This window comes from Lytechinus pictus, chromosome 13 (genome assembly GCF_037042905.1).
Source record: "Lytechinus pictus isolate F3 Inbred chromosome 13, Lp3.0, whole genome shotgun sequence".
Classification (NCBI taxonomy): Eukaryota; Metazoa; Echinodermata; class Echinoidea; order Temnopleuroida; family Toxopneustidae; genus Lytechinus; species Lytechinus pictus.
In genome coordinates, this window is record NC_087257.1 from 105,175 (window position 1) to 177,263 (window position 72,089).

At 38.1% G+C, this 72,089-nt stretch overlaps 1 protein-coding gene and 1 long non-coding RNA gene across 10 annotated transcripts; both read right to left on the reverse strand.

The window, feature by feature from the left end:
- Nucleotides 1-6,925: 6,925 nt before the first annotated feature.
- On the reverse strand, nucleotides 6,926-27,055 carry LOC135156339 (uncharacterized). 7 transcript variants are annotated; one of them, XR_010295449.1, is made up of 4 exons: nucleotides 26,852-27,055; nucleotides 17,962-18,014; nucleotides 14,295-14,399; nucleotides 6,926-11,295 (listed from the first exon to the last, which is right to left on the reverse strand). It is a non-coding gene; the product is annotated as an uncharacterized LOC135156339 (long non-coding RNA). The 7 variants fall into 7 exon arrangements; XR_010295453.1 differs by lacking the exon at nucleotides 17,962-18,014 and adding an exon at nucleotides 25,718-25,894; XR_010295450.1 differs by lacking the exon at nucleotides 26,852-27,055 and adding an exon at nucleotides 23,619-23,633.
- Nucleotides 27,056-47,210: 20,155 nt separating this feature from the next.
- Nucleotides 47,211-54,344, reverse strand: LOC135156367 (uncharacterized). 3 transcript variants are annotated; one of them, XR_010295490.1, is made up of 3 exons: nucleotides 53,962-54,343; nucleotides 47,971-53,539; nucleotides 47,211-47,548 (listed from the first exon to the last, which is right to left on the reverse strand). XR_010295490.1 is itself a non-coding variant. In XM_064108667.1 (2 exons), the coding sequence occupies exon 2, from the start codon at nucleotides 53,027-53,029 to the stop codon at nucleotides 48,524-48,526; it is 4,506 nt and encodes a 1,501-aa protein (XP_063964737.1). In that variant the 5' UTR covers nucleotides 53,030-53,539; nucleotides 53,962-54,343; the 3' UTR covers nucleotides 47,211-48,523. The 3 variants fall into 3 exon arrangements, 1 of the variants encoding a protein (XP_063964737.1); XR_010295491.1 differs by having other exon boundaries at nucleotides 47,971-54,344; XM_064108667.1 differs by having other exon boundaries at nucleotides 47,211-53,539.
- Between the last annotated feature and the right edge of the window lie 17,745 nt (nucleotides 54,345-72,089).

Below are 72,089 nucleotides of genomic sequence, written 5' to 3' on the forward strand. Positions count from 1 at the left end.
TGATGAAATGCTCCCCTGGATTCATTCCAGGGAGGGGGGATCTGTGCCTGGTTAGGGAAAACAACGCTTGTTGGGCCTTATATTACTCTTACTTAATTTGCAGGCGAGCAAACAAAAACAAAATTGTTATAGTCAGGCAGCATATCTCATTTACTTTGACAAATTGGCTAAGTCTGATTTTTCACTTTTATGTGATTGGTGACATCACAAGGAACAACTTTCAACTTGGTAACAAATTTTTAATGGTGATCTTGACCATGTTAGTGGTCAAAATGGGGTCAATAGGGGTCAATTTTTTAAATTGCCCCAATTCTGTCGAGTGACACATCAAATTGTTTGTCTTGTTATACTGAACAAAACAGTGTACACAACTATATACTCTTGACCTCCAGTCAAAAAGTTATGACCGGAATGTCAAAAGGTCAACAAACTTTTGTTAAGTGGCAAATTACACTGAAGGTGTGAAGAAAGCTCATTTTTCCGTGTTTTTATGCTCGTGTGTACTTTTATATTTTCGATTTTGATAAGTCCATCGTCAGAAGTCCTTAAGCCCCAGTCACATTTAGACACGGATCAACACGGCAATGCCGGCATGATCCGGGGAGGTCCGGGATCGTTTTGCCCCGGATTGAGCGTTGATGACTGTAAACACGGCATCTACACGGCATCTTCACACGGATCTACACGGATAATGCCGGCAGAACACGTCGTCAACACGGACCAACACGTCAGCAACACGGACCTACAAGTCAGCAACACGGACCAACACGTCAGCTACACGGACCAACACGTCAACAACACGGACCAACATGTCAGCTACAAGGACCAACACGGATCAACACGTCAGCAACACGGACCTACACGTCATCAACACGGACCAACACGTCAGCTACACGGTCAGCACGTTGTCGAACAAATAGGTTCTTAAACTCATTCGTGCCAAGCTCAATCCGAATGCTGATTGAGGAAGGGATTGTGTAAGAATAATAATATGCCTAATAATGTAAATTTACCTTGTCGGGTAGTTGATGTTAATTCTTTAAAACAACAATATTGAAAATAAAAATAATATGTAAATACTGATAACAATAACAATTACAAGTGGACAATGCTGTGAAGATTTATAGTACTGATTTATTACAATTGTAGTGTAATTTCAATTCAATTTCCGATATCTAACTTTCAGTTCAGATTTCCATTTCAATCTTAATTTTAATGTCAATAACAGTATTTTTTTCAAATGCTACCCAGTGGGTAGCATTTGCACGTGTGTATCATAATTGACTATATGTGATTGTTTGATTTTCTGTAAATATGTTCATTTTCTATGCTATGTTATGTATGTTCAATACCATGTAAAAATTTAAATTTCCACTTATTTATTTATCTGGACAATAAATACTACCTTATGAACCTTATGAACACGGACCAACACGTCAACAACACGGACCAACACGTGAGCTACAAGGACCAACATGGATCAACACGTAGTCAACACGGACCAACACGTCAGCAACACGGACCTACAAGTCAGCAACACGGACCAACACGTCAGCTACACGGACCAACACGTCAACAACACGGACCAACACGTCAGCTACAAGGACCAACACGGATCAACACGTCAGCAACACGGACCTACACGTCATCAACACGGACCAACACGTCAGCTACACGGACCTACACGTCACCAACACGGACCAACACGTCAGCTACACGGTCAGCACGTTGTCGAACAAATAGGTTCAAAAACTCATTCGTGCCAAGCTCAATCCGAATGCTGAATGAGGAAGGGATTGTGTAAGAATAATAATATGCCTAATAATGTAAATTTACCTTGTCGGGTAGTTGATGTTAATTCTTTAAAACAACAATATTGAAAATAAAAATAATATGTAAATACTGATAACAATAACAATTACAAGTGGACAATGCTGTGAAGATTTATAGTACTGATTTATTACTATTCTAATGTAATTTCAATTCAATTTCCGATATCTAACTTTCAGTTCAGATTTCCATTTCAATCTTAATTTTAATGTCAATAACAGTATTTTTTTCAAATGCTACCCAGTGGGTAGCATTTGCACGTGTGTATCATAATTGACTATATGTGATTGTTTGATTTTCTGTAAATATGTTCATTTTCTATGCTATGTTATGTATGTTCAATACCATGTAAAAATGCAAATTTCTACTTATTTATTTATCTGGACAATAAATACTACCTTATGAACCTTAAGCCCCAGTCACATATAGACCCCGGACCATCCCGGATCTGATCCGGGGTGGTCCGGGGAGAGATCCGTGTTGGCGCCTTGGGCATCCTTGGAGGTCCGGGGTGGTCCGTGTTGGTCCTTGAACGTCCGGGAAGCCAACACGGCAGTTTTTGACTGTCAAAAACATCCGGCGTCATCCGTGGACTGCCGGGTTGGCAAAGCCATCCGGGATGGTCCGTGTAGCTGCCGTGTAGGTCCGTGTAGCTGCCGTGTAGGTCCGTGTGGCTACCTGGAGTATCCTTGGCAGTCCGTGTTATTTTTTCCCATCAAATCTTTACAACGCTATTTACTTTATGAACCTCTCAGGAGTTGTTAAACAGTTGACACAAACATGCTTAATTTATTTATGATTAAATGGATGATTAAACGATTCAGGATATTTTATTACGCTTTGGAGATTGGCCCCAACCTAATATTTGTAAACTTAGTGCATGTATGAATAATTCTTTTTCCCTTTTTTTTAAATATTTATCCCAACTTTGTCTGTTATTATTATTTCACATTTCATTTTCTTAAAATAAATGTTATGTACTTGTTACATCAAAATTGTACATTAAGTTTTATACTACTGCCCTACATCGACAGTTTTGCGTCATGACCTGGGCCTATCTTATTTTTTATTATGTTTTCTATTGACTTTGTAAATTTCTTTCCTTTATTGTGATTTCAATAAAGTGATATCAAATCAAATTGAAATTAAATTTGTCGTTCAAGATTTAAAGTACTTAACAACTAATGTTAAAACAGTAAACTGTGTTGTATAAAAAAAAAAACCGTTTTAACTGGTTAAGGAAGTTTTAAGTTTTGATACCTTTTTTAAAAACAACATAATATAATGTTGCGACAAGGATGAGGAAAAACATTTATAAATAAATATCAGCTCATTATTATGAGCAGATTTTAATTTGCCGTGCTGGTCAATATAGCTGCCGTGCTGGTCCTTGAGCTGACGTGTTGGTCCGTGTAGCTGACGTGTTGGTCCGTGTAGCTGCCGTGTTGGTCCTTGAGCTGACGTGTTGGTCCGTGTAGCTGACGTGTTGGTCCGTGTAGCTGACGTGTTGGTCCGTGTTGGTGACGTGTAGGTCCGTGTTGCTGACGTGTTGGTCCGTGTTGGTCCTTGTAGCTGACGGGTTAGTCCGTGTTGCTGACGTGTTGGTCCGTGTAGCTGACGTGTTGGTCCGTGTTGCTGACGTCTAGGTCCGTGTTGACGACGTGCTCTGCCGGCATGGTCCGTGTAGATCCGTGTGAAGATGCCGTGTAGATGCCATGTTTACAGTCATCAACGCTTAATCCGGGGCAAAACGATCCCGGACCTCCCCGGATCATGCCGGCGTTGCCGTGTTGATCCGTGAGGATCCGTTTCTATATGTGACTGGGGCTTTATGAACCTTATGAACACGGACCAACACGTGAGCTACAAGGACCAACACGGATCAACACGTCAGCAACACGGACCTACACGTCACCAACACGGACCAACACGTCAGCTACACGGACCTACACGTCACCAACACGGACCAACACGTCAGCTACACGGACCTACACGTCACCAACACGGACCAACACGTCAGCTACACGGACCAACACGTCAGCTACACGGACCAACACGTCAGCTCAAGGACCAACACGGCAGCTATATTGACCAGCACGGCAAATTAAAATCTGCTCATAATAATGAGCTGATATTTATTTATTAATTTTTTTCCTCATCCTTGTCGCAACATTATATTATGTTGTTTTTAAAAAAGGTATCAAAACTTAAAACTTCCTGAACCAGTAAAAACGCTGTTTTTTTTATACAACACAGTTTACTGTTTTAGCAGTAATTGTTAAGTACTTTAAATCTTGAACGACTTACACAATGGTACCTTAACCATAATCAAAAATGATTTCATGACATTTGCTCCCAAGGCAATTTCTCATTGGAAAAGCATGCCAAACACAAACCAGTGCTTCAAACCTAAGGGCAAGTCCACCTCCACAAAAAAGTTGAAAAATCAAACAAGAATAACACATACAGTGCGTCCCCCAAAAATGTCCCTCTGATATGCGGCTACATTACTTCAAAAAAAAAATGCATGTAACTAGGAAGCTCATATCATGTTCTAACTTCTGTTCTTCACTTTTTAGCATATCACCCCCCTTTGACCATTCTGACCAAGGAATTCCCTGATCTGACCAGGGAAATCTCCATGATCTAACCAGGCTCATCAAATCACAACCTTGAGCATGTTCAGAAGGACAAAAACAACATTTAAAGGGGAATGAAACATTTGAAGCAAGTAGGCTTGTGTCGAAACAGAAAAATCAAATAATAAGAACAAAGAAAGTTTGAGAAAAATCGGACAAATAATGAGAAAGTTATGAGCATTTGAATATAGCAATCACTAATGCTATGGATATCCTCTCATTGGCAATGCAACAAGGATGTGTGATGTCACATGTGAACAACTTTCCCTTTGATGGGCTATAAAATACCCTCAAAACGTCTCTTTTTGCTTTTTCTTATGGTGATACAAACTCTTTATCCATGATGTATTCTTTAAAAATCTGTATTACATGCCTTCCTATAAAAAGAACACATGATCTAGTGATAGATGTGATAAAAAAGGCAATTTACGTGAAAATATATACTAAAGTAATGGGGAGAGTTGTTCACAAGTGACATCACACATCTTTGTCGCATTGCCAATTTGAGGATATCCATAGCATTAGCGATCGCAATATTCAAATGCTCATAACTTTCTCATTATTTGTCAGATTTTTCTCAAACTTTCGTTGATCTGTTTCTTTGATTTGTCTGTTTTCACACAAGCTATCTTGTTCCACAGGTTTCGTTCTCCCTTAATAGTTCATTTCACGTTGATAACAGAAGATGCACAATGATTAAGACAACGGGTCACGTCTGTTTCATGCCTTATACTGCAATTTTGTTTTCATTACTTTTTTAGTTAATAAGCTACTGTGGTCAAGTTAAAGTTAATTCAATGTAACTTTTTAAAAGAAAAAAAAGTCAATTTTTTCTCAGGTTAAAGGATAAGTCCACCCCAATAAAAACTTGATTTGAATAAAAAGAGAAAAATTCAACAAGCATAACACTGAAAATTTCATCAAAATCGGATGCAAAATAAAAAAGTTATGGCATTTTAAAGTTTCGCTTCATTTCACAAAACAGTTATATGCACATCTCGGTCGGTATGCAAATGAGGAACTGGTGACATCACTCACTCACTATTTCTTTTGTATTTTATTATATGAAATATGAAATATTTTAATTTTCCCGTCATTGTCATGTGAAATGAAGTTTCATTCCTCCCTGAACACGTGGAATTCCATTATTTTAACATTTTGTGCTTCAGGCAAGGAGGTCCTAATCGTCAAATTCGTAAAAAATTGAAATATTGTATAATTCAAACAATAAAAAACAAAAGAAATAGTGAGTGAGTGATGTCATCGACTCTCTCATTTGGATGTAACTGGCTCGTTCATATAACTATTTTGTTTAAAATAAGCGAAACTTTGAAATGTCATAACTTTCTTATTTTACATCCGATTTTGATGAAATTTTCAACATCGTGCTTGTCTGATTTTTCTTAATTGATTCAAATCAACATTTTTCTGAGGTGGACTTGACCTTTAAGTTCCTTTTCGCAAAGGGTGATTAACTTGTGGATTCCCCTATTTTTCAAGCTTATTTTACTTATCCATCATTCACATTTTCTTTCCAAGTTGGTGCACTGATTCCCCTCATCAATCATCAAACAAACTTAATTTGTTTATGTTTCTTGTCCTTCTGAACATGCCCAACTTTATGATTTGATGAGCCTGGATATGATTAGGGAAATTCTGGTTTCCTTTTTTCTGGGATGCACTGTATATTGTAAACTCATACACTTCAGCCATTGCTTGGCTGAAAGACATGTATACTGGTAAATTAACAATGAATGAAATTCAATAACATGTATATGAAGCATGTACATGTATTTGGTACAAAAATATTAAAATCACTGTTTTGACTCTCTGTAACGACTATAATAGGATAAATTTTGAATGAGCCTTACACTAGTCACAAAAGAGGATTTCAACGCGTGAAGACTTTCCTTTAAAGAGGGTCACCATATTAGTCACAAAGACATAAGCTTTACTATGCACCTGCTCATGATCTACATAGAGCAGTATTACTTTAAGCGCTTACAGCTCCAAGTTTCTAATGTGTTGGAGTTCAAAATAAGGAAAATATCCAGGTCTTCAGAAAAAGATTGAAAAAATAAAATTGGAACGTAATCCATAGTAAAAATACAAAATATGGGTCCGAAATAATGTCAAATGAGAATTTTAGGTTTGTTTGGTTCATCCATTATTCACAGAAACAGTGTATAGAGAACATGCTTTTTAAAAAAGTACTGAAAAATAAGATTTACTAATTCTCCCTAAAAAACAATGTACAGTATGCCAATTAAAAATCACACAGCATGACCTTTTTAGTATTTGACTTAAAGGGGTCAATTTTTTAATGTCTGCCCACAGCTCCTCGAAATGAGTGAGTATCCTTCCTCCTTTCACCATCATAAATAATATCTGAAGTTACAAACATGCTTCACATTTCCTGAGACAGAAATAAATACAAAATATGTGAATCAAAGTACTGAGATTTTTCAGGTTTTAATGTAATTTAACAATGGCATGGGGATTTCCAATCTAAGCAGGCTTTGAAAGTTTCTTCCTTTGTTTTAACCCAAAAATTATGATAATCCAAACTACATCTGAGGAGGAAAACATTAAAAAGAAAGTCTTTCAGGTGACCATTGATCTAAACATCTGACTTTCTATGGCACGTCATGAACGATACTGTACTTACTCTACCACTACTTCAAGTTTTGTTGAAACCAGAAGCTTACAATATTATATAGGTTCAGATATAGTTCTGCTAGCAAACATGGCCTGAAATGACCTATAACTGTAGCATGACTATTGACAGCACCATAAAATGCAGGTTAAGACACTGGATTAATATCCCGAGTTACATGTAAATTGCACTCAGAGTTAGGGTGTGTTCAATGTCGATTTTCAAGTTCAAACAGAAGCTTGAATCATGATTAAAAACATGATTACAAAACTTGAATATGGGGGAAAATGGTGGATATTCAATGTCCTCCATTTCTAGTTGTATAAGTAAATGTCTTTCAGATCTTGATTCAGAGGAAATTTCAAATGCTGAAAAAGGTACGTTTGGAAATGCAATCAGCTCATATTGTTATGACCTTGAACATCGCGAATGCAACAAAAGGTATAAGCGATTTTGTTTCATTGTGAAATGACTGGGATAGAATAACACTTGTCATAAGAGTCTTGCAAGTAAACTGTAATGTTGATCTCAAAATGACCTTTGACCTTACCATGTGACCTGCGACTGCAGCATGACATGCAGGTCTCCTAACTACATCAACAATCAAAGTTTGGGTGAAAAGTGACATGCAGTTGCGGAGTTAGGTGTCATAACAGCGTCTAGCATGTAAACTTTAACGTTGACCTGAAAATGACCTTTGACCTTACCATGTGACCTCTGACTGCAGCGCATCAAGCAGGTCCCCTAAGTCCATCTGCCATCCACGTTTGGTTGAAAAGTGACTTACGGTTGCGGAGTTAGGTGTCATAAGAGAGTCTTTCATGTAAATTTTAACATTGACCTGAAAATGACCTTTGACTTACCATGTGACCTCCAACTGCAGCATAACATGCAGGTCCCCCAAGTACATCTATCATCAAAGTGTGGTCGAAAAGTGACTTACGGTTGCGGAGTTTTGTGTCATAAGGTTTGTGACGGACGGACGACAGACGACATTTGGATCCCTATGTCTCGCCTTCACCTCTGGTGGGCGAGACAAAAAGAGAGTGGGAAATTTAAGACAACTGATGTACATGTATAAACAGCTTTATATTTTTGACACTGAATGGTGCAACCTGATCTTGTTAGTGTTCTATAATCATGTTTCTAATCATGATTCATGTTGCTGTTTAAATTTGAAAAATTTACATTGAACCATGGACCTATTAGAGATGGACATTCATTAAATAGATAATGATTTCACTTACATGTGACCATCTTTGTGCTTTGAACAACATTCTCTTCATATTTTTCTACTTTCATCCTACCGTGTTCCGCCGTCAATTAGTTTAAAGAAGCAGTTCGTGATTAGACATTGATATTGCACAAACTGTATGCGCATACGATGATAAATTACCTAAATCCTGGAAAATCAATCTGCAGTTCTGGTTTACCTTTGACAATCTTAGTTCCATGTGTTTTATTTGGGAAAATGTATGTATACAGTATTTTAAGATAGATGCAAACTGAGATTAATTGTTTATTATTTATAACCCCATTTTTGTCAAATTTTTCTCCTAATATTCCAGAGATACATGGCTCATAACAAGTAGAGAGCATTTATCTCTCAATGTTATTGAGGTTATTATGTGCGTGCAGAAGTATGCGGATCAAATAATAACATTTGTATGTCATAAAATTGTTTGCTTCTTTAAATCTTAAGCATGTTGACTGAAAAATATTTTCTTACACAGGGCATCAGCCAAACAATCCAAAACCAGGAAAGTTGTACCTTTGTAAATCATCAGATACGCCTTGGTAGTCGCCATTGTTTTCATTAAGATGCACATAATCACTAGGCGGCGGATCTTGTTCGATCAAAGAAATGATAGCGTTGAATGTCCATCTCTAATAGGTCCATGATTGAACACACCCTTAGAGATGTAAAGTTAATTGTCATAAAAGGGTATATTACAACAAACAACCTTTAATATGATGGTCTTTGACAAAAAATGGATTTCTAATGGACAGCCTTCGATCTCCATGTCACCTATCAGCTAGAGCTAGTAAACAAGTGGAGTGCCTTTAGCAGTCTTGCCTGCATTACATGATTCAATATAGCAGCAGTGATGACTCTGAAAACTACTATAAAATAATTATTCACAAAACAAACCATTCACATAATGATATACATGCATATGTTCATTGACCCTAAATGACATTTGACCTTGATCATGTGACCTAAGACTTGTTACTGATACTTGATTACCCTTATGTCCACATGTTATTAATTACATACTGTATATCCATCCATAAACTTACAAAGTTATGAAGGCAATTCAACCATTACCCCAACATGGCCAAAGTTCATTGACCTTAAATGACATTGACTTTAGTCATGTGACCTGAAACACACACAGGATTTTGAGTGATACTTGATTACTCTTATGTCCAAGTTTTATGAACTAGATCCATAAACTTTTAAATTTATGATGGTAATTCAACAAATACCTCAAACTTGGGCAACGTTCATTGACCCTAAATGACCTTTGACATAAGTCATGTGACCTGAAACTCAGGCAGGATATTTAGTAATCCTATCCTTACATCATTTTTAGGTTATGATACCATTATAAAAACTTAACCTTACGTTAAGATTTTGATGTTGGTTCTCCCAACATATTTGACGTCAAAATTTCATGAACTAGGTCCATATTCTTTCTTAGTTATGATGTCACTTAAAAAACTTAATCATTGGTTAAAATTTGATGTTGACGCCGCCACTCCAGTCTCGCTCTGCGCTATGCAGGCGAGACAAAAATGGCAGTTCCATACAAAATTCTTTCTTCACAAACACCTTGCATGGTATCCATTGAATTATATTTCATTAACCCTACAAGAAAATGTACCAACTAAAAATAAATTGTTTCTTTTTTTCTAAACAAATGACAGGATGCTAGAGTTTTAGAAACAGACAAGACCAAAGTTACAATTGAATGCATGAAGTATGATTAATCTTTAAATGAGACATCATGGATAATAAAAATTTAACCATACCCCAACAATATCACAATGACAAAATCATCTATTGTACATTAATTCTTGCTACAATAATATATGCTGTTGGTTGGTTGGTGTTTGTTTTAACAGCATTTGCATTCTAAAAGAATATTTACGCCTTTTCTGATTGTATATTTTTGATTATATATTCAGAATTGTTTTCCTTCAATTTTTTTTCTATTAAAAACAAAACCAAAAGAGAAGTCAGTAGAAAGAGTATAAGTTGCAAAAACAAAAATAAGTATGATTAAAGGTTGTATGAATACAAGCCTTAGTCTATTTCAAAGTTATCACATATGATTTTTCTTAAAGGCTCAGTCCACACAAATAGCAAGTTAAATTCAAATATTATATACAATTTACTTTTGACACATTCCCATTATCTTAGAGAGGCTCTTTACCAATCAACGTTTACAAATCTCGTCTGGAAAGCTCCCTCTACAAACATATCTACATGGATTTGATAAACATTGATTATTTGCTTCAATTGAAAAGAATTCTGTGAGAGGTTTTAAATACATGTACCTGCACTGATACAACTGCGGAAGTCTGGAAAGTTATGCACAGAAAGAACATTCACATAAAATGTATCGCAAAATTCATACACAAATGGCAGACAGAAAATATGAATTTGAAATTGGCTAAATATTGCCAATATCTTGCCATTTTTACAGAATTTTCTGTTAACTTCTGGATCAGGAGGAAGAAATAATGTTACAAAATACTTATACTAAAATAATAATGTAAATTAAATATAGCAACTATGTTACCTGATCGTTAGCAGTCATCATTAAAAATTGGATAATAAAATGTTTCACTTATTAAAGAAACATGGTATTAAGCACTTTATGAAATATTACATGATTATTGATTATTATAAGCCCACTTCAATTAACATTACCACCAATATTTTGATAAACTACCTGTTGAAACTCACAAAAATGAATCATATTACACCTACTAGGTGCCTGGAGGCCATCCAAGAAACATGCCACCTATGACATGGATATTCAAGCAAGAGTAACCATTGCAGCCATGTTTACCACAATTCACCACTACACGATAACCATTTCTGTCCATTCCCAATTGCTCGGCAACCTTCGTAGCAGTGAATATCATCTTACCAAGAATCTGAGTATAATTGGTGAATAGGGAAAATGGTTAGAAAAAAACAAAACTGTTGCCATTGAATTTTAATAAAAAAATTAAAAGAACAAGTCTTGAAAATAACTTTTTATTTTTTTTAGCATAGATTTCAGATCCTACAAAGACTGCAGAATGTATATACATGAATCACATCCTGCAAACAGCTTGTGAAACTCTCATTAAAAGAAAAATAACTAATTTTAATTCGTCATGAGGACGAATTAGGTGATCTGTCTCTGATTTCATGATCAGGAAAACAATCAGCATGTTTATTGAGATCAATATGATCATCATGATGAAAACTGAACTTCTCTTACGAAAAGAACGTGTTGAATACTCTTGAAAAAGAGGGAAATTAAAAAGTTGTGTGAAATAGTGTAGGTCATACACATATTGTACAGGAACATTGTACATTAAAAGGGATTTTAATCTCTTTTATTATCCAATGTTTTATTTAATATACATTGTAATGGTCATAAAGGACCATTTGTGAAAAGTTGAAAAAAAAAAAAAAAAAAAAAAACATTCTCATGTTCACCCCGGCCCCCTGGGCTCGAACCCTGGACCCTGAGGACGCAAGGCTCATGCCTTACCCATTGAGCTACACACTTCCCATAGACTTACACATAAGCAAAACAAGAGGATCTCAAATCCAATTTTGCAAGTGAAATACGGGCATGATCCCGGCATCTGATCGGAAAATGGAGACCACATTATCGATAGCTTACAATTTCAGCTACAACATAATCCAAGCTCAGAGAAAATCAACAAAAATAAATGGAGATATGGCTCGCGAAAAAGAGGAATGTAAAATCCAGTTTGGAGAAAAAGTCATTTCCCATAGAGATTGCACACAAAATGAGCGAAAATGACAAACCCCTATAAATCGACATTTTAAGGAATAATCCGTTCCTTAAAATGTAAAAATGCCAACTCATTAGATAGAGTGAGTCCTCGGCTACAATATATAAGAAACTGAGCGAAAAGTGAACAATATTTAGGGAGTTAGAGTCAAATTTGCATAATTATGATGACGTCATAAGTAGCAAAATGGGAATTTTGAGTTCCGACGCCATTTTGATGACGTCATGATAAAATTTCGGGTCAAATGTGACATGAAATCATATCTCCCTTCCATACTCTATTCGAATATGAAAAAAAATTGGGGGTCAACGGACTACCTGAAGAGCTATAATGAGTTTTGTATATGCATGTTTTTGCACATATATTGTCTATGGTTAGTGCGCGCGCGCGCGCTGTAAACTTTGATGGAGGCTAATTCCGTTACTACTTGTCGTAGAAGGTTGATCAAGGTATCAAATTACTCAGAATTATATTATCAATGCATTGATATTTAAAAAATTCCGATCCTATGTTGTATAGTGCCGATACGCGCGTTGTCGCGCGCGTAACCGTGCGCGCGCGCAAATTTTTGAAATGCTTAAAATGACCTGATTCGTACTCTACTTCGGTCAAAAATTGATTTTGAGCATTTTAAAATTTTGACGCGCGCGTACGCGCACGTCATAACCTTTACATGACCTTTAATGACATGGACAGTTGACCCTTGACCTGAATTTAATGTGATGTAAATATTGTTAATTTTTTAAAATTGATAATGAAGATATGATTGATAGTGTGATTTTACAAAATGGCGTCTAGATGACGTCATGACGACCTTTTGACCTTGAACTTGTTTTATATACATCACATGATAAAACCCCATATCTGATAATATTCTGAAAATAATTGATGATGTAGATTTGGAGATTTGAATAATATATGTGCAAAAACATGCCTATACAAAACTCATTATAGCTCTTCAGGTAGTCCGTTGACCCCCAATTCCCATTTTGCTACTTATGACGTCATCATAATTATGCAAATTTGACTCTAACTCCATAAATATGGGTCAATTTTCGCTCAATTTCTTATATATTGTAGCCGAGGACTCACTCCATCTAATGAGTTGGCATTTTTACATTTTAAAGAACGGATTCCCCTGAAAATGTTGATTTATAGGGGTATGTCATTTTCGCTCATTTTGTGTGCAATCTCTATGGGAAATGACTTTTTCTCCAAACTGGATTTTACATTCCTCTATTTCGCGAGCCATATCTCCATTTTGTTGGGTCGGTTTTCTCTGAGCTTGGAGTATGTTGTAGCTGAGATTGTAAGCTATCGCCAATGTAGTCTCCATTTTCCGATCAGATGCCGGAATCATGCTCGTATTTCACTTGCAAAATTGAATTTGAGATCCTCTTGTTTTGCTTATGTGTAAGTCTATGGGAAGTGTGTAGCTCAATGGGTAAGGCATGAGCCTTGTGTCCTCAGGGTCCAGGGTTCGAGCCCAGGTGGCCGGGGTGAACATGATAATTTTTTTTCTTTTTTTTTTCTTTTCAACATTTCACAAATGGTCCTTTATGACCATTACAATGTATATTAAATAAAACATTGGACAATAAAAGAGATTAAAATCCCTTTTAATGTACAATGTTCCTGTACAATATGTGTATGACCTACACTTTTTCACACAACTTTTTAATTTCCCTCTTTTTCAAGAGTATTCAACACGTTCTTTTCGTAAGAGAAGTTCAGTTTTCATCATGATGATCATATTGATCTCAATAAACATGCTGATTGTTTTCCTGATCATGAAATCAGAGACAGATCACCTAATTCGTCCTCATGACGAATTAAAATTCTAGTTGATTTTGAATTTATTATGGTGTAGGAGTCCTTTTCTCAAGTTCACTTAAAAAAGTACTTGCTTTAGCTGCAAGATTGAATTATAGATAAGTAGGGCATCGTCATGTGGGTATAGTTAGAGTTACATGACATCATGACTGATAACCTTCAACTCCAACTATTCAAAGTTTGCATAATTTCCACTTCAATGCTATTCAGTTGAATTTTTTACATGTTTGCCACACATGTATTTATTTAATAGGATTTTAAAAAGTTATTCAAAGCATTTACTGTACCATTATATCAGTCTCTTTTACATCTGACATGCCTGAGATCCATCTCTTGGAAACCACATGGAAATGATCAGGAGCTACCTTATTGTGAGCATAAAAGGCTAGAACCTGAAGAAATAAAAAAACGTTGAAAATAACATTTTGTTAACCAGCATGAGCCAAACTTATCAGGGAAGTGTTCTATGTGACAAGTTTACAAACAATTATTTTCACCAATAGCATTGGCAGCGAGCACCTGGGCCCGTATTCCATAAACGAGATAAGCATGCTTAAGTCAAAAATCTAAGCATTTTGTCTTAGTTTTCTCTCTAAGACAAAATTCTTAGCCAAAACGCGTATTCCATAAAGAATTGGCTAAGAATTTTTGCGCGACTAAGACAGATTTAGGATAAATGGCCAAGTAACTTTTCTTAAATATGCAGAGTCTGTATTCCATAAATTCTACATGGCTAAGAATTTTGCCCTAACTTTAAGACAGTTGTGAGCTGTCTTAAATTTGGTTGCCGTATAGCATAAACAGGAAAGATGGCAGCTTTCATCCACCGCCTGCACCACAACCAGCATGAAATGAGACGGTATTTGGCAGACAGACGAGTTCATCCCTTGGATACATATACCAATGCTGAACTTATCCAACGCTATCGATTTGACAGGGAAGGTATTCTTTACATCACCAATCTCATTTACACATAAACACGGGACTAGGGTATATTGTGGTATCAATAACTTGGAAAGAAAATTGTGAAAACAGAAATTATGCACTTACCACGATTATATGGATGTAAGTCTATCGTGTGGCAGTATCCCGACATCGAGGCACAGACTGGAACCTCAAAAAAACGAAAAGTTCTGTCGCGATACCTCTCCTAATTCTTTCAAAATTAATAACAAAATGGCCGATCGAGACTGGGTAGAAGGAGAGAACTTTTCATTTTTGTGAGGTTCCAGTCTGTGCCTCGATGTCAGGATACTGCCACAAGATAGACCTTCATCCATATAATCGTAGTAAGTGCATAATTTCTGTTTTCACAATTTGATTTCCAAGTTATTGAGACCATAGTCCCGTGTCTATGTGTAAATGCACGGTGGACTCCTGGGCTCCGGTACCAGGTAAAAATGGAAGAGGTAAAAATGGCAGAGGTAATAATGGCAGAGATAAAAATGGCAGAGGTAATAATGGCAGAGGTAAAAATGGCATAGGTAAAAATGGCAGAGGTAATAATGGCAGAGGTAAAAATGGCAAAGGTAAAAAAATGGCAGAGGTGAAAATGGCAGAGGTAAAAATCGCAGAGGTAATAATGGCAGAGGTTAAATTGGCAGAGGTAAAGATGATAAAGATAGGCTACGTCATACTAATTGTCATCCTTGACCGGACTCTTGTCGACGAAATGGGCAATAAGAACTGATTAAATATTATGTTGTGTTTCGTCATTTGAGGTCTATACTCAATCATTTTCTTGCCAAAATGATTTCAATTAGTGACTGATGAAAGGATCTTAAGTTCGTAAGCAGAGCAGCGCTTCACATGCAAACCCAACATTTTTTTTTAATGTAAACACCAATGTGTGCAGCCATTAACCCTCAAGTTCGGGTCTACTTCGGACTACTTTCATAATTTAACCCGGATAACAAAAAAATAACCGAACATTCTGTAATAAAAGTAATTTTCTTTATTTCCACATCATGATGGATCATGATGAATAGATCATGTCACTGGCGGATCCAGGGGGCACAGCCGGTCGGTGCCCCACCCCTTGAGAGGTAAAATTAAAATCTTAGCCAATATGCGGTTCCAACTCAAGTGTGCCCCCTCTTTAAAGCGAGGAAGTTTTTTGCTTGCTAATTATTTTTTTTGGACGAATTACCTTAAGTTGTAGGTGGAAAACTTTTTTGCGTGTCATTTTTCAGGAAAATGTGCCCCCCCCCCCTTGGAAAATCCTGGATCCGCCCCTGATAAATGTGATACGTATAATTAAATGTAAAAGATACAATTAATGTTCAGTCTCTAGAGCAATATCTCGTTGCAGCTAGTCCAAGTGGATGTCAGGTTCCCAACCTAGTGTATATGGTAACTGTTACCACATGGATTTTTAAATGTGTAGCGAATTAAGGATTCAAATTTATGGGTGTTTCTTATATAGGTACCATTCTCTGGGGCTGTTTTGAAGAGGTAGTTCGCCCTAATGAATAATAGAAATAGCAGAAAATATATTGGTTAAGGTCTGAGGAAAAATCCTTCAAAGATCAAGAAAGTTATCAAGTTTTAGTCTGTGACGTCATATATGGGAAGCTGCCCCATGACATTTTATGCACTACAAAACAGTTCATAACTGTAAAAAAAAATATTTCAGGAGCGTAAGTGAAATGATTTGTCTCTTGATATATACTGAAGATACAATAAAAAACATTTTGATTTTTTTTTCTAGAAAATTACATTTCATTAATCTTTTTATACACCAAATATGGGAAAACTGCTCTCAAATGACGTCATCGTTAAACATAAAAGTATAGTTTCTTTAATCTTTGATGGATTTCCTAAAACCCTCACCAATATCATTTTAATATTTTCTGCTATTCTACAATGAAGTTTATGTGAGGTTGAGCTTCCCCTTTAATGAATTAAGTACAATTGCAATCTAGAGTGTGGCTCAAATTTGAATATTAGTACAGCAATTTGACATGAGAAGGCCGTCCAATAAAAACCATTTTGATTTTTTTTTCTAGAAAATTAAATTTCATTAATCTTTTTATACACCAAATATGGGAAAACTGCTCTCAAATGACGTCATCGTTAAACATAAAAGTATAGTTTCTTTAATCTTTGATGGATTTCCTAAAGCCCTCACCAATATCATTTTAATATTTTCTGCTATTCTACAATGAAGTTTATGTGAGGTTGAGCTTCCCCTTTAATGAATTAAGTACAATTGCAATCTAGAGTGTGGCTCAAATTTGAATATTAGTACAGCGATAAAGAGGGGGGCCGATAACATAAATAATAATTCACTCACTATACACATATAAACTTCACACCGGGAGAAAGCCTTACCTTATTCTTGTTATCTAGCTAGGCACTGTGACAGCTCTCTTACAACAGGTCCGCTACGACCGGGGGTTGGGTATGGAATGATGTGTTTGAGTCGAGTGTGTACGTATCTCGCTGTTCGTTCGTCCCGCCGGTGGGTCATGTAACATTGTGTGCTTAATTACGAGTACTACTAATCCCCTAACACCATACTTCCCCCCACCCTAAAAAAATTTGGGTGGCCTATTTTCTACATATCTGAACATACTTAACATAAGGTATAACTCAACTGAACATAAGGTAACCCTAAACATAAAATCATAAAATATACATCAACGTACATTTGTTTTTCCTTTTTTTTCTTGATCATATCTTTTTCTTTCCTTTTTTCGTATTCTTTGATCTTTTTTCTTTCTTTTCTTCTTTTGTTTACTTTTTCTTTTCTCCTTCATTTTTTTTTCTGTGATCTTTTTTCTTTTCTTCTGTAATCTTTTTATTTTCTTTTGAGATCTTTTTTTCTTTTCTTTGTGATCTTTTTTCTTTTCTTATTTTTTTTCTTATTTGTTCATGAACATAAATATAACACAAATACATACATCAATATATACATTGTACATCATTATCAATCATAAAATATATTCTTACCTTGTCTCTGCCTTGACATAAATTAAATAAGCTCACTGTGCTTATCTATGTACCTAAGTAAAAATAAACAAATATTTAAATCAATGAATATATACATATAGGGTGTGATCAACCAACTAACTTATCTATTTTTATTAATATATAAACAATAAGGGATGCATACAAAATTAATTGGGTAATAAATTATAGGTGAACTTATAGGCATCCATTTTATATTGCTTGCATGCATTGAAATACACATCATATAAAATAAATCGATTTGCACAGTGGCAGGCAGAGACAGGTGCGAGGGAGTAGCATTGCCCGTTATTCGAGGCAATAGAGCTCCCTTGCTTTAATCTGCCATAACCAGGATTGATAATGAATTCAAGATGGACACGTTCCAAGGGGGCGCTCGCATGAAAACGTTTCGTAGGATGCCTCCCAGAACGGGTCGCTTTCTTGTTTTACAAGTTACACACCTGGCTATATGCAGATGTGAGTGTCTTCCGACATGCCGTATCGGTATTACCGAGAGCTACCGATCCCAGCATGCCCTGCTGAAGGAGGATCATGACTAAGCCGGATGATGTAATGTCTTAGTGATTCAGGAATCATCATGACATCACGCTCATCCTTCTCCATCAAGATAACTCCTTCTCTATAAGGTAGAAGAGTTCCCCGTTTGTCCACAAAAACTTTCCCTCTGGCGGGAGGAGAAACAGAGTCTCTTCAGCCGGCTCTTTCTTGTCTGTTAACCACTTGCAGGGGGGCTCGAGGATTTGGTCTGGTTCCGCTTGATCTTGACGATATTTTCAGAAGGCGGTTCCTCTGCCACCTCAGCCGGGTCAACTATTCGGATCTCAAATGAATTGGCTTTGTTGAAGGATATTTCCTTGCACATTACAGGGAAAGATTCAACAGCCGCCACATTTGGGACCCTTTGCCTTTGACTTAATGGCACATCATTCTCTACTCAATCGACAAAGTGTACCAATCTATTTCTTTTTAAGTAGAAACCTTCTCAACTCCTGTTCCCCTGGGGCCAACCCCTCAATAGAGCGGCTCCAGGGATCCAGAAGGTGAAGAGTAGATCCGATTCATGAGTATCCACAATGGGACACATTCTGAAGGTTCTACGTCAGGTCCTACACTCAAGACTTATAAGCCTCCCCAATCATATCACATTGTTTATGGATCTTCTCTTTGTATGATTGGTAGGTCGTTACCATTCATAGTTAAGATAGCATTTGGGATGCTAATATTGGCATTGTGTTTTTGTAACAAGTCAACGCCAAACAACATCTCATCTGCTATCGGAGCTACATAAATCTTCTCGCTGAGTATATTTGGGTACCCAGCTTGATATTGATAGGCCCTACCACCATGCCGTCCATTGTCATGTCTCGGCCAGCCCCCTTAAGGATTACACGCTTAAGGATGGGCGGCCGAGGCTGGAGGCATTTGAATAGCCTATCTGATATAATGGTGACAGCTGCCGCAGTGTCCAAAACAGATGTAATGGGCTCTTTGCCAACTGTCAACCCAACACTCAATGTTGAAGTAGACACAATTCTACAAATGACTACTTAAATATCTTAATCTTTAACCTCACCAGGAATGTCTGGTGGCCATGGTGGATTCCTCCAAGGAACATCTATTACCTCAGAGAATTTTGGGCTCCCTGGACTTGCTTGTGAGTCCGGTGCCCGCAAGCGGCCATGGTCTTGTTGCATGAGACTGTCCTTTAATGGAATGGAGATGGTGGGGGTGGGGATCTGTGATCGGATCGGGGATTCCCCATCTCCTCCGATCCCTGTCCATTTACCTCCTCCTCGAAGGTGACAGCCCTAAGTCGTCTGTTCTGAGCAGGCGATCTCCCTCTGGGGCAGGCCCTACTGAAATGGCCTTCTTCCCCACAGTTGAAGCAGCCTGCGAAGTTTCGCTGCCGATCGTTTGGTGGAAGGCCCGAAGATGGTCTTCTGCCTCCTTCTGACCGATCCGGCGTTCTATTAGAGGTATACCTCGGCCTGTCTGATGTACCTGGAGCTCGACCAGAGGTATACTTTGGTCTGTCCGGTGTTCCCAGAGCTCGGCCGGAGGTATATTTTGGTCTTTCAGGTGTGACAGGGGCACGGCCGGAGGAGTAACTCGGCTGGCCTCTTGACACCGACAAAAGTTCTTTAGTACTCCGAGACAGATCCGTGATTGCAGCAACCATCGAATCCATCTTGGAGGCCCACATTGCATTCTGAGCCTCCAGAGCACTGATTCTAGCCTCAAGGCTAGAATTTCCTTTGGTGGCAGCTTCCGGAGGAGACGACTCTTGTACCCTGAGTTCATTCTTATCTTCTCCTACAGAGAGCTGCCTTACCTCGTTTCTCAGCCTAGGGCCATGCTCCTGCATGGTCTTCTGGGTAAACTGAAACCATTTGTACTTTGTCATGGCTTCATCTAATGTCCCAGGCCGAGAAGTCAGGACATGATGCCCTGCATCTTTGTCTTGGGCACCTTGGCAGAACCTTGCCACTACAAGTTCTTGGACGAACTTGTCAGGTAGGCCTACGAAGGCCTGACCTGCAAGGGTCATAAGCCTATCTGCCCACTTGATGATGTCTTCATCCAAGCGTTGAAAAGCCGATTGAAATTGCATCCGAGTAACTTCCGGCTCCTCCTGGAGAGCGAATCACTTCTCCAACTTGGTAACCAAGTCAGAGAAGGCGATATTTGGATTGCTCTCCTGGATAAGGGCCATGAACTTACTGGCTTCGGCCTCCAACGCCAGACACAGCTGATATTTCTTGTCTGCATCAGACATGCCATGTCTTTCAGTGTAAAGTTGGAACTTTGAATAGAAGGCCGCCCAGCTTCCTTTGCCGTCGAACGAAATAGTCTTCGGCAAAGGGGTTGGTCTAGAAGGGGGCCTTCTGTCGTCATATTCCGGTACCACATATCTTGAGGCCGAAGTAAGTCTGGTGACGCGGGGCGGCTGATTTCTTGTTGGCAGCCCCAAGTACCCAGGACTTACTGATGGCCTTGTGGTGTTTCTATTTTCACTGTATACTGGGCCTCCATGTCCATCTCCTTGAGGTCCAGCGCCTTGATACACAGGGTTGCTACCCCCATATTGCAAGTCACATGGTCCTTGGGGAGAGGTTTGCGGGGCCACAGTGTTAGGATAGTGTGGCGGATATCTGCCTCCAGCCCATGGTGGGCAATACCCACCGTAGGCGGCAGCAGGGTTGCAGTATGGAGGAGCTGGCTGTCCAGTTCCTCCGAATGGCATCATCTGCATCATCCTAAACATCACGCCATACATTTCCTCGTACTGTGCTTGTGTAAAGTGTGGAACGGCCTGTGGAAAGCTATGTGGAGGTGTCTGGGTAGTTTGGTTGGTCATTGCTGGTCGGCCACCCTGAGCTCTGGGAGCCTGACCAAGCGACTCTACTTGGGCATGAGGACCAAATTGGAACTGGGGTCCTGGTGGGGAAGCTACCTGGGCACGAGGACCACATTGGAACTGGGGTCCTGGTGGGGTAACTTGGTGGGGACCCTGTGGTGGGAACAGGCCATCGTTCCATCCTGAAAATCCAAATTGATTTGCCCAGAGGGACTTAGCCCTATCTTCTGGAGAGGCCTAAGGCTGCTGAGTAGAAGCGCCACCTGGCCTCCCCCCTGTGAAAAATGAGGGGGCCTCCCCGTCCTGTGTCTGAGAAGACTGGCCTACAGCACCCCGAGTGCTATGTGCACGGGTGTGCTGTGGCCAAGCCTCAAACGCCTGGCTCACGGGGGGCTCCTTTGATGGAATCAGTGGAACGCTCGTAGAAGGCTCATCTCCTTCGGAGCGCACTTCTCTGCGGTCCACATTATGAGCCGTTGTTGTTGGCTCATAGTCAAAGGCGTAAACTAATAGTTCCGCCTTCGGTATGTAAGGTATTGACAAGAATGTATCCGGAGTAAGGTCGGCCGCCTCCCTCGCGTGTAGAATGCGGTTGGCGGTGGCCATACCCACTCCGGGCAGACTCATCAATTCCTCAGACGAACAAAAGTTGATTTTGATTCTTGGTATGTTGCTCGCCATCTTGATGTAGAAATTAATCAGTAACAAAAATTAAATTCCAAAATTGAACTGTAATTAACCCAAAATTATCCTGCAGACTACTTTGTCTTGCGGATAAAATCAAAATAAATCTGGGACAAAATTAACTTTTTGAAAAAACAATGAAAGAGAATTAACAGAACTAACCTCACAATATCCTGAGAATGTAATCAAATTAAAATCCAGAGGCTACCTTGCCTAGAAAATAAAATTCCTGTATGATTTAATTCTTAGAAAACAAAAAATGCAAACAATCGAACGCTAACTTGTTAAAAGAAAGAAATGAAATATATAGAAATAATTTCTAATAAATAAATTCTTATTATTTATTTATTTTTTTTACAAAAGTTAATATTTACACGTACAATTGGAATAATGAACAGATCTATGTACAATTTATCTAAATATATACAAAATTTATTTAATTATACAATTTATAATTAATTGTTTGAATTTGGATTTATATAAAGATCAGCAGCACAGCTCACAGCATTCACTCAACGGCAGCACCAGCAACAAAATATATTATACAACAGCAGCAGCAACAATTCAATTACACAACGGCAGCAGCAATAAACAACAAAATATTCAATACAGCAGCAGCAGCAACAATACAACAGCACAGCAACAGCAGCAAAATATTCAATACGGCAGCAGCAGCAACAACAAAATAATTAATACAAGATTGAATTTCCTTATCTCCTGAGACGTAACCAAAAAAAAATATATTCCTAACAATTAAACAACAGCAGCAGCAGCAGCAAATTTCTGGTGTTTTCTCCAAAAAACACCCAGAAATATACAAAAATAAATACTAACAACAGCAGCAGCAGCAGCGCGGCGGTCAAAGGAGAAAAGCAAATTCAGGCTTGTAATAAAATAATCAACTCACAACATCAATAATATTCAGCAATACATTCACACCACATACGGTACACAGCTCAGCTCACTCACGTCGCAAATTCACAACACCAACCCAATCAGTACACACGTCAAACACAATCAAACAATCATCAAAAGTCAATCACTCTCGGTGGCCAGAAAAAATTATCCTACGAGGGAAGAGTTCATTTAAATATATGAACAAACGGCAAAAATGTGTGGATATATACCCTAAAATAGTACAACGTATAATGTTTTGTCCAAAAAAATTCCGATTAGCTCCTGTCGAGCTAGCCGCTGAATCCCTTCAAGGCCAGCACGGCAGTGCCGATCGGTAAAAAAATAGAGTATATTTACGGAACTAAAAATCAAACTTTTTCCACCAAAAAATGAAATCTCAAACTAAAATAATATGTTACTTTTTGTTTTATTTAATATTATGGACGAAACAGAGTCAAACAGCTCAAATTAATAAAAAGCCTAAAATTTTCAAGATGGCGGCGGCTTTTTTATATTCGGCCACGGCCAACGCAGATTCTGCAACGCCGTTGGCTGTGGCGAAGTAAAGAAAATGTTTTGCCGAAAATAAAATAAAAATCGCTTTAATCCTCGTCGCCAGTAAAGAGGGGGGCCGATAACATAAATAATAATTCACTCACTATACACATATAAACTTCACACCGGGAGAAAGCCTTACCTTATTCTTGTTATCTATCCAGGCACTGTGACAGCTCTCTTACAACAGGTCCGCTACGACCGGGGGTTGGGTATGGAATGATGTGTTTGAGTCGAGTGTGTACGTATCTCGCTGTTCGTTCGTCCCGCCGGTGGGTCATGTGACATTGTGTGCTTAATTACGAGTACTACTAATCCCCTAACACCATAGCGATTTGACATGAGAAGGCCGTCCATGAGAGTCCAGAAAATATAAGATAACCAAAAGATTATTAATTTGGTGCAAACGATCTATCTATGATTTTAAAAAATATTACCCTTTCCATTATTTTCCGTTATTGTTTTTTATTTTTTGTATGGGGGTTTAAGACCATTTTAGCTATACCATTATGACCTCTGCCATTTTTACCTCTGCCATTATTACCTTTGCCATTTTTACCTCTGCCATATTTACCTCTGCCATTATTACCTCTGCCATTATTACCTCTGCCATTATTATCTCTGCCATTTTACATCTGCCATTTTTACCTCTGCCATTTTTACCTCTGCCATTTTTTCCTCTGTCATTTTTACCTCTGCCATTCTTACCTCTGCCATTAATATTATTACCTCTGCCATATTTACACCGAGCCTGGGTTAGCGTGCATGATGCAGCTAGCCCGGCGGCCGTGTCGTCGGGTGCGCTCACGCAGAGGTGATGGTCGGACAGCGCTCTGCGGCCGCTTTTCGCCAAAATTGCAGCTCATTGTAGCAAATCAATGCGATCGGAACGGCGTAACGAAAAATATGCAAAGCTTTGGAGCGGCTTTCTTTGTTCTTTTTCTCAAATAAGACAAAAATGCTATGCCTTGGAACGGAAATTTGAGTAGAAAAATGGGGGTCCCCTCCGCGGCACATACCCACTATGCATTATACTGAGTGCCCCCCCCCCCCCCGGAGCATTACGAACCCAAGCCAAATAAGGGCCGTCATCTGTCTATTGACAGGGCGTGTCGCCTGTCGGAGGGGATGCCGCGGCCAGACGAAGTCAGCGGAGCATCCCTGACAGAATTGGCTATTCATTGGTCTCGTCAGAAACTTGCGACAGGGACTCTTGTTGCCCGTAACTAAATTGAAAAAAATACGGTACCGGTACATAAATCTACTACATACCTCATCATCCTCAAATAAGCAATGTGTGAGATATTCCTTTCGTACAATCCTCTCAAATATTTTGTCATTTCCTTTTGGAATTTCCTTATCTCCTGAGACGTAACCAAAAAAAAATATATTCCTAACAATTAAACAACAGCAGCAGCAGCAGCAAATTTCTGGTGTTTTCTCCAAAAAACACCCAGAAATATACAAAAATAAATACTAACAACAGCAGCAGCAGCAGCGCGGCGGTCAAAGGAGAAAAGCAAATTCAGGCTTGTAATAAAATAATCAACTCACAACATCAATAATATTCAGCAATACATTCACACCACATACGGTACACAGCTCAGCTCACTCACGTCGCAAATTCACAACACCAACCCAATCAGTACACACGTCAAACACAATCAAACAATCATCAAAAGTCAATCACTCTCGGTGGCCAGAAAAAATTATCCTACGAGGGAAGAGTTCATTTAAATATATGAACAAACGGCAAAAATGTGTGGATATATACCCTAAAATAGTACAACGTATAATGTTTTGTCCAAAAAAATTCCGATTAGCTCCTGTCGAGCTAGCCGCTGAATCCCTTCAAGGCCAGCACGGCAGTGCCGATCGGTAAAAAAATAGAGTATATTTACGGAACTAAAAATCAAACTTTTTCCACCAAAAAATGAAATCTCAAACTAAAATAATATGTTACTTTTTGTTTTATTTAATATTATGGACGAAACAGAGTCAAACAGCTCAAATTAATAAAAAGCCTAAAATTTTCAAGATGGCGGCGGCTTTTTTATATTCGGCCACGGCCAACGCAGATTCTGCAACGCCGTTGGCTGTGGCGAAGTAAAGAAAATGTTTTGCCGAAAATAAAATAAAAATCGCTTTAATCCTCGTCGCCAGTAAAGAGGGGGGCCGATAACATAAATAATAATTCACTCACTATACACATATAAACTTCACACCGGGAGAAAGCCTTACCTTATTCTTGTTATCTATCCAGGCACTGTGACAGCTCTCTTACAACAGGTCCGCTACGACCGGGGGTTGGGTATGGAATGATGTGTTTGAGTCGAGTGTGTACGTATCTCGCTGTTCGTTCGTCCCGCCGGTGGGTCATGTGACATTGTGTGCTTAATTACGAGTACTACTAATCCCCTAACACCATAGCGATTTGACATGAGAAGGCCGTCCATGAGAGTCCAGAAAATATAAGATAACCAAAAGATTATTAATTTGGTGCAAACGATCTATCTATGATTTTAAAAAATATTACCCTTTCCATTATTTTCCGTTATTGTTTTTTATTTTTTGTATGGGGGTTTAAGACCATTTTAGCTATACCATTATGACCTCTGCCATTTTTACCTCTGCCATTATTACCTTTGCCATTTTTACCTCTGCCATATTTACCTCTGCCATTATTACCTCTGCCATTATTACCTCTGCCATTATTATCTCTGCCATTTTACATCTGCCATTTTTACCTCTGCCATTTTTACCTCTGCCATTTTTTCCTCTGTCATTTTTACCTCTGCCATTCTTACCTCTGCCATTAATATTATTACCTCTGCCATATTTACACCGAGCCTGGGTTAGCGTGCATGATGCAGCTAGCCCGGCGGCCGTGTCGTCGGGTGCGCTCACGCAGAGGTGATGGTCGGACAGCGCTCTGCGGCCGCTTTTCGCCAAAATTGCAGCTCATTGTAGCAAATCAATGCGATCGGAACGGCGTAACGAAAAATATGCAAAGCTTTGGAGCGGCTTTCTTTGTTCTTTTTCTCAAATAAGACAAAAATGCTATGCCTTGGAACGGAAATTTGAGTAGAAAAATGGGGGTCCCCTCCGCGGCACATACCCACTATGCATTATACTGAGTGCCCCCCCCCCCCCCCCCCGGAGCATTACGAACCCAAGCCAAATAAGGGCCGTCATCTGTCTATTGACAGGGCGTGTCGCCTGTCGGAGGGGATGCCGCGGCCAGACGAAGTCAGCGGAGCATCCCTGACAGAATTGGCTATTCATTGGTCTCGTCAGAAACTTGCGACAGGGACTCTTGTTGCCCGTAACTAAATTGAAAAAAATACGGTACCGGTACATAAATCTACTACATACCTCATCATCCTCAAATAAGCAATGTGTGAGATATTCCTTTCGTACAATCCTCTCAAATATTTTGTCATTGTACGAATCGAGTATTTGTTCGGCAGCCATGATTTCTTTCAATCCGTGTATACAGTACGCGTATCGTATGTACGGTCGATTTGATCTCGCATGGATTGCATGGAGGTGCCGTGGCCGAGTGGTCTAAGGCGTCTTGTCAAAAGTGTGTGTGCGTCTTTTCCTTTATATTCTACGGCGAACCCACTGAGCGTGCCATTGGCCATTTTTCTTTCCTACGGGTCAGTGCGCTTGCCATTCAAGACGCCAGCGTGCCCTTTTGCAGCGAAAATGGAAGTGTGCGCTTTTATCTTTTCTTTTGACACCCCCCGGTTGGCTCTCCGATAAGATGTTTTTGCATGAGCGCCCTCTATGTCCACGATTTCGGCGTTTTAGGCAAACTATTGAACGCCCGATCTCTAGTCACTGATCTGAATATCGTTGTGTCCTTCCGTTGGTGTGCCTAGTCGCATTGGGGTATATATTTTCCAAAGTTACGCTTTCACAATTTCTTTTGATGATTTTTCGTTTCGGGTTTCAGTATATGACAAATTTCAATTAGATTTAGATTTCATTTCTTTAATAAAACAATTACCGTTAAGATATTGACTTTCTAAAAGTAAGTATTCAGGCGTGGGTAAGATTTTTTATTTATCACACTGAGCCCACACTGTCAGCATTGTCGGGTGAAAAGGAAAAATATGGAATTGTCCTTAACATCTTTGTAAACGAAATGCGAAACCCCTCGCAAAAGATGCAATATATATCATACCTGGGTCCAAAAATGATGGCATTTAAATTTATACAAAAAAATACATACATAACATGCAAGCGTTTTTTGTGGAAAAAAGGATGAAAACTAAAGGCATCGTTGAAATTCAAATTTGAGCTAAACATAGGCCTATATCTAATTTAGCCAAAGTGCACAACAATTTTACTCTTATTATACACATGTTTAAAAATTGACATGTTAGAAAATATATATTCACACATAATACAGATGCCGTGCAAAACAAACGAATAAAGTATCATTAATTTGAACTTTAAAAACTAAATTGGATGCTCAAACAGTCATATCGGTCATTGTAGCTTAAATGCACAATTCTTGAATTTCATTGCCCGAAATTCAGAACAAAAGTACTTTCGTTACTTTGTAAGACCATTACAAACACCTTCACCTTCGAACGACATCAAAACCACTTAAAAAAATAAATATTGGAATTATCAAAGAAGTTGAGGCAGTCTTGACCATGAATTGAGTTGAGTGTTTATAAAGGAATTATAGCGTCTTCTAATGAATCCCATTCTAAACTTTGAATGACCGATGAAAAATATTTTCACCAAAATTGCAGCTCATTGTAGCAGATCAATGCGATCGGAAAGGCGCAACGAAAAATATGCAAAGCTTTGGAGCGGATTTCTTTCTTCTTCTTTCTCGATAAGAAGAAAATGATATGCTTTGGAGCGTATACAGTACGCGTATCGTATGTACGGTCGATATGATCTCGCATGGATTGCATGGAGGTGACGTGGCCGAGTGGTCTAAGGCGCCTGGCTAGGCAATCCTGTATTTTAGGGGTCTAAATTATTTTAGGTTGCTAACTTCAGGCAACAGCTCCACGACCATTGTTAACGGTAGTTCAGTAGTGCGTACGTACGTGCCGGTAATGGCGGGCCGTTAATGCCATTATAAGGGACTACTAGTATACAGCTGCACGCCTATGTAGTAGATGTAAAGTTGTATTTACCAATGGGGTATCATGCGATATATAGGGGCCAGGGGGGGGGGGTGGTATAGAATAACGGTATACTACCGTTATTCATGTCATGCTACCCCTCTTCTAAATGAACTACATTGGCTACCTGTTTCTGATAGAATACATTATCGAATACTTGTTCAAACCTATAAATCTCTGTCAACCACACTACCCTCTTTCATTTCTTCGTTATTTCATCAACAAAGATCTACATACTCTCTTCGTTCTGCAGCTGCTCCTTCCTATGACATTCCAAAATCCAGAAAACAGGCCGGTTTCAACTCCTTTCAATCTTTTGCCCCCCGTCTGTGGAACAAACTCCCTCCATCTCTTCGAAACCTCTCTTCTCTTGACCTCTTCAAAAAACATCTCAAAACACACTTATATAACCATAAACCTTAACTTGTCTTATGCAATCAACAGCGCTCTGTATCTTCTGGAAAAAGCGCTATATAAATCCAATTGTTATAATTATTATTATACCTAAAGCCGTCGGGGGGGGGGGTATGCAATGAAGAAATATAATGCCATGCAGCGCGCCTTGGTTTTAGGGGTTTTATTATTTGGGGCATAATAGGGGGTATATCTGAGCACTTATGGGTGAAGGATGAAGAGTATAATGGTACATATCAAACCAACGGTAATCAGCGTTACTTGTCATTGCGGGGGGGGGGTTATAGAATGAAGAAATAATAATGCCAAGCACCTCCCTGGTTTAATGGGTTTTTATTATTAAAGAATATTAAAGAACACAAACAAACAAACAAACAACCCCGTGAATGATTTTCACCTAATCCATCTATTTTCTTTACATTTGACAACAATATAAACTGCCGGGATGCGAAATTATTTTTCCCACCGAGTTCTGGACCAACATATGAATATTCATGACTTGCGTCTTCGGATTAAGAGTACGCATGCGCGTGGACTTCGCCTCGACGCGACCAGTGCCGGTCGTAAGCATTCACGTTGCTCAGAATGAATTAGCATCGTCAAATTACCGGTACCCTTACATAGTTACATAGGCCTTATATGCTTAGATCTATATATATATATATCCAATTTATCAAACTAGCTGCCATTAATGGCAAGACATGTGCTAGGCTAGGGCTCGCTTAGGCTAGCGCAGTAGTTTGAAATGCCTTGGCCTTGAGGTTTTCAGGCCTTCATTGGCCTTGGGTTTCCATGCCTTGGCCTTGGCCTTTGGTATTGAAGCCTTGGCCTTGGCCTTGGAGGTTTGAGCCTTGACTACAACACTGTTCAATAGCCGAGTAATGCCATGGTTAACTTCGAACTGGTTAATACCGAACTTTACGTTTAATAAGGTTTACGTTTAATAAAGCTTATTTGCCATGGTTTGTCTAGTCCGTATACAAAACCAGTCCTAGATCTAAAATTCTTTTTTATCTTAGTTCGAGTCTAGTCTCTAGATCTAGACTCTGATCTACGTTGTATCAGCATGGAACCACTAGTGTACCAAACGGGGGGGGGGGGGGGCAGACTGCCCCTCTGACGAGTTACAACTGATTCAGGAGACGTGCCCCCCCCCCCCCTTTGAGAAGACAAATGAATAATTTGTAATGTAAAAATGCAATGAAAAAGACGTATGCCCCCTCTTTTGAACGTGAATATTTTTTTTTTTTTTTTTTTTTTTTGGGGGGGGGGCTTGTCACATTTTTTCACGGACGAAATATCCTCCAAAAATGTGCCCCCCTTTTGGAAAATCCTAGGTACGCCAGTGCAGCAGTGGCGTAGCTACGGGGGGGAGGCACGTGCCCCCCCCCCCGAAAAAAATTGGCAGAGCAAAAAAAAAAAAAAGGGGGGGAGAAAGAAGAAAAGAAAAAGGAAATGGAGAATAAAGACAGAAGAAAAAAAAAGAAAAGGAAAATAAGGGGAGGAAGGCGAGGGAATGAAATAATGTGAGGGGAAGACTTGAAAAAAGAATCTTTCATGTTACTATATAAAAAAATTTGCTTGCACTTCGCGCCAGAATTGCCTGTTCGATGAGATTCATATCCTGCTCAATAGGCTGATATGGAGCAAGTTTTGAAGGTAATATACAAAACATATTTTAGCTCGCACTTCGTTCGAGCTTTCATGTTTTTTTTTTCATTTAATTACAAATTTAAGTGCTCTGTTAAATGTCCGTTTTATGTCCGTCTACATATCAGCATTTTAAGCTCACGCTGCGTGGTCACATTGTTTGATTTGCCAAGTTCATAATGTCTACGTGTATTCCATAATGTTCCATTAGACAAATGTATTCAGAATGCCCAGATTCTAGGTCTAAATCTAAAACATGCGCGATAGCCTGCATGTTCTTTATTTAAAACGTACTTAAATTATCCAGTTTCACATCAGAATATCAATAATTGTCTGCTCACGCTTCACGATCGCATTATTAATGATACCCAATTAACTATACCCTATTTATGATTACAAAAATGAATAGAGTGTCCTGCTTTTAGGTCAAAAATCTCAATTTTCTTCCTATTGCGCTTCGCGCTCGCACCAATTGTTTAGTTTCATACCTATCCCATTTATTAATACAAAATTTGTTAGGTCAGAATGTCAAAAATTGCTCGCGCTTTGCGCTCGCATTACTTGAAATATAGACCGTCTTCGTGGGTAACTGAAAGTAGTCCTTAACAGGTACCTTTTCGATAATGCTAGAACAGTTAATACAAATTTCTGTTCGTACTTGGCGTTTGCAGTAACCATCTAATTACATACGAATCTTGTTCACGACCACACATACCATTGCCCATAATATTTATTTTTTTTTAAATCGCTTACGCTTCGCGCTCACACTTTTTATAAGGCTTACGAGATTATTTCATGTTTATGTTGTTTTATAAGAATAAAACTAAGAAATGACTGCTCGGGGAAAATATAGGTGAAGATAATTTCGGGCCCCGTCCCCTATTTGCGAAAGTCCGATCCGCCCTTGTGACACATACACACACACCGGAAAAAATGGCCGGTGCCCCCCTCCTGAAAATGCAAGGACTCCCCAGTGCCCCCCCCCCCAGGAATAAAATCCTAGCTACGCCACTGCAGATTATTAATTTGGCTTCTCAAAGGGGGGGGGGGGGGCACGTCCCCTGGATAAGTTGTAAATCGTCAGAGGGGCAGTCTGCCCCCCCCCCCTAGCTTGGTACACTAGTTGTTCCATGCTGATACAGCGTAGATCAGAGTCTAGATCTAGAGACTAGACTAGAACTTTTAGATCTAGGACTGGTTCTATATACGGACAAGACATATTAAACCATGGTAAATAAAATCAAACGTAAAGTTCGGAATTTACCGGTTCGAAGTTAACCATGGCATTAGTCGGCTATTACTATTAGTATTAGGCATTAGACAGGTCCAGATTTGAGGTAAAGTTAATGCGCTAGCCTAAGCTAGCCCTAGCCTAGCACATGTCTTGCCATTAATGGCAGCTAGTTTGATAAGTGTTTAAGAAATGGATATATATATATATATATATATATATATATATAGATCTAAGCCTATAAGGCCTATGTAACTTTGTAAGGGTACCGGTAATTTGACGATGCTAATTCATTCTTAGCAATGTGAATGCTTACGACGCATGCGTACTCTTAATCCGAAGACGCAAGTCATGAATATTCATATGTTGGTCCAGAACTCGGTGGGAAAAATAATTTCGCTGCCGGGATGCCCCCGAGACTTTACCACAGATTTGTACACATAGCTCCATCTAGTAGTTGTTCATTGCTGACTGATATTTTGTTATTAACAGTGACTTTTTGTGTATTTCATTTCATTTCCCGGTGTCTGGAGCAGAAATGCCACATTTTTCAAAAGGTTGATAAAAACTTCATCTTTCTAACCAAACCATACTTGGGCTTTAAGTTATCAATGAAGATGCCCAGAAACTTTGCATACATTGCTTACAAGAAAGAGGTATAAAGCGGTTTGTTTTATTTCCTGGTCAAAAAAACAATCCACGGTTCATGATGCTTTACATTCCAGTATTAAGCCGCGAAGTTTGTAGAGGACGTAACTTGCGCGAGATATTTAAAAGGGAGATAAAACGTGGGATGTGCAGTTTAGTTATATAATTCCTAATAACATCTGCTGTGTTTTTCAGATCACGCAATTGCAACACGCATGCGCTATCCGAATTTTTCCTGTATAAGGGACCGTGTGCAAAATAATTCAAAAGAAAAAATAAACGGGGGAATGAAACATTCATGAAATTGTGTAAACAAAGACGAATACTACTACTTCTACAACAACTTCTACCAGGCGCGGATCCATGGGGGGGGCGAGGGGGCCTTGCCCCCCCCCCCCCCCTTGGCATGAAAAAAGAAGAGGGAAAGAAAAAGAAAAAAGAGGGGAAAGGAAAAGGAGAAAAAAAGAGAGAGGAAGGAGGAAAGAAGAGAAGAGAGAGAAAGGGGAAAAGAGAGAGGGAGAGGGGGAAGGAAGAAGAGGAGAAAAAAGAAAGAGGAAAGGGGGAAAGAAAAGAAGAAAAAGGGAAGAGGGGGAAGGAAGGGAAGGAAAAGGGAGAGGAAAATGGGAAAGAAAGAGAAGGAAAAAGAGAGGGAAAGGAAAAGGAGAAAAAAAAAGGAAGAGAAGAAAAGGGAGGGGGAGGGAGAGGGGGAAGAAAAAAGAGGAAGAGGGGAAAAGAAAAGGAGAGAGAGGAAAGAATGAAGAAAAAAGAGAGGGGAAAGACAAAAAGAAAAAAGAAGAGGGGAAAGAAAAGAAGAAAAAAAATTAGAAGAAGAGGGGAAAGAAAGAGAAAAAAGAGGAAGAGCAGGAAAGAAAATGATGTTCGAACCAAAAGGGCGCCGAAATGATGTTCGAAGGAATGTCAAAATGAAGTTCGAATTGGGGGCCGAATTGATGTTCGAAGGGGGGGGGGGAGGGGGCGAATTGCTGTTCGACGTAGGGGCGCCAAATTGATGTTCGAACTAGGGGGGGGGGCGCCAAATTGATGTTCGAACTAGGGGGGGCGCCAAATTGATGTTCGAACTAGGGGGGGGGGCGCCAAATTTATACTCGAGCTAGGGGGGGGGGAATAATATACCAACTAGGGGCGCGAAATTGATGTTTGACCTACATGTAGGGGCGCCGAATTGATATTCGAACTAGGAGGGCGCCGAAATGAAGTTTGAAGGGATGTTAAAATGATGTTCGAACTGGAGCGCCAGATTGATACTCGAACTAGGGGGGGGGGGGAAGGGGGCCGAATCGATGTTGGAACTAGGGGGGCGCCAAATTGATACTCGAACTAGGGGTGCTCAGAATTGATGTTGGAACTAGGGGGCGCCAAATTGATAATCGAACTATGGGGCGCCAAATTGATGTCGGGCCTACATGTAGGGGTGCCGAATTGATATTCGAGCGCCGAAATGATGTTCGAAGGGATGTTAAAATGATGTTCGAACTGGGGGCGCCAAATTGATACTCGAATCGATACTCGAATTGATACTCGAATCGATGTTCGAGCTAGGGGGGCGCCAAACTGATACTCAAACTAGGGGGCGCCGAATTGATATTCGAATTAGGGGGGCGCCAAATTGATACTCGAGCTGGGGGGTGGGGGCGAAATGATATTCGAACTATGGAAGCCAAATTGAGTTCGAATGGATGCCAAAATGCCAATTGGGGGCGCCAAAGTGATGTTCGACCTAGGGAGGCCAAATAGATGTTCGACGTAGGGGGGGGGTTGCACCGAATTGATGTTCGACGTAGGGGTGCAAAATTTATGTTCGACATCGGGGAGCGCCGATTGAATGTTCGAACTAGGGGCACCAAATTGCTATTCGAACTTGGGGGCGCTAAAATTGTGTATGGGTATGGCTTAAAAAGAATGCAACTAGTATAAGTTATACAAGTTGCATTCTTTTTAAGCCATATACCTATAATTGCATAGGTTACAAAGCACATGTTAACATCGTCACGTTCAACACCAATAACAAGCAAGCAATGACCCGCCGTGTAGCTAGTTGTAGGTCGGGATAACTTGCGCTCCATAGTTATTTGGAAAGTGGATATTGATAATAACCGTATCAGACCGCCCCGATCACATTACAAGAATTCGTGTTATTATTTCCGCATTCTTACATTCCGTCCCGAAGAGACTTCCGAGAAATTCTCAAAGTTACGAGCATGCGCATTATGGTCAGGAAAGCGGGCAAGGAGCGAATTCAAACTCGCCAGTCTGCAACTCATGGCGCCCAGGCGACCACGCCCAACCACAAAGTTCTCAAGTATCAATCTTCAGGTTGCGAAAATCGAAAAAGAAAAGCGGAGAGGCTAAAGCAAGCAAGCTGGCTCCCTAAACAAGTACCTCCGCCCAAATTTGAGAGGTAGGAACACATGGTGAAAAATGAACATATATCGATTGATAATTTGATGTCTCATTGAGAAGTTAGAATATAGTGAATCCCAGAAAAAAAGAAACCGTAATTCGGTGAAAGTTTTTGCTGCCATAATCATAATTTTTCTTCATGTGATGTATAAATCGAAATATATGATTTCTTTCTGTCATTTAAAGACCATATCAATGGTCATAAAACATGCATGACTGAGTTAGAACAATGGAAATGGTGTTACCAAATTTTCGTTTGCACGAGCAATTTTACGATTTTTCTAGCTTATACTGCTATCTATTCGGAAATCAAAGTTCATAACTGAGAAATCAATTTCTTCTTTTTTTCATAATTATGAGATCCTCTTAGTAAAATATGAATGACGCACGGTCGAGAAAAAGTTGCATGAAACATACTTAATTCCCTACCTATTCGATGATGTTGGAAAAAAAACATTTCACGGCAAAAAATGTTCAGTTATGCCAAATTGAATATTTGTTTCCTTTGAATCATGGCTCAAATCTCATGACCAGTTGACCACCATAGTCATGAATGTATTTCGACCTTAGTGATGTCAGTATGCTATACATTGAACCCTGGGCTATGAGGATAATTGACTGACGGCTACTTTGTTATTTGGAGGCTAGATCTATTTATATAGTTCATATGGGGAGCTAAAATATCGGCCTTATAGCTGAGTTCCAGTGTATTTCCTACCCTGCTCTGGGGCCTTCTCATACGATAGTTGACATAGACTCTCTGATATTTGACATTTACCAAAAATAAATATTGGCACATTTTGTGCGCACGTCAACATTTCGTGTGTCACTCTGTGGATTTTGCTTGCCAACCGAATATCAACCCCCCCCCCAAAAAAAAAGAGCCGTTATTTGCCCACAAGGTCAAAACATTTCTATTGATGTATAATTACCATTACCATAACATACAAAATAAAACATGCATAAAAAACATTTTGGACTTAATGATTTCACAGATTCAAGTAATCTATTTCTTTAACGGCTTTTGGGGTCATTTTCCAAACGATATTGGATTCGACGTTTTCTTTGTACACTGCAAAATCATGCAGTTTCCAGTCAGCTAGTCGGGTAATTCCATGGATAGAACAGGGTCCGAGGAAGCGGGGGCTTGGGGGCTTCAGGCCCTCCCCACTTTTGTCAAAACCGTGTGCAAAAACGTAAAAATTACCATAATTTTATGAATGTGAATTTTTGCATGGTCAGCAGCCCCCCCCCTCCACTTTGAAAACCGTTCCGCGGCCCCTGTAGAAACTGGTGAACCGGCAGAAAGTTAACTTCATTAATTTTGTATTTTGCAAAGCATGTGAACCAGTTAATGAGGGAAATCTCAATTGGTCTAGGTAAAATACTGTTAAATGAGAAGTCCCCAAAGAAAACGGCCAGTCACCGACTGGTGCATATTTCTTTCACAAGCAAACTAAAAAATAATATCCCTACGGGGGGGGGGGGGGCGTCAAGTAGATCTCAAACACTAAAGACAAATTCTTAGCACGCCGTATCAACGGCAGGTAATGTTATTTTTAAGTTAGGCCCCCATAATCCCAAATCAACTAAATTAGATCTACTTCAAGTAGGTTTCCAAAAGTTTCAAAACTCCATAAACTCTACATATTATTTCACATACAACTAAATCTACATACAAGCTAAAGATCTATTGTATTTCAAGATTATGGTTGATGATTAACATAAACACAACGCCAAATAAATTCAAATTACTCAAGTCATATATTGATATCAAAATAAATATTTACATTTAGCGCATGTTTCCAATTCAAAACACTTTATAATTATATACACTACATGATAGAAAACATCTCAATGTTACTTATACCATCGAACTTGTCAGATACACGGGTTTATCTGACTATCTGCTAGTTTGTATAATACGACGTACATTTTTTATATTGTATTTTTTAAATTGAATACATCTAATGTGGGATATTAGCTTTAATCTTACACACGCTTTGGAATATCTGATTCTAGTTTTTAATTTTGCTAACAACAAAGGGTTGTTTGCGTTGTTTATTGGTATGAATCAGGCCGACGAAAATGTGATAATAAATAATTTTAAACTGAGATATCAACAAACGTTAATAATATAAGAAATTAAAACATGCCTCTTAGAAATCATTGATGAAATAAAAGTAAACTATAAAGGGGAGATTCAGCTCCTTCTCATCATTGAATCAGTCGTCCCTCTGATAATGTAAGACATGCAATTATTAATTAAACATTTTATAATCTTTTTATTAACAGAGAGGACTCAAAGGAGTACTGGAACAGAACTTTTCAGAAGACGTCTGACGGAAAATCACGCTACTTTCGGTCTTCGAATTATATTAGATGTGAAAGGGGATGGTGGCTGCTTCTTTCATGCAGTCCACCATCAACTAACAAAAGAATGTAAAGATAATAGCTACAACTTCAGAACATCCTCGAAAGATGAGGCTTTCCTGTGTCATTGATGATCCTAACGATGTATAACAAGTGAAACGCGTAACGTGTAACAAATGGATATTTGATTGTTTTTTTTTGTCTTAATTTCATGAATTACTAGTAGATCCATAAACTATTTAATTTATGTCAACATTTCAAAAAATTAATTTTGGTAAGATTTCGATGTTGATTCTCCCAACATTTTCTAAGTTCATTGACCCAGGCGGCCAGGCCTGCATTGACCCTAAACTACCTTTGACCTTGGTCATGTTACCTTAAACAAACGTAGTCAGGATATTTTGCTATACTTTATTACCCTTGTTTCCAAGTTTCATGAACTATGACATTTCAAAAACTTAACTTTGGTTAAGATTTCAGTGTTGACGCCGTCCCCATCGTCAAAAAGAGGCGCCAATTATTGTCTCGCTCTGCTATGTAGGCGAGACAAAAATTATGTTCTGTCCTAGCGACTTTTGTAACATGTTTTAGTAGGGGGCACGTAGGCAATTCGTCAATATTTTAATGAGTAATTCGTGAGCTTCACGAGCTGAGCACTCCATAACTCTATTCCTAACAAAAGTCGCTCTTGTTTATTAAAGGCTAAGAAACAAAATATGAATAAGAGTTGTGAATTCTTCTTGCATGAAGGGAAGCATTCTGCACTTTGACAAATGTATGAGAAGCGTCTGACTTTAACTGTTGTTTTTATATTGCTTGCAACACTTAATCCACTAATCCCAAACGGATAGGAAAATATAACAAGTGGTTTTATACTATTATATATAGGTCCTATATTTCAATTGGACGGTGAATGGAGTTCACGGCCAACAATTATAAAACTTTAGCAGTAGTGAGAGTATTATTCTTTAATCTTAGCAGATTGAATAACCGATTTTTTTTTGACATTTCTATTAATTTCAAATTACATGTTATGCTAACACTGTTTACCTTTTGTACTGATACTCTTGATATTTATCAGAACAAATGAGGATTTCTATTCTTAGGTGAATGTTCTCTTGTTATTTCTCTATTGGAAAGCCGTTTGAGTAAAAATCGGTCTAGTAGTATAGTCACTAGTTACTACATGTATACTAGTAAACGTTTTGCATGTTCTAGGTGGGTAGACATTCATACCACAACGCATATCACAGTCTGAAATAGGATGTGCAGTATACCACCATGTGAACTTAATTGTCTATGCATATATCAATATATGTTATTTACAGAAATGTTGAAGTTTACTTGCAATATGTAAAGGAATAAATGAAACTTTCATTGTAATGGTGAAAGTTTCGGATGCGTTTTTTATTTTTTGACGAATCGTAAAATACTCAAATAACTGAAATAACTCTATGGTTTATATCGCTCCTATATTTTTGTTTCATGTAGTAATGGGTAAAAGACAGCTAGATACAGTTGATGACTGATACGGCACCTCTTCGTTTCCAACCTACAGTGGGAAATCGCATTGTAATTTTTTTAAACGAATTCCACTGGAGCTATTACGTGGATTTACTCAGGCCTAAACTGCATTGCTATCATTTACATTAATTGTTACATCTTGAAATAGTTGATGAATACAAGATACATGGGACCTTGGAATTCATGTTTCACTTGTATTGTATGAAAGAGAGAGATAAGAACCTATCGTCCTAAATGATGCGAACTTAAGAGCATTGTTGTCATATTTATATAGACATTGCCAATAAAGTATATTTTTACAGCATATTTATCTTTAGTATATTATATTTGTTTTATTCACACCGTTTACACGCATTCTGTTTCTTTTGAAAATCTATTTGGAGTATATACAACTTGAGCAAGATTATAAGATACATAACCTTTTGATACTTGATATGATTGTTGCAAGAGCGGAAGAGCCAATATTTGTTGAATAGGATTGACAAGACAACTCACTGTTTGAAACGAAGTATGCCTATACAAAGCAAGATAGGTTTTCTGTGTGAAGTAAATGAAAAATGAAAGCAAAGAATGCAAGAACTATTCGCTGCATCTTCTTTTCCATCTATATTATAATAGATGAAAGAAAGCGAACTATTCAAGATGTCATGGTCGAAAACAACCTTTGATTTTCTAACAAAGCGAGGAATGCAATAACTAATCTTTGTATCTTCGCTCCAATCGGTTATTTTGCTTAATGGCAGAAAGCAAACTACTTAACGATGTCTTTGTCGAAAAAGCTTTTGATTTTTCGAACAAAGCGTGGAATGAAAGAAACTAATCTTTGCATCTTCGCTCCAATCGGTTACTTCATACTTCCATAGTTTTCATTTTGACCCACATACACGACTCTCTTTATTGGCTTTCTCACTCACACAAATTGTATTACATAGAATCCAGTAGATGGCACTAGCTTCAGGTCAACTCCATTCACCCACATGATGATAACATAGAACACTGTACAATATATGTTATTATTATTCATTTTTATTCCATTTTAAGTCCAGACATAATACACAAAGCAGATTTTGATACAAAGGTAAAAGTAATCGAAGTTATGTAGTAAACGTATGTCGTAGACAAAATAATTGCTAACTGTTATATCTTCGCTTTAACACAATCCATGTATAGACGGAGATGTATAGAGGGAGAAGGGTTTCACTATATGGGGGAAGATCCAAAAATAAGAGGAAAATCCATGAAAGCGATGGAAACTCAAGGAGTTGCAAAGGAAGTAATTTGGGGAGATCACAAAGACATGCTGGACAGGTTTGAAAAGGATTGTGTTCCAGGGATGGCGTCGATGGAAAATCGTTGCGTAGCGATACCAGGGTGTATCATTTCCAATCACTACGAAACTATGTCAGACCAAGAGAAATTCGAAAAAAATGAAAGCAAACAATGCAAGAACTATTCACTGCATCTTCTTTTCTATCTATATTATAATATAAATTGAAATGTCATTGAAATGACAGAACATGACGTTCAACTTAATTTCTTACAATATGCTGACGATACTCTATTTTTTGTTCAAGATGAAAAATCGTTAAGAGAAATATTAAACGAATTAAAAACCTTTGGTAGAATAGCAGGTCCAAAGATTAATAAAGAAAAAACAGCATTGATATGGTTAGGAGATATAAGTAAGAGATATGATATTAAAAAATACAATTTATCTTGGACTGTTAAGCCTGTAAAATACTTAGGTCACTATATTCATTCTGATAATGACAAATCGCTAAACTTAGAGTGGGAAGAAAAATTAATTAAATTGAAAAAGACTCTTGACAGCTGGTCAAAACGAAACTTAACTATTTTTGGTCGGGTAACTATTCTTAAATGTCTAGCACTTAGTCAAATAATACATTTCAGCATTGTTGATTCCATTCCAACGAAATGCACGAAAAGTTTGGATAATCTAGTGTTTAGATTCATTTGGAACAGAAAAGTAGAAAAAATTAAAAGATGTACTTTAACAGAAAATTATATTAATGGTGGAATAAAAATGACTGATGTACACCGCCAAATGCTAAGCTTTCGGTTAAAATGGTTAGGAAGGTTTTTGAATGACAAAACAGAAACATGGAAGAAAATGTGTTCATATTGGTTTGACCTCCTAGGAGGTATCTCGTTCCTTTTAAATTGTAATTTCAGTACTAAAACACTGAAAATTATAAATGAAAGAAAAATACCAACTTTTTACAAAGAAATACTGGAAGCTTGGGAATTTTTTAGAACTATTACCACATTGAAAGATGTTTGCATGTTTAACCCTAACTGTAATGATATTCGAAATCAAATACTTTGGCATAATAAACATATAATATTTGATAACCAGTCTTTATTTTATGAAGACTGGTTTAGAAGTGATATAGTTTACTTAACATATATTATTGGGAGAAATGGTTACATACCAATGGAAAACATTCAGAGAAAGATCGATATAAAATGAAGTAAGAATACTGTTATTTTTTTACTACACAAAACTAAAAAAGGCAATACCAGCAATATGGAAAAAAAAGTTTGAGCGATAATAATGGAATCACTTTCCGGCCTCATGTCTTTATTGTTCCCCAGGTAATGATTGGAAAAAGTTTGAAATGCATCAGTGATCTGAGGAGTAATACTATATATAAACTGTTCCCCTCAAAAAATACTTTCAACAATAAATGCTGTTAACATTGGGAGAACAAACTTGATATTGATGTGAATTGGGCAAATGTATTTAAAAATAATTTTATTCAAGTTAGAGAAAATAAATTACGAGAGTTCAATCTTAAGTTATTATATAATCTCTTACCAGTAAAAAGTAACCTGTTTAAATGGAATTTTGCAACTGACGATTTGTGTCCAACATGCAAGTTTAAAGAAGATATTATACATGCTTTTATCGACTGTGAACTAAACAAATCCTTTTTTGAATATATCAAAATTATTTTGCGAGAAGTTTACAATGTAGAAGTGGAAGTAAACATCAAACATTTGCTTAAAGTTGAAAGTGATAGTAAAACAAATCTCTTTGTAACTATTACATTTTGGTCAATATATAAAGTTATTTTGGATAGGAACAAATCAGGAACTGAAAAAAGAAGTTTTGTTTTGAAACATGTATTTATAAAAGAAATTAAAAAACGGATAGAAATGTACAACATTGATAGTAAAAAGACCAAAGAAAAAGATGAACAGCCCAAGGGCTTGCTACGATTCATGTAAGAACAATCTATGTAACTTGAATATGATTTTGTAATTTATGTAGAAATACTTGTGTTTCATAATTTATGATTAATTGTGTAACCTATGATTTAAATGTGATTTACTGTGTAACCCCTGATTTGAATGTGAATAAATCCTCTGATAGAGGCAAAAAAGATCTACTGGATTCTATGTAATACAATTTGTGTGAGTCAGAAAGCCAATAAAGAGAGTCGTGTATGTGGGTCAAAATGAAAACTATGCAAGTATGAAGTAACCGATTGGAGCGAAGATGCAAAGATTAGTTTCTTTCATTCCTCGCTTTGTTCGAAAAATCAATAGTTTTTTCGACCAAGACATCGTTAAGTAGTTTGCTTTCTACCATTTAGCAAAATAACCGATTGGAGCGAAGATACAAAGATTAGTTATTGCATTCCTCGCTTTGTTAGAAAATCAAAGGTTGTTTTCGACCATGACATCTTGAATAGTTCGCTTTCTTTCATCTATTATAATATAGATAGAAAAGAAGATGCAGTGAATAGTTCTTGGATTCTTTGCTTTCATTTAACAAAATACCGATTGAAATAGATTGAAAAATCAAAAGTTGTATTCGACCAACAAGGTATATAGGTATAGTTCACTTTCTACCATTTAGCAAAATAACCGATTGAAGCGAAGAGGGAAACATATCAGTCTTTGTTAGTTTTTTTTTACATTCATTTTCGATAAATTTAATAGAGATAAAATGGCTCGATCTTCAGAGGTATCAGTTAGTTTCCGTAAATTCGAGGCAACCTCGCCTCTTAACGAAGATATCCTTGATCTACGAGGATATTCGTCACATAAAGCATTTTACAATAGCTGGATTTATTATCCTTTTTTATTGCGATTATGTTAGAGAACATGATGATAGAGGGAGAAGGGTATCACTATATGGGGGAAGATCCAAAAATAAGAGGAAAATCGATGGAAGCGATGGAAAATCAAGGAGTTGCAAAGGAAGTAATTTGGGGAGATCACAAAGACATGCTGGACAGGTTTGAAAAGGATTGTGTTCCAGGCATGGCGTCGATGGAAAATCATTGCGTAGCGATACCAGGGTGTATCATTTCCAATCACTACGAAACTATGTCAGACCAAGAGAAATTCGAAAAAAATGAAAGCAAAGAATTCAAGAGCTATTCACTGCATCTTCTTTTCTATCTATATTATAATAGATGGAAGAAAGCGAGCTATTCAAGATGTCATGGTCGAAAACAACCTTTGATTTTCTAACAAAGCGAGGAATGCAATAACTAATCTTTGTTATTTCTACAATGTTAGTATTCTACCTAAAATGTATTATGTAACATTAGCATTTTCAATCCTTCCATTCAAATTTTTGTTTGTTGATTCGTTTCCAGGGAGACTCTTCCGTCGCTTCCAACCGATACGTAACATTACAACGTCACTGTGCTCATTGTTATTTAAATGATCCCCCATTGGAAACCCATCTTCCTCGTAGTCCTACCTCTTTAATTTAAATTACCCTCCATTGAATTCCCATCTTTCCAGACTACTCTTATTTTGTTATACGTAACATTACTACGTCACCGGGATTATTGTTATTTAAATGATCCCCTATTCAATGACCATCCTATCTCTTCGTATTCACCATTGTTATGGTAATCATCCCTATTCAATGGCTATCTTTCCAGACTACTCTTCCATTGTTATGCTAATCAACCCACTATTCAATTGCTATGTTTCCCGACTACTCTTCCATTGTTATGCTAATTACCCCTATTCAACTCTTCATTGTTATGCTAATGATATTACGTCATATTCTTTTGTGCGCGCGTCATGCTTGAGTGAACCTTTAGAATGGCCATATCGCCGTCATTATTCTCTGCTCGCATTGATTCTTTTTTAAAGTGATATTACATTTATTCATGAACACATCATTATAAAACCATTATTCAATTGCCTCTTCGTCATGTGCCTATGAAATAAGATAATTTAACATGCATTTAAGGCACTTATGATTGCCTGGGGGAGGGAGGGGCTGCCATTTTTGCGAAAAGTACACAGGGGCGCCAAAATCAGGTCGAATTTGGCCCCCCCCCCCCCCTCCCTACGAAATCCTGGATCCGCGCCTGGTTACAACTATATATGCAGTGACTAGTCACTTCTATTTTATTTCCTTTTCGCCTTTGTCAGAATAATGCTACATATATATTTCTTAGAGATTTCTTAACGAAAGGTATATTAATTTTGTTTTTAACTCTTTAGCACCTCAAAACAATTTTGAAACATGTCCTGATAGATCGCCAATATGAGATGTTACCAACTTCTATTCTGTTTTATTTACGTTTCCAACTTTGTCGAGAAAAGGTGTCTTTAACCCTAAACAGGCGGGGGAGGGGGGTTAAATCACCCCCCCTCAACATTTTCTGCGATCATTCCGCCGCGCTTATACTTATGCTCATACTTTAACGTCTCGCACATCTTTTGAAACCAAATTTACGACGCCAGGGTACGCGGTTCTGAAATTATGCAACATTTCGTAAGTGCATGTCAGACCAAAAATTGTTCCAAAACGCGATTTTGTGTACAAAGTCAATGCAAATTGAGTTTTCTTATCTTATCATTAATATATGATTATTTTTACTTTAAACAGCTGAAATCAATTGATTTTAGCATAATTATGCTTCAAAAAGGTTGTGCAATAAATCTGGTGAAAAAACAAAGAAAAACAAAAGGTTAAAAAACAAAGAAATACATAAGAAATTCATAAAACAATAAAATACCGAAGTTTTTTTCAATTGCGATTGTTAAGAATGCTACAAAGAATATTTTTACAAAAAATTAGCATTCCAGGAGCTTTATTGAGTGAATTAGAGCAAAAAGTATGATTTATGCATAAATTAGCATAATTAATTCATATAAAATAAAAATTTCATTATTTTGGAAAATTTTACCATACAGCCTTGTAGATTGCATCGCACACTACCGGCGTGCAAATTTTTGCGGCGCTCGCGCGATCGGCGGCCGAGTCAACCCCCCCCCCCCCCCGGCCACAGAACAGCCAAAAAAGCCCGGCCTAGTTAGGGTTAATATTTCTTAACGGAGAACAAGGGATCGTAACGAGAGGTATATCAAATATATTATAACTTGTTGACTCCTAAAAACAATTTTAACACATGTCCTGATAGATCGCCAATGTGAGATGTTACCAACTTCTATTTTGTCTTATTTACGTTTCCAACTTTGTCGAGAAAAGGCGTCTTTAATATTTCTTTATAACGGAGAACAAGGGATCATAACGACAGATATATCAAATATATTATAACTTGTTGACCCCTAAAAACAATTTTAAAACATGTCCTGATAGATCGCACACTCATATCTAAGATGTTTGTGACTTCTATTTTTTTTTATTTACGTATTCAACTTTGTCAAGAAAAGGCGTCTTTAATATTTCTTAACGGAGAACAAGGGATCATTACGAAACGTATATCAAATATATTTTAACTTGTTGACCCCTAAAACAATTTTAAAACATGTCCCGATAGATTGCACACTCATCTGAGATTTTTGAGACTTCTACTTTGTTTTGTTTACGTATTCAACTTTGTCGAGAAAAGGTGTATTTTACATTCCTTAACAGAGAACAAGGGATCATGACGAAAAGTATATCAAATATATTTTAACTTGTTGACCCCTAAAAACAATTTTAAAACACGTCCTGATAGATCGCCAATATGAGATGTTACCAACTTCTATTCTGTTTTATTTACGTTTCCAACTTTGTCGAGAAAAGGCGTCTTTATAATATTTCTTAACGGAGAACAAGGGATCATAACGAAAGGTATATCAAATATATTTTAACTTGTTGACCCTAATAACAATTTTAAAACATGTCCTGATCATGCGTTCATTAATCTGAGATGTTTGTGACTTCTATTTTTCTTTATTTACGTTTCCAACTTTGTCGAGAAAAGGGGTGTCAAATGAATAGTTATGGGGGGGGGTAAGAATGCAGACATAATTAATGCCATACAGGACCTCCTGTGTTTTAAAACCAAGGGTGAGCCACGTGACTTGTCATGACGGGGGAGGGGGGGGGGGTTATAGAATGAAGAAATATAATGCCACATAGCACATCCCTGGTTTAATGGGTTTTTATTATTAAGGGCTCATTGCAGGTTGGATATGATGATGATGATGAGGAGGGTATCCAGCCAATTGGTTGGCACGTTACTTGATATGGGGCCGGGGGGGGGGTGGGTAGCAGATAATGCCATATAAGACCTCTTCGGAATTTGGGGGCATTCATTTTAGGGGCCTAATAGGGGTATCTGCGGACGGCAATGGGGTCAAGGATGATGATGAGTATCAAGGTATTAGAGCCCATGGGGTGTCAAATGAATAGTTATGGGGGGGGGGGGTGAGAATACAGACATAATTAATGCCATACAGGACCTCCTGTGTTTTAGGGGTTTCTATTATTTGGGGCATAATAGGGGGTATCTGAGCACATATGGGTAAAGGAAGATGAGTATAATATGGTACACATGTACATAAAACCAAGGGTGAGCCACGTGACTTGTCATGACGGGGGAGGGGGGGGGGTTATAGAATGAAGAAATATAATGCCACATAGCACATCCCTGGTTTAATGGGTTTTTATTATTAAGGGCTCATTGCAGGTTGGATATGATGATGATGATGATAAGGGTATCCAGCCAATTGGTTGGCACGTTACTTGATATGGGGCCGGGGGGGGGGGGGGGGGTAGCAGATAATGCCATATAAGACCTCTTCAGAATTTGGGGGCATTCATTTTAGGGGCCTAATAGGGGTATCTGCGGACGGCAATGGGGTCAAGGATGATGATGAGTATCAAGGTATTAGAGCCCATGGGGTGTCAAATGAATAGTTATGGGGGGGGGTGAGAATACAGACATAATTAATGCCATACAGGACCTCCTGTGTTTTAGGGGTTGTCACAAGCCCAGTGCAAAAGCAAAGGACAAAAATACTCTAGAGAAAAGATAATTGCCTATGTACTGTTTACACAACAAATCACGAAAAAGAAAATGGATTGGAATTACAAATCAAATGAAATATCTTTAATCATAATTAAATTCAATGCGTTCACTTCTGTGAATAATATGGCGTAACATCAACGAATAAATTCATAATGAAATTTCATTTCGAATAACATAAAGTCCTTAGCTGTTATCATTTCGTTGGGGCCCATTGAAGAAAACTGACGAGTTTATCGCGATCAATGGCGAATCCGAACATCGATGACTCATCACTATGACGTCACACTGGAGGGCGATTCCCGAGACTTCTGTCCCGTCCGGAGTTCCCGTAAGCACCCTCAGTACTCACTGTTGATACGGCTCTGCCTTTAGAACCTCGATACCAAAAACCCTACAATAAATAGTAAACATGGAACCACACTTCTAATACATTGATCTAATCACGCAATTGATTCATTAATTAGTTTTGCATAACTAGTTGTCAATAAGTGTCCATGTTTGATTGATGGAAATTCATTTCAAAATTATCCATAAAGTAATCTTTCAAAATACGTTCAATCTTACAAATACATTACAAATTAATTATGCCAATCCCTTATAGATAAACACACAACATGTTCAGGCATAGTATGTAAACAGACCCATTAAACGGACGTAATGTCAAAAATCTGTTAAATAGTTTTAATTTGCAAAATTCAACATTAAATAACTTTCACATATTCTGCAATTAACTTAAAACCTTATTTCGTGCAAATTTCCGTCTTAGTTTTAAAGATTATTGAAATATCCTAGTAGGAAGTAATTTTGACTTACCACGTATGTGGGTTAAGAAATACACCAAGAAATCATCTAAAACTCCTTCCTGACATAGCAGCATAAAATATGATTAGCTCGTCGATAAAACAAATCCATATTATGTGTCTGCTAAAATTATAGCAAAATGATGAAGTTGATATTGCCCCTAAGGCAAAAACAAATCGAGACAAATCATGTCAGCTCCATCCAAACCAATAAAACGTAATGACCAAAATTAATAGGCCTACAGTACACGACGCCGTCGGATCGGGTTTTAGGGCGTAGTTCATTTGCCTAACAAAAGTTTTACAATTAATTTGCATATACGTATGCGCTTCGCCTAGACGTAATGTCCAGTCTTTAAGAAAAGCTCTAAATTAGTAAGATTCATACACTTAACCTTGACAAATAACCGCCAACCCAAAATGATATTACTGCTTTAGAGATTTTCAATGTTATCAAATTATAAAAGTTAGTTCACTCTATTTTATGAACCATTCAATCTTCGGGACATCTACTGAGAAAATCTGCTCCCACATTATCAGATCCCTTGATAACCTCAACATGGAAATTATAGGACTGTAATGCCTAACGCCCACCGTAAAACTCTGAGATTTTTCAATCTCGCTTGCGACAAGTATGCCAAAGGAAAGTGGTCCGTCTGCAACGTGAACTTCCTCCCATGTAAGAAGTAGGCAAACTTCTTAACAGCCCACGCTAAGGCAAGACACTCGCGCTCTACTATCGGATACAAGCGTTCGCGATCAAGTAACTTACGACTGGCAAAACAAATGGGAAACAATTTCTCTTCATGAGTTTGCATCAACACGGCGCCGATGCCAACATCAGATGCATCCGTGCGCACAACGAACTCGCTATCGATGTCCGGTAATCTAAGTACAGGAAAATGACTCAGCCTGCTCTTAAGTGTTTGGAAAGCGTGTTCATGCGCTTCCTCCCACTTTACTTTCGTAGCACTATTTTTCTTCGTGAGATCGGATAGAGGGGCAGCAATGGTGGCCATATTTGGGATAAATTTCCGGTAGTACCCCACTAGACCAAGAAATGACCTTACCTCCTTCTTTGTTGTCGGTCGGGATGACGACAACACTTGCTTGATCTTCTCTGGCGTAGGTTTCACTTCACCTTGTCCCACGATGTGTCCAAGAAATTCTACTGAGCTACATGCAGCATGACACTTGCTCGGTCGAGCAGTGAGATGACTTTCCCTTAATCGTGATAGGACTCTCCTTACATCTTCCAGATGCTCTTCCCATGATGAACTATAGATGAGGATGTCATCTATATAATGAAGGACGTGAGGGAGTTCATCTAACACCTTCCTCATCATTCTGGTAAACACAGCAGGGGCGTTAACCATGCCAAAGGGAAGTACCAAAAACTCGTACTGGCCATCAGGAGTTACAAACGCCGTTTTCCCACGGTCCTCCTCGACCACTGGTATCTGCCAATATCCTTTTGACAAGTCAATTTTAGTGAAGTACTTGGCATCTCCGATATCTGCGATTACCTGATCTATGTTGGGAATTGGTTCGTTGTCGATGACTGTTTTAGCGTTGATCTTCCTATAGTCAACGCAGAATCTATTCTTCCCGTCCTTTTTCTTGACGATTACCACAGGTGATGCATAGGGCGATGTAGACTTTTCGATTACTCCCATCCTAAGCATCGTCTCTACTTCCTCTCTAATCGTCTGTCGTAGTGCTTGAGGTACTGGGTAGGGGCGTGATCTGATGTGTTCGGCCGAAGTCAACTCCACCGAATGACTAATGATGTCCGTCTTCCCAGGGACATCGGTCATGACGTCTGTGAATTCCCGGAAGAGCGCCTGCATCTGAGTTCGCATGTCGACGGGTACGTCGTCGCCAAACTCCACGTCATCGATGCTTTCCGTCTGCTCAACTACTGGGAATATAATGCTCGCAGAACTATCACTCTCGTCACCCTCATCCACAATATGGATAGCAGCAACTTGATCAGCTGGGGCTGAAACTTCTTGACTACCATCTTCATGTTCCCTCTCAACATACCTCTTCAGTAGATTGGCGTGATAAGTCTTCTCTTTTCCATTCACCATCAACTTGTAGTTGTTCCTAGCAACCCTCTTCACGACCTCATAAGGACCTCTCCAATGCATGAGTAGCTTATTGCTGCTAGTTGGTAGAAGTAGAAGAACTTGATCACCACACTCAAATCTCCTCTCCTTCGCCTTAACGTCGAAGTGTGTCTTGTACTTCGTTGAAGCCTTCGTAAGCTCCTTCCTAGCGAGCTCACAAGTCGACTCTAGTCGTTCCTGCAAATCAATGACATACTGATAAACTGATTTGACTTCTTCTTCTGGGACTTCTGTAGACCATAATTCCTTGAGAATAGTCATGGGTCCCCTGACAGTTCTCCCATACATTAATTCAAATGGAGAATATCCAAGACTCTCATGTGGAACCTCACGATACGCAAACAGAAGCGCGGGTAAGTATCTATCCCAATCTTTAGGACATTCCTGACACATCCTACGCAACATTTGCTTAAGGGTCCCATTGAACCGTTCACATGCTCCATTAGCCATTGGATGGTAAGGAGTAGTGTGAAACTGGCTAACTCCTAACAATTGGGCAGCTTCTTTCATAACTCCCGAAACAAACTGAGTACCATTATCAGACAATATTTGATTAGGTACACCTAAGCGTGAAAATATTTCAACTAGGGCCTCTGCCACACGCTCGGCTTCAATTCGAGGTAGGGCTACTGCCTCAGGGTAGCGAGTAGCTAGATCAACTACAGTCAAGATATACCTATTCCCTCTATCAGTAATGGGATTTAGGGGTCCTATCAAATCTACTGCAATTCGTTTGAAACAAGTATCTATCAAAGGGGGAATTACGAGTGGCACCTTACCAATCCGTCCTTTAGGCATTGTACGTTGACATGCGTCGCAAGAAGCACAATAACGCTTGACATCGGATTGTAGTCCAGGCCAGAAGAATTGCGTCAGGATCCTGTCATTCGTCTTCCTTGTCTTCAGATGTCCAGCTAATGCAGAGTCATGAGCTAGTCGAAGAACTTGAGATCTGAACGGCTTGGGTACCAACAGTTGAGTAAACGTCTTCCCCTGGGTGTTACCTAGTGACCTGTATTCACGGAATAGAAGACCATTCTTGAAGTAAAATCTCACTTCGCTATTCTTCCCTACAAGCTTTGACTCACCCTTTTCTGCTAAATCTCTTAGTTTCTTCAGCGTTGCATCTGCCTTCTGTGCTGCAATAACATCCTCACGGGTTGCGATACACTCCGGCTGCTTTGACGATCCAAGACTCATGAACGGCCGATCCTTTCGTCTCTTCGTCCCTCGAGTCTCCACTCCTGCCCCTTGTTCCACCTCTTCATTGATAGTTGACTCACTCATCAACTCACTTGGTTGCTCTTGAATGATGACATCATCCTGGTTGTGCGGCTGGGACACATCATTCGGTATCTTTTCGTCTGGTACTTGAGTAACGCCTGACAGATCATCTTCTGTGGCCTCCGACGATGAGGGCGTACTCTGCTCTCTTACAGTTGTCTCCTTTATGTCATCAGGATCACCGTCACAGGAGGATCTATCCTCCTTGATGGATGACTCGCCGTCACTCGCCTTAGTGTAGGTCCAGTTCTGATCCTCATCTCCAGGTTTCCTGGCACCTGTAATATTTCCGATGACTAAATCGTACAACGGGTTATCAACACATAATGCTGTCACATTACCTTGGAAATATGGGGTACTAACATACAGCCTTGCCTCTGGCATCCGTCTAATTGTTCGGTCAATTAGCATACATAGCTTTGTTTTTCCTGTAAACTGAGCTTTCTTCACTAAATCCGTACGAACAATCACGCAACTACAACCTGAATCGCGCAAGACTGTTATTTTCTTGCCATTTATACTGCCATCACAAGTGGGCATATCTGATTCTACTGTACAAGCCGTATAAAGCAACGGAATTTCATGACCACACTGCAGCTTTACCGTAGCTGAATCGGGACTAACACCTTGCGTTTGCGGTGTTGACATATCAGGGCATACTCCGACTACGCATGCGTTCACAGATTGCTTACGCGAATCCGAGCTTAACTTGCCTGACCCGTCTCTCGAATTACTGCCCTTTTTGTTTGGACACCTGGCCATAAAATGACCTGATTTACCGCAAGTATAGCAAGCTTTTGGATTAGGACTTATGTCGCTTCGGTCCTTACTTTTACCATCTCTCAATTTGCGAGCATTTTCTTCACGGCGTGCGCGTCTACCGGAGTCAGTTGTAGCTGACACATGCGCACTCCTATATTGCTCAGCTAGCAAAATTAGCTCTGGAACGTTTTCGGGATTTCTCTCCCGCATAAATACTGACAATGAACGCTCAGAGGTCTCGTAAATATGTTCACGAACTATTACATCCAACAACGCATCAAATGTCTTTTCTTTGCCGCTCAAATCAATGCAGCGCGTGACGTAACGAATCAAACGGTTAGCATATTGGTAATAAGATTCTTCTCCGCCTTTCTTCGCTTCGCGAAAGCGTTTCCAATTTCCTTCACTCGTAAGAGCAAAGTATTGCAATAGCATGTTCTTAAGGAGATCGTAATCGGTTGCCTCCTCTGCGCTTATTGAACAATATACATCTAGGGCGGGACCTGTCAACAAGTTGCCTAGAGCAGACGCCCAACAATCCTTTGGCCATTTACTCAAAGTCGCGTGCCGTTCAAAACGGTCTATGTACGCATCTAGTTCATCCGTTTTGTCTCGGAACGCTGGCATACAGGGGATTTTACTAAGACCCTCAGACGATGTCCCAATAACTTTCCTACTTTCACTTATCTTCAAATCTAACTCCTTTTGTTTCGTTACCTCTTCTAACCTTCTTTGATCATCTTCCCTCCTAAGTCTTCGTTCATCTCTTTCTATCTGTTCGTTTCTACGCTTTTCTTCGAGAACCTTGTCACGTTCTTTACAAGCAAATTCTAATAATTCTTTACCCGCTAGTCCACACACTTTACCGAATTCAACAAACTTTTCCAAATCCATTCTTTAAATTCTATTTGTTATGAACAGTACTGCAATTAATTATTTTTCTCATCCCAAGGACATGCCCCCATTTGTCACAAGCCCAGTGCAAAAGCAAAGGACAAAAATACTCTAGAGAAAAGATAATTGCCTATGTACTGTTTACACAACAAATCACGAAAAAGAAAATGGATTGGAATTACAAATCAAATGAAATATCTTTAATCATAATTAAATTCAATGCGTTCACTTCTGTGAATAATATGGCGTAACATCAACGAATAAATTCATAATGAAATTTCATTTCGAATAACATAAAGTCCTTAGCTGTTATCATTTCGTTGGGGCCCATTGAAGAAAACTGACGAGTTTATCGCGATCAATGGCGAATCCGAACATCGATGACTCATCACTATGACGTCACACTGGAGGGCGATTCCCGAGACTTCTGTCCCGTCCGGAGTTCCCGTAAGCACCCTCAGTACTCACTGTTGATACGGCTCTGCCTTTAGAACCTCGATACCAAAAACCCTACAATAAATAGTAAACATGGAACCACACTTCTAATACATTGATCTAATCACGCAATTGATTCATTAATTAGTTTTGCATAACTAGTTGTCAATAAGTGTCCATGTTTGATTGATGGAAATTCATTTCAAAATTATCCATAAAGTAATCTTTCAAAATACGTTCAATCTTACAAATACATTACAAATTAATTATGCCAATCCCTTATAGATAAACACACAACATGTTCAGGCATAGTATGTAAACAGACCCATTAAACGGACGTAATGTCAAAAATCTGTTAAATAGTTTTAATTTGCAAAATTCAACATTAAATAACTTTCACATATTCTGCAATTAACTTAAAACCTTATTTCGTGCAAATTTCCGTCTTAGTTTTAAAGATTATTGAAATATCCTAGTAGGAAGTAATTTTGACTTACCACGTATGTGGGTTAAGAAATACACCAAGAAATCATCTAAAACTCCTTCCTGACATAGCAGCATAAAATATGATTAGCTCGTCGATAAAACAAATCCATATTATGTGTCTGCTAAAATTATAGCAAAATGATGAAGTTGATATTGCCCCTAAGGCAAAAACAAATCGAGACAAATCATGTCAGCTCCATCCAAACCAATAAAACGTAATGACCAAAATTAATAGGCCTACAGTACACGACGCCGTCGGATCGGGTTTTAGGGCGTAGTTCATTTGCCTAACAAAAGTTTTACAATTAATTTGCATATACGTATGCGCTTCGCCTAGACGTAATGTCCAGTCTTTAAGAAAAGCTCTAAATTAGTAAGATTCATACACTTAACCTTGACAGGGGTTTCTATTATTTGGGGCATAATAGGGGGTATCCGAGCACATATGGGTAAAGGAAGATGAGTATAATATGGTACACATGTACATAAAACCAAGGGTGAGCCACGTGACTTGTCATGACGGGGGAGGGGGGGGGGGTTATAGAATGAAGAAATATAATGCCACATAGCACATCCCTGGTTTAATGGGTTTTTATTATTAAGGGCTCATTGCAGGTTGGATATGATGATGATGAGGAGGAGGGTATCCAGCCAATTGGTTGTCACGTTACTTGATGTGGGGCCGGGGGGGGGGGGGTGGGTAGCAGATAATGCCATATAAGACCTCTTAGGAATTCGGGGGAAATTATTTTTAGGGGCCTGATAGGGGTATCTGATAGGGTCAAGGATGATGATGAGTATCAAGGTAGTGTAGCCCAGGGGATGTCACATGAATAGTCATGGGGGGGGGGGGTAGGAAGAGAATGCAGAAATTAGATGACACACAGGATTTCCTTGGTTTTAGGGGTTTTTATAGTTGAGAGCATAATTGGGGTCTCTGAGGTATTGGGAGAGAGGATATTTATGAGGAAGAGGGTATCCAGCCAATTGGGGTGTCATGACGTGATAGATGAGTGGGGGGGGGGGGGATACAAAAATGTTTAATACCTTATAGCACCCTCTTCGATATAGAGGTTTTATTTTTAAGGCATTCCGGAGAGGGAGTATCTGAGCTCGTAGAGGTGAGGACTGAGGATGGGTGTAAGGGTATACCTTTAGCCAAGTAGGGTGTCACCTGACTCAGAACATGGAAGGGGGTTTTAAATGCAGATATATAATGCCATACAGCACCACCTTGGTTTAAGGGGTTTTTATTATTAAGGGCATAAAAGCGGGTCTCTGAGCTCATGTGGGGGGGGGGGTGGGCTAAAGGATATTGATGAAGAGTATATCCAGATAATCGGTGTGACTTAAAAAGGGTCAGGGGTTGAATGCAAAAATATGATGATGATTAGGAGGGTAAATAGCCAAGGGGATATCACGTGACTTCATAATGGGTGGTGGGGGAGGGGCGAATGTCTTGATATAATGCCTTATATAGCTCCTCTTTACTGTAAGGAGATTTTCTTATTTACGGCATAATAGGGTGTCTTTGCTCATGGGGGATAAAAATGATGAAGGATATATAGCTCACGAGGTGTCACGCTACTTGATTATGTGCGGGGGGGGGGGGGCAAATGAGGATAAAGACCCCTTTGGCTTCAATGGATTTTATTTATTATAGTTACTATAAATTGCAGAATTAATATTACTGGTAAGGATATTCAACGGGAACCAGGCCTTTAAAAGAGTATAACGCATGTACTATACATTGAAACTGTTATATTTGTTTCTTATATTTGTTATCAATAAAAGATGGTATACTAATAACTGAAATTCATTCGTTTGCTTTCATCTCGTCTCTTTTATTTTCCTTTATTCAATTTGACAGATTACTATCTGGCACTTCAAAATTCGCGCAGTTTGTCCCCACGACATCATGGTCAGTCTTACAAAATGTTGCCGAGTAGTTCAAAACATCTTTACGTCCTTTTCACCCCGTTGAAATTAGAAGGAGCACGCAATAAGGATCAATACCCTACGTTACCATCTTCGAATTGCAACACAACAATGATGCCATAATGATGATTCGAGGATCCTCTTACAATGGATATTAGATTGTGGATTGAAGAGTTTCCTAATTGAATTATAATTCTAGTTCACTCACAGGACACACAGTAAAAACCTAGGGCAATGTGATTTTATAATTGGCATGTCTATATTTATATTGAAGTATTTATCATGGGGAGATGTTCCTTTTTCTGAATGTCATAATGCTGAAAATGAAATAAGATTCGTTATTCTGGAAATGGAAAAAGCGTTATTTCCAACATTTGTGGCGTTATTCCGAAGGTTCGTTAGTCCGAAAATAAAATACATGTCGTTATTCTAAAGGTCCGATATTCCAAAAATAAACTTAAGGCTCGTTATTCCTTGGGTTCATTTGTCAGAAATTCAAATAAGACGACTGATTTACTCTGTGCCATTTCCGGAATCAAACTTTCGGAATAATGCCGCGAACGACCCCTTCTTCATTTACGAACTAATGAACATCCAGGTATACCAAATTTGAGTGTTATGGAATAACAAACCTTATTTTATTTTCCAACTTAGCCTCTTCTTATGTTCTATATAATTATTTATATCTAATTTATGCACCCATGCACTTTTCTGAAACTGAAAAATGTGCCGGTTATTTTTTTCTTTTTGTCGCCAAAAATGAGAGGCGGGTGGCAATAAAAAGAAGGGGGGGGGGTGACCGATTCGCCCCCCTTGATCCACTACTGCTATGAACAAAATATATATATCTACATCTCTTATTTCAATTCGTCATTTCCATATTGTATCTCAAATATTATGAATTCCATCCCATAATTTGTCTATAGATCTATCCCTTTTTATTTGTACATTTCTTCTGACTTCTTCACTTCTTGACTTTATCATTATCATGTCTTCTTTCAAGGGACAGATAATCTCTAGTTGGTATTTTGACATTGGAACTACAGGTGCATTACCTGTATGATACGCTACAAATTGCTTATTGAGCTTCTTCAGATACATTTACTAATACATGCCTAACTACTCCAAAATAATGAGACTATTCTTTTACCGTTCAAAATAAAGAAAAATAAAGTTACATGTATATTAAAATCGGAATTTTGAGGTTAGCATAACATATATTACGTACTTTAAGCGATGGATATAATCAATGCGGATTATCGAACCGTTTATGCTTCAAAACTAGCATGTGTGTGCGTTCTTGAAAAAGCTAATTAAAATCGATGTGTTACACTGAACGATTTATGATACAAAATTAAGTTCACCCTCTACGAAGGTGAAAGAAGTTTTGGAAAATAACAGACATCGTGTTTTGTTCTCGGTTATTAATTCGGACTATTTTCAAGGGGCAGGGGCGGCGGAACAGTGAGACTGGGGGCACGTAGCCCCAATCCCCTTTACTTTATTCATATATTTTTTAGCGGACTTCTGGTCGCCGAAGGGGAGTCGTGACCCCCCACCATTTTTCTGGCCTGCATTAACATCAAACTCTTAGTGAATGTATACATTCTGAAAATCTGTGATAGCAAGCGCCCCCAGCTTTTTATTTTTAATTACTTTGCGCACTGTCCATAATACTGAAAAATATTAAGTATAAAATACTTTTGTAAGCAGATGAGTTTTCGAAAATAAAAAGCTAATTCATTTATCGAAGGTATCAAACACTGTGGCCCGAATTCAAAAAGGTGGTTTCGTTTGAGACCGTGGTTTTCACAAACCGTGGGTTTTATAAACCATGGTTTTTCAAAAAGCATGGTTTCTAAAACTTGCGATTCACAAACAATGGTTTCTAAAACCCACGGTTTCAACAGTGGTCTCAAATGAAACCATGGTTTCAACAGTGGACTCAAATGAAACCATGGTTTCAACCGTGGGTTTTACCTAAAAACCAGGGATTTCCCCTTTTTTAGCGTGTACTGAGCATGCTCAGTTCATTTAAAACTTACATTCTACAGCTAGCACTAGCAATACGGTCTGATTCTTCACTAACTACAATTTTTTTTCGTTGAAATATAAAACATTGAAAAAAGGTGTAATTTTATTCGCTTCTAGCTAGTATCTCCAACTCCAATCTATGAAGGGAAAGGCCCACGGAATGAAGAAGCAAATTATCGCCCAATATCTGTCCTTAGTCATATCTCTAAAATAATAGAAAAGGAAATTCAAGAGCAACTGCTCCGATATCTCCTTAAACACAATCTTATCAATACTGAACAGTACGCGTTCCTACCACACCACTCAACGACTACGTGTCTCCACAGAGTCATTGGTGAATTTATTGATGCATTTAATGAAAAAGAAAAAATAGGAGCATGTTTTTTAGATATATCGAAATGTTTCGATTGTGTAGACCATGAGATTCTACTATTTAAGATGCAACAATATGGTATAGTAGGAAATATGCTTAAGTGGTTCACATGTTACCTTAAAAACAGACATCAGGTTGTTTTTTCACAAGGAAAGCTTTCTGCCAAGAAAGAACTTTCTGTAGGGGTACCTCAAGGGGGAGTTCTTGCTCCCACGCTCTTTTTGCTGTTTATAAATAATTTTTAAATAATTTACACTGGCTCCCTATTAAACAACGTATTAATTTTAAGTTACTTCTCTTTGTATACAAATCTCTCTATAACCTAGCCCCAAAATACTTGTCTGATTGTTTAGAAATTTATGTCCCAGGTAGAAAAACTAGATCCTCTGAAGACCCACTTAAATTAACATATCCAACAAAAAGAAAACAGACCGGAGATAGAACATTCACCGTTGCATCCTCAATGGAATGGAACAAACTCCCTCTCACAATAAGACAATCCCCAACAATTGAGTCCTTCAAGAAATCCCTTAAAACCCTTTTGTTCTAGGCAACTGCCTTCATTTAATATGTCATTCTGATTTTTGTTTGTATAAATAAGTTAAATGAAATTGTGAGCGCTTTGGGCAATGTGGGAAAAGCGCGTTATAAATGTTGAGTATTATTATTATTATTATTATTATATCACAATCAATTAAGTCTGGTGTTATAGCAATTCATGCTGATGATGTTATTATATTTGAGACTGGTAAAGATGTTGAGACAATTACTTCAAAATTGCAATCAAATATGGATTCCCTTAATGACTGGTATAAACTTAATCATTTAAAGATAAATATCGACAAAAAAAATTTATGTTTTTAAAAACACGCTCCCATGATGTAATGAAAATATTTATTGATAGGACTGAAATTGAACAAGTTAAGTCAATTCGTCATTTAGGGGTTTTAATACGTGAAAATCTTAAATGGGACATTCACGTCAATAACTTATGCAAATCCATTGGATTCAAGATCCGTTCCCTTGGACAATTAAGAAAGTCCTTCATTATTAAACACCCTTTATAAATTAACAATACAACCTTGCATCGATTATGGACTACCTATTTGGGGAAATACTACTGATAAAAACAAAAGCAAAATTTATAGATTGCAAAAAAGAGCCGCACGTTACATAACTGGAAACTTTGATCAAAATATTTCTCTTAAAACACTTGTAAAAAACCTTTCCTGGACTAATATGGATGAGCGAAAAGAACACTTTCTTGCCACACAAATGTTTAAATGTATACAAGGATTAGCCCCTCCCCAACTTTGTAATGACATTGAAATGGTCTGTGACCGACATAATTACCATACAAGAAATAATGATAGCCTTAACGTAGTTGCACCTATTGTTCGCCTTTCAATTTTCAAACAAGCTTTCAGATTTCCGGTGCCAAACGATGAAACGACATACCCCATAATATTCAAAATGCACAAACTATCGAAACATTTAAATTGATTTATAAGAAGTTTTATTTCAATAATTAATATTATATGCTTCTTGTCCCATTTTACTTTATTTTTCTCTTTTGATTGTGTTAATGATTTGGGATATCAAATATGTTGGAACGAATGATTTTTATGTAATATAATTCTTAGCAAATAAACTTTCATTACTTAACTTGGCGATATTTATTTTGTAAAATTGTATACTTAAGTCTAGTATGATATCCTCAATGATAACTATATTCTTAATTTCTTTCATAAATTTTGTTGATTTTTGTATTTACTATGTCAATGATATCATGCATCTTAATTTATATTTCACAGTTATTGTATTGTCTACAGGATATTTTTCCCATTTCATCAAAAAAAAAAAAATTAATACATGGATTTGGTCCACTGATTCTATTGTTCTCTGGCTGAGGCAGGTAGTGGTGAGTCAGGGAATTGTGACTGGTAGTGTATTTTATCTTTGAACAATTTTGTATTAGTGATAATTCTGATTTTAAATGTTATTGAATTCCCTCATTACTGTACAGAACCCAAGTTACTCTTTTATCTATTATGTATATATTGTTTTTTTATGTTAACAGGACCAGGCTGAAAAACAGTCAATCTGAGCCTGTTATCCTGTATAAAGATATTTTAATAAATAAAAAAATAGAATAAAATCTCGAATTCCCAGGTACAGCTAGGCGCGTGCGTGTATAATAGCTAGCTGCTGTACTTTATTGGTGCTGGACTCGGACCCCGCTCAACAACTGCTTTATTTTGTGATCATAATTTATTTTTCTCACTTTTTTCGCAGAAGATAGACTTTCTTGTATTCCCTTGACTCAATTTCTTCATATATGGAGTAAAATTCAGTGTAGATGCACGATTTTTTGAGGTTTTTCACCTTTTCTGTCTGATCGTGAGTAGCGAAAACGGGAGCGAAAAACGGATGAATGATTCGGTGCTTTTCATCGCGATACTACGTAGCTCGGCCCCCGTAGCTGCCGTCGCGCTTCAGCCCCGAATATCCCCGACGGAAGTTGGTATGTACAGTCAAAGAGCTTGGCTAAGACCTGAGTGAAGCTTGACATCGTAGGCTCTGCCCTTCTATTTTTTTAAGTAAATATTTTTATAGATATTTCTTTTCCATGGTGTATAGCTTAGTTTTAAGTAGTAATAGGCTTCAATTTATTTGACTTTGTCAAGTTTGTGTCGTGAATGTTCGATTCAGGCTAAGTCAGTAGTACACAGGGGCTGCAGGGGGGGGGGGGGCGTTTTGCCCCAGCCCCAAAAATGATTGTGGTGATAGGCTGTGTCAGCATGCTGGGCTGAAAGAAGCGATCAATAAAAAAAGGGGGCTTAGCATTATTTTAGCAGAATTTAAAATAACTTGGACAAAATGATCTAATATCGCCCCTTTCAATTTTTTCCCCCGATTTATTTTCTTTAAGTTTTCTTGCAGCTTACTATGAATAATATGTTGCTTTTTATATTAATTTTTCCCTGGTGTACAGCTTAGAATGAGTTATATGCTTATTACGTGACTGTTACTTTGAGTATAAAGTGAAATATACATGGGGGCCGGCTTGAGATGATATCACCCCGGCCCCCAAAATGTTAAAAACCATGGCCCTACGCAGCAGTTGCCCCCCCCCCCTGGAATTTTTGAAAATTTAATTTTACTGAAAATTTTTATATCCGCTGAAAGTGTGCATGAAAACATTCAGTTTCACTTTCAAAAATTCAAATATTAAGAATACAGTGTTTACTATGTGATTATTCAACTTTATATGGCAAATAATAAAACCCACTTTACAGAGAGATATTTTAGAAGAAATATTTTGACTGTTGATTTATATCTTGTGCATATGCATTTTCCTGAGACGAATGGAGATGATGAGAAAAATGGAGATGTTGCGAAAGTGAACTGTTGAGAGGGATGGAAATGATGAGAGGAATAGAGATGATGAGGGTGATGGAGATAATGGGAGGGATGGAGGTGATTGAGACGAGGAATGGAGGGGATCTGAGGATGGAGATGAGAGATGAAAGGGTAGAGTGATGGATATTGAGTGGAGGGATGGAGATAGTGAGGAGGAAGGGGAGATGATTAGAGGAGGGATGTAGATGAGAGGGATATAGATAGATGAGAGGAGTGATGGAGATAAAAGGCGGATGGAGATGAAAGGGGATGATAATTACTATCGTCATCAACATCATTGCCATTATCAACACTAACATCACCATTGCTATCATCTTTATCGTCATTACCAACCTCATCATCATCATCACCACCAACATCGATACCTTAACATATACGACCACCACCATCATCACCACCATCAAACTCGTAACCGCCAACTTCATCATCAACATCCTCGTCACCACCATATTTATCTTAATCATCTTCATGATTATTTCATAAAATCATTAAAAAAGGGAAAAGACTTCTCTTCTAGTATCTTTCTGTATATCTTTAATTTGCATGATACCACCTTGCACCTTGGAAATTCACACCAGGAAATTCGATAAAAATATAACACTGAAAATCTAATACTCAATTGGCATTTTGAAAACATATTGTAAAATTACAAATATTTGTGAAATAGATAAATACTTATTCCAAGTTTTGATATATTGCCACATCATTCTTGTATTACAATACAATAATGGCCCAAATAAAATAAATATTAGTGTTAATTATTAGCTGGTGTTTTTCTGATTGCCCGAGTCGAGCTCTACTTGTTAGGCTACCTGGTTTCCCCAACTAGGCTACATGTTATCCTTTGGGGTCAGTTGAAATTATATTTTTTCCAAGAGAATGTATTAATTGCCCTTTTAATTTGTTTCATCCATGCCCCCTAAATGTGCATGTGCCATACCAAGCTAGTGTTTTCCTAGTTCCCCGAGATGAGCTTTACTCATAAGGCTACCTGGTTGCCCCAGCTAGGCTGTTGCCCTGGGGACACATGAAAAGAATACATTTTAACAAAAAACAAGGTAAACCATGAGTCTTGTGTGATATTACGATCAATAAACTATGCAATATGATCTTTTGACCTTATCATTCTCTTGGACGTACGTTTGATTGATTGATTGATTTTATTTGTCAGGTAACTATGAACAAGTACAATAAAATATGAACAGAAGTGTAAACCTTGACAGGATTGCCCATGAAAGCCGAGATGGCTTATTTCCAATGGGGTCCTTACATCAGTAATTGAATACAATGTACATCTATGAAAAAACACCTATAGAAATCTACAAACTACATCAATTAAGTCTAGCCCACTAAATTAACACGATGAACTGTAAAACTTAATATATAAAAAGACAAAAACAAATAAGTTTGTCATGAAAAACATTTACGCAGTCAACAAAATATGATTAAAATAATTGTAAACAGGTTGAGTAAACGATCATTACTTTTAAGTTACATATGAGAATTATACTAATAATCAGTTTTTGAGTAGCGCTAAATGCATCGTAACTAATACAAGATTCATGAATCGTAAAACCTAAGATATGAAAAAGTACGAATAAGTTAGACATCAAACTTTCACGCAAACAACAAAAGATGATGAAACAATGTAAAACAAGTTGATTAAATAAATCATAACTAAATAGTTGACTACACGATACACATGAAATTAGAAAGAATATTTAACATTACAGAGTGGGGACATTTTTTAAGTGTTGTTTCAATACTCTTTTAAATTGTGTGAAAGTCTTAACCGATTTAACATGATTAGGGAGGGAATTCCAAAAATGTATACCTTTATAATAAAATGTGTTGCCAATTTGACCTTTTCTCATAGGTACCATAAAGTTAAACAGGCTATTTCTTGTTTCATGCCCGTGAATATTAGATGACCGTGTAAAATCTTTTGATATGTAATGATATTCGTTTGAATAGAAAATTTTATGAACATGGTGAAGTATAAGTTGTTGCGACGTGTGGTATCTAATAACCAATGATTATCTTTACCAAGTGTAAACACAACTAATGCAAGAACAAAGAAATGAGAGCGATTTGAATTGATGACCCTTGACCTAATCATCCTCATGGACACAAATGCATATTTTGGGGCATGCAATAAACTTTCTGTGAGCTATCAAAGTTCTAATCATTTGAAAAAAATACAATTTAAAATATGTGAGAATATTTCACATAAAAAAGTTAATGAGGAATTTACATTTGATGCTTCTAGATTACATAGTGTTTTTTTTAAGGACTGTTTAAATCTAAAAATTATTGAAGACACATGTAGTCTGTGAAATAAACTAAATCTGATAAAATTAATTGATTAATTTCAAATACTTAAAAAAAAAAAGATTACATGATTTTCCTTTGTATTCATGTGAAATTCTTAGTAATCATGCGCTATTTCAACCCTACAACCGCCGGGGGGGGGGGGTGGGGGTTGAACCACCCCCCCCCCCCACCCTCGACATTTTCCACAACCATTCCGCTGTGTGAAATTCTACGACCGTGCCGCTCGCCAACATTTTACTTTGAAGTCTTGCACATCTTTTGAGACCAAATTTACGATGCCTGGGTATGCAGTCGGAAAATTACTCAACTTTAAATAAGTGCATGTCAGACCCAAAATTGCACCAAAACGTGATTTTGTGTACAAAGTCAATGTTAAGTTTTCTCATATTCTTCATAAAGAAAAACAAAAGGTTGAAAAACAAAGATATACATAAGAAATTCATAAAACAATAAAATACATACTAAATTCATTTTCAAACTAGGATTTTTTTCATTTTTGATTGTTAGCAATGGTATAAAAGCATGACTTTGCATAAATTAGCATAATTAATTCATATAAAAGATCTGACGATTTCGGAAAAATTAACCATACAGCATTGCACATTACACCCCCACTATTATCATACCAATTTTCAAGGCATTTATGTGATCATTGGCCGAGATCTCAAGGTAGGTTGATTCAACCCCCTCCCCCCCCCCCCCCCCAGTGAAAAAGTGTTAAAAAGAAAAGACACAAATAAATAATGAAATTTTCACTTGTACATTACAAAAAATACCTGTTCTAGAGCAAGTCCACTGTACAACAACAAGTTAATTTGAATGGATAGAGAAAAATAAAACGGGCATGACACTGAACATGTTGAAAACATCAAAATAGGATGTAAAATAAGAAAGTAATGACATATCTCAAAGAATCACATAAATCACTTATATGCACAAAACAGGTGATATGCAAACAAGTCTATGATGTCACACACTCACTCTTTCTTTTGTATATCAATATACGAAATATATTACAATACTTGACTTTTTACAGAATTCACAATTACAATAAAACTCTTCATCGAATTGAGTATAGGTTGCCAGAATGGCTTTTTACAAAAGTTTCAGGGGGAAATCAAACCATACACTTGTATTTTATACACATTATGAGGGGGAAAAAAATCATATTTCATGAAAAATTTTACGAAACAGTGAGTGGAGACTGTCATGACTCATTTGCACACTGACCAGGATGTGTATTTGTGAAAATAAGCGAAACTTCAAAATGTCAGAACCTCCTCATTTTGCATCAAATTTTGATGAAATTTTCGTGTTATGCTCATTGGAATTTTTCTTTATTATATCAAAGAAACTTTTGTTTGGGTGGACTTGGCCTTCAAGAAAGTACAAAGCTTGTTTCCCTCCAGGAATTCCTATTATCTTTAACTCTTTAACTCTTTAAGAGCAATTGGCAGCTATAGTTGCCCATAGCCGTCTAGTGCCATTGGCAGCTATAAATGCCCAAGTACCTTTTTTTTTTTTTGCCAATTTTACAGCCAGAAAATCAACACCATATTCTGTGTTTTTTATGTTGTTATATGGGCAAGGAATTCACAATTAATTTTGTCATATAAAAAATAATGGTTTACATATAAATTTTTTTAATAAAATTGTATTTTTGCATCAGTATTTTGAAGAGTTGATTTCGGATATTGCCGCGATCTGAATCAAGATTTCCCCTATAGACACGTGTGATATAATGGTTGTGTGTAGCAATACACGTATTTCTATGGGCAGAGCAAAGGAAAGTGTGCGAAGGCATTCAGCTCGGAATTGACCAATGACAGAGCGGTACGATGTCTCTCACCCAATGCAACTCGCCCATGCGCTATTGTTTTATGAATATTCATGAGCTATCTATCGGGTCTTTTGCAGGCCGGTATGGTGGTATTCTTGTGTCAAGGCTTTTTTCTGCCTGCAAATGTGCACGGTTTGGGGGGGGGATTTTCTGGGGGGAGGGGGGGGGGGACGGGGAAAGGTCTTATCCTTTTAGTTTTTTTTTGCATTCTCACAAAATTGTTCTCGTTATAAATATTTGAGTAAAGAAGGCTGTCATTTCCAACTCTCGTCGCACTGCAATCATCACACTCATTATTTATTTATTCATTTATTGTTATTATTATCATTATTAGTATTACTATTATCGTAATCATTATTATCATCATTGTTATTGTTCTTATTAGTTTTATTATCATTATTCTTCTCCTTCACCTTCTTCGTATTATTATTAATGTAATTGCCATCAGAATCCTCATCATCATCATTATGATTATTATTAAAAAATTATTGTAATCATATCAATTGCATTCCTTCTGCCTCCAAACTCTCTCTTCATAAACTTAAGATCAGGTAAATGACGGTTCATATTCGTTTGTATTTTTATAGCCAAAACCATTATATAAAAAAAGAATGATTGACATTTTTATGCTTATCAATAAAATATTCAAACTTCTCACAAAAATATGAATCGTTCAAGATTCTCCTCGAATAAAATAGGAAGAAGCAAAAAAAAATAAATGTGATAATTAAAACGCTGATAATACCGCTTTATTCGTCTCAAGATTTTTTTTTCAAGGTGGATGTTTTTCCTTTGCTAAATCGAACCATTGGTCAAAGAAAATATAAACGGAGTATATACAGGAATATCAGATGTTTTGAGGAAAAGAGAGAAAGGGATAAATTAACAAAACCGATCAGACCAACCTGTTAGTTGCTGCATCATTGACGTCACTATCAAGGGTATTTTAAAACGACTTTAGAGAGTAGAAATAAAAATGATAACGACGATAATGGGTTGAATATTACATTTCTTTATACTACGTTTATTATTGTACATTATGTTATCTGAACAAATTATTTTTTTTACCACGGATAGTGCTACGAGCTGGGGAGGCCCTGGGCGGATGCAGGATTTTCTGTAGGGGGGGGGGAATTTTTTTTCTTTACCTGGGTCACCCATAAAAAAGCAAAATGTGAAAAGAAATAAATACCGGAACAAAAGTCAAATCAAAAGACGCGCGTGAGCCCCGATTTATATGAACATCCTGTGCTAAATTAGTTTTACTCTCCTAGATAATAGGTCAGGAGGGAACACGGATTGCTCGTGAAAGAGAGTCTGGGCATCTATTGTTTATGACTTGGTGGCATGAACAAAATAATGTTGTCGCGTTGAATGTTAACATGTGGCTACTTTGGTCAGACCAGTAATACAGAACAAATAGGCCTATTTTCTTTTTAAAAATTTGTATTTTTTTGTTTGTAGCTGATCTGCATTTCCTCTTCTTTGATTCACGAAAAATAATTTATTTTTTCTTACTCCTGTGCACTTTGCCAGATTTTGTGGGATTTTATATCCCAAACTTGTACGTATTGAATCTGTCCGACCCCTCTTTATCTATATCTCAATATATCATCTTTAGTTCTTTTATGTTTTGTCTCCTTCTGGCTGGCAATGACTTTGTTTGTTACACTACGAATAAAAAAAAATTACAGAGTCTTATTTTGAAGACTACATGAATGAAAGGGTACAGTTGGCCGCACTTTGAAGATACATGGCTCTAATATATTATTGAGTGTGTTTGCGTGGGGATCGCAGCTGTGCTGTGATTGGTCACTTGATCGACGACAATGCCCTTTTTTGGAACAGGTCGTAATCAATAGCGTGTGTATATATACTCTCTCGTACTTCAGAGGAAATAACTTGAATAGCAAAATAGTATTTTATTCAAAAGAGCATTATTTTTCGTTATTTCTGTTTGTTCAATTTCATCAATAGATATGTCATTTGAAAGGGTAAACATTGAACTTTCATTTTGTCTTCTTAATTTCTTGGTATCGTTACAATTCCTCACGTTATTTACTCTTTGAAATGTTCATGAAATCATAATTTTCTAGGTTTTACTTAAAAAAAAAACGATTAAAAATATTACATCTTTTCTCCATTTTTCAAACGCGAATATGAAAGATAATAACACGACCATAAAGCCCATGAACCATGCATCATTTCATGTGTAGAAGGTTTCATTATACAATGTACGGGTACAGAATTATGACCGTTTTAAAATCAGTCGCTGCTCACGTTTCGGTCAATTTAGTCAATTGCTGACTGATATTTTGTTATTAACAGTGACTTTTTGTGTATTTCATTTCATTTCCCGGTGTCTGGAGCAGAAATGCCACATTTTTTTCAAAAGGTTGATAAAAACTTCATCTTTCTAACCAAACCATACTTGGGCTTTAAGTTATCAATGAAGATGCCCAGAAACTTTGCATACATTGCTTACAAGAAAGAGGTATAAAGCAGTTTGTTTTATTTCCTGGTCAAAAAAACAATCCACGGTTCATGATGCTTTACATTCCAGTATTAAGCCGCGAAGTTTGTAGAGGACGTAACTTGCGCGAGATATTTAAAAGGGAGATAAAACGTGGGATGTGCAGTTTAGTTATATAATTCCTAATAACATCTGCTGTGTTTTTCAGATCACGCAATTGCAACGCGCATGCGCTATCCGAATTTTTCCTGTATAAGGGACCGTGTGCAAAATAATTCAAAATAAACGGGGGAATGAAACATTCATGAATTGTGTAAACAAAGACGAATACTACTACTTCTACAACAACTTCTACCAGGCGCGGATCCATGGGGGGGGGGGGCGAGGGGGCCTTGCCCCCCCCCCCCCCTTGGCAAAAGAAAAGAAGAGGGACAGAAATAGAAAAAAGAGGGGAAGAGGGAAAAGGAAAAGGAGAAAAAAGAGAGAGGAAGGAAGAAAGAAGAAAAGAGAGAGAAAGAGGAAACGAGAGAGGAAGAGGGGGAAGGAAGAAGAGGAGAAAAAAGAGAGAGGAAAGGAGGAAAGAAAAGAAGAAAAAGGGAAGAGGGGGAAGGAAGGGAAGGAAAATGGAGAGGAAAAGGGGAAAGAAAGAGAAGGAAAAAGAGAGGGAAAGGAAAAGGAGAAAAAAGAGGAAGAGAAGAAAAGAAAAGGAGAGAGAGGAAAGAAGGAAGAAAAAAGAGAGGGGAAATAAAAGAAGAAAAAAGAAGAGGGGAAATAAAGAAGTAAAAAAGGAGAAGAAGAGGGGAAAGAAAGAGAAAAAAGAGGAAGAGCAGGAAAGAAAATGATGTTCGAACCAAAAGGGCGCGGAAATGATGTTCGAATTGGGGGCCGAATTGATGTTCAAACGGGGGGGGGGGCGAATTGCTGTTCGACGTAGGGGCGCCAAATTGATGTTCGAACTAGGGGGGGGGGCGCCAAATTGATGTTCGAACTAGGGGGGGGGGGCGCCAAATTGATACTCGAGCTAGGGGGGGGGGCGAAATAATATTCCAACTAGGGGCGCCAAATTGATGTTTGACCTACATGTAGGGGCGCCGAATTGATATTCGAACTAGGAGGGCGCCGAAATGATGTTTGAAGGGATGTTAAAATGATGTTCGAACTGGGGGCGCCAGATTGATACTCGAACTAGGGGGGGGGGGGGGAAGGGGGACGATTCGATGTTGGAACTAGGGGGGCGCCAAATTGATACTCGAACTAGGAGGGCTCAGAATTGATGTTGGAACTAGGGGGCGCCAAATTGATAATCGAACTATGGGGCGCCAAATTGATGTCGGACCTACATGTAGGGGCGCCGAATTGATATTCGAGCGCCGAAATGATGTTCGCAGGGATGTTAAAAAGATGTTCGAGCTGGGGGCGCCAAATTGATACTCGAACGGGGGGGGGGCGAATCGATGTTCGAGCTAGGGGGGCGCCAAACTGATACTCAAACTAGGGGGCGCCGAATTGATGTTCGAACTAGGGGGGCGCCAAATTGATACTCGAGCTGAGGGGTGGGGGCGAAATGATATTCGAACTATGGAAGCCAAATTGAGTTCGAAGGGATGCCAAAATGATGTTCGAACTGGGGGCCGAATTGATGTTCGAATGGGGGGGGGGGGCGAATTGATGATCGACCTACATGTAGGGGCGCCGAATTGATTCTCGAACTAGGGGGGGGGGGCGCCGAATTGATGTTCGAAGTAGGGGCACCACATTGATGTTTGAACTAGGGGGCGCCGAATTGATATTCGAACTAGGGGCGCCAATTTGATGTTCCAATTGGGGGCGCCAAAGTGATGTTCGACCTAGGGAGGCCAAATAGATGTTCGGCGTAGGGGAGGGGGGGGGGTTGCACCGAATCGATGTTCGACGTAGGGGCGCAAAATTTATGTTCCACATCGGGGAGCGCCGATTGAATGTTCGAACTAGGGGCGCCAAATTGCTATTCGAACTTGGGGCGCCAAATTGATGTTAGAACTAGGGGGCGCTGAAATTGTGTATGGGTATGGCTTAAAAAGAATGCAACTAGTATAGATTATACAAGTTGCATTCTTTTTAAGCCATATACCTATAATTGCATAGGTTACAAAGCACATGTTAACATCACGTTCAACACCAATAACAAGCAAGCAATGACCCGCCGTGTAGCTAGTTGTAGGTCGGGATAACTTGCGCTCCATAGTTATTTGGAAAGTGGAAATTGATAATAACCGTATCAGACCGCCCCGATCACATTACAAGAATTCGTGTTATTATTTCCGCATTCATACATTCCGTCCCGAAGAGACTTCCGAGAAATTCTCAAAGTTACGAGCATGCGCATTATGGTCTGGAAAGCGGGCAAGGAGCGAATTCAAACTCGCCAGTCTGCAACTCATGGCGCCCAGGCGACCACGCCCAACTACAAAGTTCTCAAGTATCAATCTTCAGGTTGCGAAAATCGAAAAAGAAAAGCGGAGAGGCTAAAGCAAGCTGGCTCCCTAGACAAGTACCTCCATTTAAATTTGAGAGGTAGGAACACATGGTGAAACACGAACATATATCGATTGATAATTTGATGTCTCATTGAGAAGTTAGAATATAGTGAATCCCCAGAAAAAACGAAACCGTAATTCGGTGAAAGTTTTTGCTGCCATAATCATAATTTTTCTTCATGTGATGTATAAATCGAAATATATGATTTCTTTCTGTCATTTAAAGACCATATTAATGGTCATAAAACATGCATGACTGAGTTAGATTAATGGAAATGGTGTTACTAAATTTTCGTTTGCACGAGCAATTTTACGATTTTTCTAGCTTATACTGCTATCTATTCGGAAATCAAAGTTCATAACTGAAACATCAATTTCTTTTTTTTTTCATAATTATGAGACTCTCTTAGTAAAATATGAATGACGCACGGTCGAGAAAAAGTTGCATGAAACATACTTGATTCCCTACCTATTCGAAGATGTTGGAAAAAAAACATTTCAAGGCAAAAAATGTTCAGTTATGCCAAATTGAATATTTGTTTCCTTTGAATCATGGCTCAAATCTCATGACCAGTTGACCACCATAGTCATGAATGTATTTCGACCTTAGTGATGTCAGTATGTTATACATTGAACCATAGGCTATGAGGATAATTGACTGACGGCTACTTTTTTCTTTGGAGGCTAGATCTATTTATTTAGTTCATATGGGGAGCTAAAAAATCGGCCTTATAGCTGAGTTCCAGTGTATTTCATACCCTGCTCTGGGGCCTACTCATACGATAGTTGACATAGACTCTCTGATATTTGACATTTACCAAAAAGAAATATTGGCACATTTTGTGCGCACGTCAACATTTCGTGTGTCACTCTGTGGATTTTGCTTGCCAACCGAATATCACCCCCCCCCCCCCAAAAAAAAAAAAAGAGCCGTTATTTGCCCACAAGGTCAAAACATTTCTATTGATGTATAATTACCATTACCATAACATACAAAATAAAACATGCATAAAAACATTTTGGACTTAATGATTTCACAGATTCAAGTAATCTATTTCTTTAACGGCTTTTGGGGTCATTTTCCAAACGATATTTGATTTGACGTTTTCTTTGTACACTGCAAAATCATGCAGTTTGCAGTCAGCTAGTCGGGTAATTCTTAAAAATTTGTAAAAATTACCATGATTTTATGAATGTGATTTTTTGCA

Bases quoted from the DNA above. Each gene is read 5' to 3' on its own strand.
- LOC135156367 (XM_064108667.1), bottom strand. From the start codon at position 53,029: ATGGATTTGGAAAAGTTTGTTGAATTCGGTAAAGTGTGTGGACTAGCG.